Genomic DNA, 69,972 nt, shown 5'->3' on the forward strand with positions numbered 1-69,972 from the left:
CATATCACTTCATAAATTTCTAGGTGCGAACCACTTCCAGATGGGCGCTTTTATTTAGAGGTAAATTTTGTATTATTGCCAGATTTTAATAACAGTGTACTACATTCTGTATTAGTTTTCAAACTGCTTTCTGTTGAGCAACTGCACAAACTGCATCCCTGTGAGGCTGTGAGCTTACAGATCCTTGGTTGTGTTGCTGCAGACATCAAATATTGTATTTCTTAGTATTGACCTGTCTAAACCGATTGTCATATATGCTTTTAGATTCAACACTGTTTTGGAACTTAGAAGATTGTAAATACTATTTTCACGGAATGTTTCCTTCGTTTCGCAATCCGAGTCCTTCATTCTTGTTACATTGAAAGAAATATCATGTACTGAGGAGAACAGAATATAAAGACGGTATCTTTTCTGTCAGCTGCAGAAGACTGACTTGCATAGTATCAATCTTGTAGTTTTGTCCACCTTTTTTCCTACAACCACTATTTTTCAGTGCAAAGAAGTGTAACCCCAAAATTAGGTGTAGATTTGATGCCTTTTTATATTGAACAAGTATAACGAATTAAATTGTGAAATTCTGGAGTTATTTTCAGATGACAAAAAATAATAGTTTCCATCATAGGTGGAAGGCTCTCGTCGGTTTCATATCTTACGATCATGGGATCAAGATGGGTGAGTCTAGCATGCTTCACTACACAATCTATCTGGGAGAGAATGCCAGATCAGCATTTTCGTAAAATTCTTACTTTTGTTTTTCTAAAATTGTAGATATAGGGTTGCTGAAGTTGAATGGTTGCAAGATATACCTCTGCCAGAAGGATCACAACAGAAAAGAGAAGTAAAGTCTTCATACGTTTTTATGCTTTTTGTTTACTCTGATAATAATTATGTCTAAATGGCAAATGCATCCAATATTTTATATCAGTATATCCAGTTGAATTGTTTATAGCAAAGTATGCAAGTCTCCTTGCTTATGCTTCTATCCATTCAACATTATTACTGATACTGACCAAGTGAAAATTAAACGAGACGTGTTACATCACATCAAAATAATAATGCTATCCCCGTAACTTTCTTTATTGAGTCTTTAAGTCCATTGTTTTAATTATTTGCAGCTAATAGAACTTGCCAATGGAGCTTCAGAACTGACCAGGGCATACATTAGGCGTGCTAGAGAAACCGTACGGACTGGTATGCTCATTTTCAGTCTTTTAAGTACTTCACATTTTGAATTAGTTATTTTATATAGTTATGGTTATAGAAAAGTAAAATCTTGTATGCAGATTTTTGGTATGATGCATGAATCATTGGCTCTGTAAATTGATTTTTGAATAACAAGTGAATAAAACTCAGGTTACATAGGAACATCACATTGCTTGATTTGTCCTGAAGCCTTGGACTGCCTAAAGTTTGGTCATGTTGACCATATTTGGACATGTAAAATCTGGAGATGAACTAATCAAGCCCTTCAGATTGGTTGGTGTGCATCGGGACCAAAACAAGCATGCCTATTGAAGTCCCGCTCAATGAAGGGCATGCTAATATTTGGGATTATATGCTTCTGCATATCGTTTAATTTTAACATTTATTGAATGCAGCAAGGCGAACAAGGCATTTGGATCTCGAGAGCATGCCTGGACCACAGGATCCTGAAAAATTTAGCTTCTGGGTATGCCGTATGTCCACTTTTTGCTCAATTTAAAACGATGTTGTTGGTGCTATGTTTAATTTATTGTTACTCTTTCGCAGCTTGTCAACTTGATAAGTTTGAGGCCTTCAGATAGATTAGATCTGTTACGCCTCCGTGACACTCGGGAGGTAAGCTCTTAGGACCGGCTTCTGTTTTTATGGCAGAGACCATGTTTTAAGTTTGCATTGCTGTTGCCTCTGCAGAGAATTTCTAGTAGCATCAGGTTGCTGAGTGATGCCGAACAAGGTTGCCGTGTACAGTAACAGAACTATAGCACAAGAATTGTTTCCACTGAGCAGCTCCTATGTATACCGATTTGGCGATTTACAGTATAGATTTATCATATTTGTTATTTAATTGATTCTGTGCGGAATAATTCCCTCATGTACTAACTGTCAATGAAAAATGTAATCGTAACTTCCTTATTCTTGTATCATTATGCCCTTGTGTCAATCCGTTTCACTTCGAGTTAGGACCATTGCGGCCAAAAATAGCCATGCACTGATGAACCAGGGGTTACGTCGCCATCTGTTTATTTATACTTTTCTATTTTATTTGGTAGTGTAAATTTCATTTTTTTCAGTTGACAATATATTGCAGGCAGCAACACATACTCTCCTTAGAAGACAAGCTTTTAGAGTTTACTCATATAAGTTAGCAATTAAATCGATCTAGTTGTCAACCATACGCTCCTTTAGATATTTAAATAATCAAAACTACAACAACAATAATAAAATTACATTAAGTGTTGGAGTATATTGAGCCCATGTGTATAGAGGCCCATCTAAAGGTCTATGTGTAGGTACTATATATACCCACCCTTCTAGGGTTGGAGGAATACAAGTATTATTCTCTTCTACATGGTATCATTAGCCTAGGTTTTCTCTCTCCACTCTCCAACCCGCCGCCGCCGGCCACCATGGCCGGCCGCCGGCCCCTCCTCCTCCTCCCCTCTCCTCCTTCCCCTCCCTCTCTTCCCTTCCTTCCCCTCTCTCTGCGCCGGCGCCATGGCCTGCCAGGCTTGCCGCCTCCCTAGCCCTGCTCGATCCCGAGCAGGGCAGGGCCGCCGCCGCCGGCAGGGGCCTGGGGGCCGGCGGATCCGCCGCCCCCGAGGCCGCCGCCGCCGGATCTGCGCTACCCAGGCCTGGAGCCGCGCCTCCTCTGCTCGGGGCCGAATCCTCCTTTGCTCCGCCTGGAGCCGCCTGGAGCAGAGCCGCGCCTCCTCTGCTCGGCGCCGGATCCTCCTCTGCTCCGCCTAGAGCCGCCTGGAGCAGCGCCACCGCCGCCGGATCCGCTGGAACCGGTGCTCCTCCGGCCGCTGCCTCTGCCCAGGCAGCCGCTGCCTTGGCCGCCGCCGCAGCCCAGGCAGCCGCTGCCCAGGGCGCGGGCCGCGCATGGCCTGCCCCGGCATACGCTGCCCTGGCCGCCAGGCATGCGTGGCCTGCCCCGGCTGCCGTCGCTGCCCTGGCCGCCCAGGGCGCGTGGCCCGCCACAGCCGCTGCCTCCGCGGGCGTCGCGGGACCTGCCGTCGCCTTGCTGCCGCACACCCCCTCCTCTGCCTGGGCCGCGAGGTCGTAGATCCGGCCTGATGCCGCCCTGCAGCCCGTCGCCGCCGCCGCTGCAGCAGCTGGCGCGGGCGCGGGTGCCGGGCCTAGGCCGGCCGCCGTCGCCGCCGCGGGTGCAGGCGCGGAGGAGAGCGCCGCCGCCCAGCTGCCTCCTCCCCTGCAGCAGGCGCTACAAGTGCTGCCCGACCTCCCCGGCTGCGGGCGCGGACTCGTGGCCGCCGCGCGGGCGCCAGCCGCGCACGCCGCGCCGGCCGCCATTGCGCCCGCAGCGCAGGCTCAGGACGTCGCGCCCGCCGCGCACGCCGCGCAGGCCGCGCGGGCCGCCGCCTCCCTCGCCGCCGCGCACGCTGCGAAGGCCGTCACGCCCGCCACGCACGCCGCCAAGCCGTCGCGCCCAGGGACCCTGCGCGGGCTACTGCCTCTCTCGCCGCTGCGCAGGCTGTCGCGCCCGCCGCACATGCCGCGCCGGTCCAGGACGGCGCGGGCCCTCGTCCTCGGCCCCAGCCAGCGGCCATGCTCGCCGCTGCTGCTCCCTTGTTCGCGCTGTTCTGGACACTGCCCGCTCCACCCAGACAGCAGCCAACCTGGCCTAGGGGGTGCGACCAGGCCGCACTGGCACAGTCCTTCAGCGCCACGGGGCGGACGCCGCCGGTCTGCACCGAGTAGATCGCCGACTCGGGTACCTCCTTCCACACCACCCCACATGTAAGGATGGATTCGGATGTCTATTCGAATCTCAGATTTTTGGTCATTTTTCTTTGATTATGGACAAATAAGATATAGAATTTACTATGTAAATTCATAGCCTTGTATTTAACATTGATCTTGTAAAGATTCATAAAAACTAAACCTCAAATTTATCATATATATTCTCAAATAATAGATATAAAAATTCGAATACGGATCGGATACGGATACGAATCTTTTTTCACCTTTTTAATTGTAGGGAGCAAATAATACATAAAAAAATTTATACAAAATTTTATTCTTATGTGTAATAATATGCTTGATAATATAAAAAAAGATTAGCATAAAATTTTAAACATATCTATTTTAAAATATCAAATTTGTTCTAAGAATTCGGATGTTTAGATCCATCCCTACCCACATGCCGGTATCCTCTATTCCGTCCGATCCCCACACCCCTCTTGTCATTCTTCCATCATGGTTGGTGACGGGTCTTACCTTCCTGTCACCGCCGTGGGTTCTGCTCCTGGCTCTTTTCGTCTTCTCAATGTCCTTGTTGCTCCTCAGATGATTCATAACCTTCTTTCCATTCGTCAGTTTACAGCTGACAATTCTTGTTCCATCGAGTTTGATTCTTCTGGTCTCACTGTAAAAGATTCGGCCTCCCGGCGTCCGCTACTCCGGTATGACAGCACGGGGCCCCTTTACACCCTTCGCCTTCCTTCTTCTGCTGCACCACTCTCGTCTTCTTCTTCGCCCTGGCCGTCTTGATCTGCCGCTTTTGCCACGACGCCGTCTTCCACCACCTGGCACCGCCGTCTTGGTCACCCTGGCCGGGGCGTTCTGGCTCAACTCAGTCGTAGTACCGATGTTCCTGGTACTAGGGCTCCTGCTGAGCCCCTCTGCCATGCGTGCCAGCTCGGTCGTCATGTTCGGCTCCCCTTTTCCTCTTCTTCTTCGCATGCGACAGATGCGTTTGACCTTGTTCACTGTGACCTGTGGATCTCTCCTGTACTTAGCCTTTCTGGTTATAAGTACTATCTGGTGGTGGTCGACGACTTCTCGCACTACTCTTGGACGTTTCCTTTGCGCGCCAAGTCTGAGACCTTCCCCACCCTCCTCCACTTCTTTGCCTGGGTGTCCACTCAGTTTGGCCTCACCGTTAAGGCCGTCCAGTGTGACAACGGGCGGGAGTTTGACAACTCCACCTCCCGTTCCTTCTTCCTGTCTCGGGGTGTTCAGCTGCGTATGTCTTGTCCGTATACCTCTCCTCAGAATGGCAAGGCTGAGTGGATGATTCGCACGACGAACGACGTCATGCGCACCCTTCTGATCCAGGCTTCTCTGCCCCCGCGCTTTTGGGCTGAGAGCCTCCACACCGCCACCTACCTGCTTAACCGCCTTCCGTCCACTGCTTCTCCTGCTCCCACTCCACACCACGCTCTCTTCGGTACCCCTCCTCGCTACGACCACCTTCGGGTCTTCGGGTGTGCGTGTTACCCTAACACCTCCGCCACCGCTTCTCACAAGCTGGCGTCCCGCTCGACTCGTTGTGTGTTCCTCGGGTACTCCCCTGACCACAAGGGATACCGATGCTTTGACCTCACCTCTCGCCGCGTTCTGATCTCCCGACACGTCGTCTTTGACGAGTCGGATTTCCCTTACTCTACCTCCTCTACACCTTCTCCTGACCCCAAGCTGGAGTCTCTGTTTCCGACTGACCCGGTGGTTCAGACACCGTTCCCTGTCTGTCCTTTTCCTGCAGGTTTTCCTGGCACGCCGGCACCGTTTCCGGTGATCCCTGCTGCGCCGAGCGCGGCCCCGGTGCCCGCGGTCGCGCCACGCGCGGCCCCCGGACCTCCGGTCGTGCAGCGCACGGACCCGGTGTCTCCCGCGGCGCCACGCGAGGCTCCGGTGCCTTCCCCTGCACCTGCGCAGTACGCTCAGCCGGTGCAGGTGTACCGGCGTCGCTCGGCGCCGAACCCGGCGCCGCAGCGGTACGCTGATCCGGTGCAGGTGTACCGGCGTCGTTCGGCGTCGACACCGGCGCCGCCTCCTGCTCCGGAGGCTCCTGCGATGCGGACACCGGAGCCGTCGCCGCCACCGCCTCCTCCGGCTCCCCCTCGAGCCGAGCCGGAGGTGTACCACCCGCCGGTCATCCATCGGGATCCTCGGCATATCCATCCCATGGTGACTCGGCGGATGGCGTCCCAGGCCGCGACTCTCTCCGCCACCGAGGGAGAGCCGCGGGTCTCTCCAGTACCCTCCTCTGTCCGCGACGCCTTTGCGGATCCTCACTGGCATCGCGCGATGGAAGAGGAGTACGCGGCTCTTCTTGCCAACCAGACGTGGGACCTCGTGCCGCGTCCGTCTGGTTGCAATGTGGTGACTGGCAAGTGGATCTGGACGCATAAGTGTCGGGCTGACGGCACATTGGAGCGCTACAAGGCTCGCTTGGTTCTCCGGGGGTTCACTCAGCGCCCTGGTGTGGACTATGATGAGACCTTCAGCCCGGTCGTGAAGCCCGCTATTGTGCGCACGGTCCTCTCGCTCGCGCTCTCGCGCTCCTGGCCTATGCACCAGCTGGACGTGAAGAATGCGTTTCTTCACGACACCTTGTCAGAGACTGTCTACTGCTCACAGCCAGCGGGATTTGTGGACTCGAGTCGTCCGGATATGGTATGCCGGCTCAACAAGCCTCTCTATGGACTGAAGCAGGCTCCTCGGGCTTGGTACTCTCGGTTCGCCACGTTCTTGATGACACTGGGGTTCACCGAGGCCAAGTCTGACACGTCTCTCTTCATCTACCGGCGTGGGGATGAGACTGCCTATCTGCTACTATATGTTGACGACATTGTGCTCACAGCTTCCAGTCAGCAGTTGCTTCAGAGTGTCATCTCCTCTCTGTAGCAGGAGTTCGCTATGAAGGATCTCAGTCAGCTCCATCACTTCTTGGGCGTCACTGTTGAGCCTAGCCCGTCTGGTCTTCTCCTTCACCAGCGGCAGTACGCCCTCGATATTCTGGAGCGGGCTGGGATGACTGATTGCAAGCCCTGCTCCACTCCAGTCGACACTCAGGCGAAGCTGTCTGCTGATCTGGGTGATCCGGTGGATGATCCTACTGCCTACCGGAGTCTGGCCGGCGCTTTGCAGTACCTCACCTTCACCAGGCCGGATATCACCTACGCTGTTCAGCAGGTCTGTCTCCATATGCATGATCCCCGGGAGTCACACCTTGCTGAGCTGAAGCGTCTCCTCCGGTACGTCCGTGGCACTGTGGACCTCGGCCTGGTACTTCACCGCTCGTCCTCTGCTGAGCTGGTGGTCTACACCGACGCTGACTGGGCTGGCTGCCCGGACACTCGTCGCTCCACCTCCGGCTACGCCGTCTTCCTGGGCAGCAACCTGGTCTCCTGGTCGTCCAAGCGGCAGCCGTTTGTCTCCCGCTCCAGTGCCGAGGCGGAGTACCGGGCTGTCGCTAACGGCGTGGCGGAGGCGTCCTGGCTGCGACAGCTCTTGGCGGAGCTCCACAGCCTGCTTGCCAAGAGCACGCTCGTCTACTGCGACAACGTCAGCGCTGTGTATCTCTCCACCAACCCCGTCCAGCATCAGCGGACGAAGCACGTGGAGATCGACCTACACTTCGTGCGCGACAGAGTCGCCATCGGCGATGTTCGGGTACTCCATGTCCCGACTACCTCCCAGTTTGCTGACATCTTCACCAAGGGGTTGTCTTCAACACCGCTGCGCCGGTAGTTCAGACTGCGCGGGGGGGGGGGTGTTGGAGTATATTGAGCCCATGTGTATAGAGGCCCATCTAGAGACCCATGTGTAGGTACTATATATACACACCTTTCTAGGATTGGAGGAATACAAGCATTATTCTCTCCTACATTAAGAATTAGGACGACCCATCCTATGGAGTACTACTAGCTTCAACTGCTGGGCCAAACTCATTTGAGGCAAAACGGATCCAAGTTGAAGCAAGAGCGAGACATTCGTGGGCAACCTAGACCACCACTACTTAAAAAAGAAGAAGATAAATTTCATTTTTAGCCACCGAATTATCGACTGCTTTCGAATTTGACAATGCAACTCTAAAATTAGACATCCACAGCAATACAACTCGCAAAATCGTTCATGTTTGGCCATCAAACTGTTCAGCATGATAGTTTTGCTTAGTTGGACGCCACGTGATGATGGGCCACCTGTCATCGCCTCTCTCTCTTCTATCCTCTCTCTCTTTCTTCTCTTCTTTCTCCTCCGCTAAGACTGACTCCAACAATGCAGCGCAAAATGGGAAGGCATTTGGGAGTTTGCTTTATCTACAGTATTTGGATGGCGCAGGCAAAAATATTCGGTCTCCAACAGAGCCGACACAAAATCCAGCCCCTCTCGCTGCGCCCCGAATCCGGCGAGCCCCTTCCCTCTCCTCAAGCTGCCGCCGGTTCCGCCCCTACTGCTCCGCCCCAGATCTATCGAGCTCGCGGGGAGAGGGCGAGGCCCGCCCGCTCGAGCTCCAATGCCGCCGGCCACCTCCTCTTCCGGCCTCGGCCTCCTCGTCGTGCCTCCTCCTCTGTCATCCGCCGCCGGCCACCTCCCTCCGCGGCGCCCTCCGTCCGCGGCTCCCTCCCTCCGCGGCTTCCTCCCTCCACGAGCAGGGAGCGGATCGAGCAAGCACCGGCAGCCTCCTCCTCCCTCTCCTGCGCCGGCAGCTCGCACGGGTCGGCTCACTCCCCCAGGAGCGGCGGCCCTCTCTCTCTCCGGTCTTCCTCCTCGCCGGCCGCCTTCGCTCGTCGGTCCGCCGCTTGCCACGAGCTGTCGGCCTGCCTCCGGCCCTCGCCCCGCACCGCCGCTCGCCCCCGCACCGCCCTCGCCGTGCGCCGCTGCTCCCAAATGCATTCGAGGAGAGAGGATGTATTTTTACATCTCCTCTCTCCTCAAAGTCAAAGTGCATACACCAATTACCATGCATTCGAGGAGAGAGGATGTATTTTTACATCTCCTCTCTCCTCAAAGTCAAAGTGCATACACCAATTACCTTTTCTGTTGGATGCCGTATTCGTGATGTACAGTGACACTTGGAGAGGCAAAAATAGATTTGCCTTTCCTGTTGCGGTCAGTCTAACAGTCGCCGGCTGCCTTGTTCTCCACCGCTGCCCGCCCCAGCCTTCCTAGAGCCAGTTGTCGACCGTGCTGAGCTGCCATCGGCTCCTTCCCCGGCCTCCATGCCAGCCAGCTGCGCACCCATATGACTTCCGCGCTCGATTGGCCTCCATGAGCTCGGTCGCGAAGGCTGCCTCGTCGAGGTGCTCCAGGGCCTCCCTGAGCTCGGCCTCCGCCGTGTTTGCGAGGCGCGTGGCGCGCGCCAGGTCCGCCTCTAGCTGCCGCTGCGCGGACGAGAGCTCCACGAACGCTGGCTTGTGCTTCCGCAACTTCGCGGCGTGCTCTGCCGCCTCCTTCCCGGCGCACTCCCACAGCTCCTCTGCTGCTCTGGGCCCTATCCTTGAGCGATGCCGCGTCCCGCAGCTCCTCTACTCGTCGCCAGAGCTATGCGGCCTCCTCCTTGCGCGCGCGTCGCGGCAACGACGGCAAGCAACCGCTGCTCGTAGGACGCGAACATGCCCACCAACTTGTTGGCCTTGGCATCCTCCGCCCGTCGGTGACGAAGCTCCTCGATATGGCGCTTTAGCATGGTGACCTTCGCCCTCGAACTCCGCCACGGGCCAGCACCGTCGACCGGGCGAGCTGGAGAGGTGCGCGGGGGAGGTCGGCGGCCAGGGGAGAGAGGAGGCTGACAGGTGGGACCACTGCTAATTGGAGAGTTGGATGGCTGCAGATATCTAGTTTTAAAGTTGAATTGTCAAATTCGGATGCAGTTGATAGTTCGATGGTCAAACAATATATTTTATCCTTAAAAAATTATATTCCATAAAAAATTTTATTCCAAAAATAGTTTACATTATGAGTTATTCTAGCAGCCGATTGTATGCAATATGACCATAAAAACTGCAGCAATATAACTCCGTAGGGCAAGAATTTCTTACTTCCTTTATTATTCATTATAGGGAGTATTAGTCTGTGATGAAAACATAAATAGTACAATAGCTAGAAATTGCGGCAATAAGTCGCATTCGTATGTATCGCCAAACTATTTGATCTTTGTTGTGATTGTTCGAATTCCCTAATGAATTGGATTCCGATAGAATATAATATCTTCTGAAATCTATAAATAAAGTAACAGAAAATTGAGCAACATCTTTTGTTTGTGACGATTACTTTGCCTATTTTATCAAAATGGAACTGTTGCGAATTTTGTCGTTAAAATTCATAGAAATCTCTGCGGCAATGTCAACTATTCATGCTCTAATAGACTTGCGAGTTTTTTCTGCTTAGGCTCTGTTTGGATCCCATATTTGTTGGCTCCTCCATCCCCCCTCAAATAGCCAAACATGGGATATTTTAGGGCTATTTGCAAAAATCCCACCCAAAAAACTATCACCCATCAGGGTGATATTTGAGCTATTTTTGGTGAGGCCACTGAAAAAGTTAACACACACTCTCTCCCACCCGCACCAGATCCACATCTCCCCACCCACGTGGTGTGGCCTTTCCCACTCCCGCAGTGCGGCCTCTCCCGCCCACGCCGCTGCCTCCTCCACCCGCCACCAGCGCCGACTCCCCCTCCCAGTCCCAGACACCGCCGCTGCCCCCACCCACATCGCAGCCCCCAACCGGCGCCGCCTCACCTCACCCACGGCATCACGGCGGTCCGGCTCTCGTGACTCGGCCGACCGGTGGGAAAGTCTCCACGGCGGCTCCTCCTCCTCCACGGCGGTTCCTCCTCCACTCTTCTCCTCCATGGTGGCCCAGCGGCACTGGGCTCTGCTGGCGGCGGCGACGCTGGACTCTGCTATCGGCGGTGGTGTTGGACCACGACGGCATCGGCTCACGGCGGTGGCGCTGGACCATGACGGCACCGGCTGGCGGCGGCGGCGGTGCTGGACCACGATGACATCGGCTGGCGGCGGCGGCAAACTAATTTGTGATTTGAGGATTTTGGGATTGTGGGATTTTATTTGCTACAGAGGAACGCGAGGGTGGCCACGACGGCGGCCACAGGAAGGACCAGGACGAGCAGAGTTCGCTGGATCCAGGGGTAGTGGGAGCCCAATAATTAGAAAAGTGCGTGATTTGATGATTTTGGGATTGTGGGATTTCGTTTGCTACAGAGGAACGCGAGGGCTGCCACGACAGCGGCCTCAGGAAGGACCACAACGCAGAGTTCGCTGGATCCGGGGGTAGTGGGAGCCCAATAATTGGGAAAGTGCATGAAAAGTCAAATAGCACAGGGATCCTGTTAGATATATACAGTTGTATTTGTGTTTGTATTGTGTTTTTTGTAACCCAAGCCTATACGACCTATATCATGAAAGGTCACCCCCCCTTCCTGGAGTGTGTGGTGTTTGCCAATTCTCTATATGGTATCACGAGTCCGGGCCCTCCCCCTGCTCTGCCGTGCGTCGCCCTCCCTTCCTATGCCCTAGCCGTCGTCCAGGGGCCTCCTCCTCATCGACGCCACCTCTCCCCTGCGCCCTAACCCTAGGGCGCCTCCCTCCCTTTCCCTGCGCCCTCCCTTGGGCGCCCACCACACCCAGCCGCAACCCTTGCTGCGTGCTTCAGATTGCATCTGCAATCATGTCGGCCTCCTCTGCGACATCAGCGGCCTCTTCTCCCTCCTCTGGCTCCCCCACCATGCCCTCATCTTCGGATGCAATGGTCGGCGCCCTCTCCATCCACCCTTTCTCCACGTTCAATGTCAAGGCTCATGTCCCCATGACGTTGGAGCTGCCGCACTTCAACTACAGCTAGTGGGCGTCCTTCTTCAAAGCGATGTGTGGCAAGTTCGGCCTCCTCTTTCACATCGACGGCTCCGTTCCTCCTCGCCGCTCCGATCCCTTCTGGGAATAGGTGGACTGCTGCATTCGCACGTGGCTCTACGGTTCTGTCGCCGACTCCGTCCTTGACTTCACCATGGCTGAAAGGTATTTGTATTTGTGCTTGTATTGTGTTTCTTGTAATCCAAGCCTATACGACCTATATAATGAAAGGTCACCCCCCCCCCTTCCTAGGGTGTTTGGTGTTTGCCAATTCTCTACAGATCCAAATAGTTCAAGGACTATTTCATTGGAGGGCTATTTTCTTGAGCTATTCTTTAGCCCTTAAAATATTGTTGAGATACTTCTCCAAATAGGATCTTGTCATCTTTAAAAAATATAACATCATGTGGGAATGGAGAGATAAATCAAGGGTGGAGATGAGAGCTTTTTTCCTTCCTCTGGTCTGTATGGGCAGTTTGGGGAAGGCAAAGCTGCATTCAGTAGAGCAGCTCCTCCTATGCTACTGTAGGGGGCAACCATTCAATTCAATGCAGAGAAGCAAGTTTTTATATGCACACCAATGGGCAATGGTCCCTCACTTCTTCTCTTCTGACTCTCCCTCTCTCTCTCACAGTCACACATCTCACCATCTCAGTAAAAGTAAACATGGGGATTTTCACCTTTCGGTGCAACTTTCATGGCTTTCCTCTGTTCTTCAGGTCAAGGACCAGACAGGTAGGATGATTTTGGGAAGTTTTGGTCTGTACACTGCAGTCCATTGATCTCACTAATGGGTCACTACTCGGCCGTTACGCATAATGATCTCACTATCACTGAACTCTTGCTCAAGAAAAATAATCTTGCCTATGCAGCTCTCCACCATTTGGTGCCCCGATAGAAAATGACAACTAACACAACACTGATGATGGCTTCTGGTAAACTAGCGCAGTCACGGCAGTACACCTTTTTACATGCACTGCATTATCCTCATTTTAATCACAAGGTTTGCCCCGAGAGAGTGAAAAGATTCTCAGCAAATCCCAAGGTGGCTTCAGTACATTGATGGAGATGGGCTAATCTATGAGCTGACTCTAAGGCTACAATCTACAAGGCAAGGTAGAATCTCAATCTTAGAAGGGGGGCCGCCGCATCAGCACAAATAAAGGAGGGGGAAAGCTCAAGAAAGTGAGAAGCAAGAAACCTACCAAAGAGGGTTTCATCATTCGAATGGTATACCTTTCCTTTTCTTTGTAAAAGGTTTGGAGGAGGTAAGCAAAAAGAGACGAAGTCTTTGCAAAATTGACCTCCACATCTCTAATTTTAATTTATTCTAGAATGTGTGTGCAATAAACATTTTATCTTTATTTTAAAAAACCGAACTTTTGGCCATTACTCTGTCTAGAATCATCACATTTCCATGATATAATCATTAGAAAAAGTGACCCTATCACAAAAATGAAAGAATTGGATTAAGTGAAATAGCTGTTGTAGAAAGGTTAAATTCACACATTACAAAGTGTCAGAACACATTTTAAAATTTAGTTGAAATAAATTGAAAGATTGTTTCACGGATGAGTTCAAAATTATAACCTTTTAATTATAAAATTGTTCATCGTGGATATCAAAAGTTTGCTTATGACATACAGATTTGAATGCATGATCCGAAGCTTTAAATTTGCACTTTTTAATCTATACAAGGTCACATATATTTTTCCCAAGTTAAAATGAACCTTATAGAAATGCTATTGGAACATACATATCTCTAAACTCCATTTTTATGAGCTGACTATCCCGATGAACCGAGTGAGTGCTATTGATGAAAGGTGTATTTCATAATTGGATTTGCTAATAGCCTAATAAGTGACTGTTGCGAATACATAAGCCTTTTTATTCATTGTCAGATTCTCCTCATTTCCATTGATTAGCTGATGTAACTGTCATTTGCCCTTTAACGTCACAGCTCGTCCACCATGCAATGAGAAGGTGCCAGATATTCTTCATATATGAATAATCTTGTCAAAAACACGTAAGACATACTACTCATATATAAAATGGGGCTAGTCTCAGTGGTGAATAAAAGTCAAATTGCCCCTAGGCTATATAACAACTGCTCATTTCATTTCAGATTGATTTTTTAAATTTATAATCTTTATTATGCACCTAGATATAGGTTATATTGTATAGTCAATATGTACTAGCGGTATTTAAAAAAATATAAAAAACTTGCGGGTACTAGAGCAAAATAGCTCACCGGTGGTTATTTGAAAACCTCGTTAACTTGCTGGTGAGTTTCTGCAGTTTTCTCTAACACTGCGTTTGGATGTTTGAATTGGGGTCGGAATTCGGAATTGGAATCAGCAGCCGCGAATGTCAGCTGTTTGGGTGCGTTGGAATTCGAAATTGGAATTCCACCTCAATGCCAACCGGTATTCAGCCCTCCCCCACCTTTTCGATCTCAATACGGAGCCTGACCCCTCTGAATTGGCTGGCATTCTTCCTCCCGTCCTCTCGCGTCTCTCTCCCGTCTCCCCTCCCTCCCGCCGACAGTGGCCAGCAAGCAGCGCCGCCCTTCCCCTGCCTTCGCTGGCATGCCACGCCGTCCTCCTCTCCATCCGCCGTCGCACCACACTCACCTCCCTCCGCCGGCGGGCCACGCTCACCCCCCTCCGCCGGCAAGCCGCGCCGCCCATCCCTCCCTTCGTCGGTGAATCGCACCGCGCTCCCCTCCCTCCGCCGGTGGGCCGGCAAGCCGTGCTGCACTCCCCTCCCTTCGTCGGTGAATCGCGCCGTGCTCCCCTCCCTTCGTCGGCGAATCGCGCCGCGCTCCTCCTCCTCCGTCTGTGGGCTGGCGAGCTACGCCGCCCTTCCCCTCCCTTCGCCGGTGGGCCGGCGAACCGCGCTGCCTTGCCCTGCCCCGCCCTCCCTCAGTCGGCTGGCCACGCCGCGCATCCCTCTGCTCCTTGGACAGCGGATTCGGATGGCTCCGGCGAGGCTCCTATGGACCCCATTCGCTGTCGAGCTGTGGGCCCTCCCCTCTCTCCATGGGCGCAGCAGGAGATTCAACCGTGAAGGAGCACCATGGCCGAGCAGAGGTTTGGACGGCGGTGGAGAAGAGGACAGGTGAGCAAATTCCAAACAATAGCTTTCGAATTGTGGTTCATTTCAATACTATGGCTGAATTGGTATTGAACTCAATTCAATACCAAGCCTCTCAATATCTACATCCAAACACACCCTAAAAGATTTCCTTCAAGACTAACATGAGTTGAGCCATTTTGTAGGAATTTTATAGCACAATACATTCTCTATAGTACTCTCTCTATTTTTATTTATATGTAGTATTAGGTTTGTTCTAAGTAATATTTGCTTTGATCAAATTTATAGAAAAAATAATATTACAATATCAAATGTATTTCACTTAATCCACCATGAAATATATTGTGATAGTGCATACGTAGGTTGGTATAGTTATTGCTTTATTATTTTATAGATTTGGTCAAAGTTGGTCAAATTTAATTTAGCACAAACCTAATACGATACTCCCTCAGGTTCCCTTTATAAGGCATGCACGCATGTTATCAAACTCTATAATCTTTGACCAATAATTTGGCAAACAATTTTTAACTATTAGAACAAACTTGATATGGATGGATTTGTATCAAATGTACTATCCAATAATTCTAAATTTATAATCATAACAATTATAGTAGTATAAAATAAATAAATGGTCAAACTGTAATTTGAGAGATGTACCATATCAAACTACGACTTATATACTGGACATGAGGGAATATATAACTAAAAATAGATAAAGTACTCCTTCGTCCATAAAGAGTATTCGTTTAAAAAATTTCAGACATGCTACAAACAGAAAAATAATCATGTTACCCCTAAGTAACTATAGTCGGAGTAGCTGTGATCGAAGACCGTACTGTTTAGTTTTCTGGTTACAATGCATTTACATTTACTAAGCCCTTCCCACCCTATAAACCCGTAAACAAAAAAACATCACATCGAATGTTTCGACACATGCATGGAGTATTAAATGAAGTCTATTTATAAAATTTTTTGCATGGATGAGCTGTAATTCGCGAGACGAATCTAATTAGCATACTTAATCTATGATTTGCAACAGTGATGCTACAGTAACCACCGCTAATCATGGATTAATTAGCATCATTAGATTCGTCTCGCGATTTACAACCCATCTGTGTAAAAAGTTTTGTAAACAGACTTCATTTAGTACTTCAAATTAGCAAGATTCTTTCGCAAAAAATTTTTTGCGTTTCAACTAAGGCCGTGTTTTGTTCCAGCGCAAAAATTTTTTGCGTTGGAATCTTGCTAATTTGAAGTACGAAATGAAGTCTATTTACAAAACATTTTACACAGATGGGTTGTAAATCGCGAGACGAATCTAATGATGCTAATTAATTCATGATTAATCAATAATTAGCGGATGGTTATTGTAGCATCACTGTTGCAAATCATGTATTAAGTAGGCTCATTAGATTCGTCTCGCGATTTACAGTCCATCCATGTAAAGAGTTTTGTAAATAGACTTCATTTAGTATTCTATACATGTGTCGAAACATTCAATATGACGTTTTTTTTGTGTTTACGGGGTTTATGGGGTGGGTCTAAACAGGGCCTGAGAATTTGGGAAGACGGGGCAGCAGGAACGCAGGAAGAAGAAACTTTTAAAGCGGCAGCAAGCAGGGAGGGAAAGAGGAGCATGGATGCACAGCTCAAGCAACAGGCCACAGCCACAGCGGATGCTCGTGCTCCTCTCCTCCTCTTCCCTCGGCTTCTCTCCTGTCCCCCACCTCTGCGTCTGCCACCCCATTAATACCTCCCCCTCTCTCTCTTTTCTCTCTCGTCTCTAGAGGCAGAGGCAGCCATCCCCTTCCGCCCAACTCTTCCCCTCCCCAGCTTCCTCCTTTTTGCCCCCCTACCTTCCAACCATCCAAGAAACCCCCACAAAGCCAGCCCACGCCCCCGCCGCCCCACGCCAAAAGGAACCCAAGAAGCTGCGATCCTGCTGCCCCCGGAAGAAGCTGCGTACCAGTACCGAGTACGAACAAATTGGATTGGGTTGGTGCTTGCTTCTGCTGCCCGGTGGTGGTACGGTGGTGGTGGCAGCTTGGCCATGGAGGGGGAGGCGGTGGCCAAGAACGAGGGGAAGCTGGGAGGCGGCGGCGGCGGAGGAGGGGTTAACAATGGCGGCGGCGGCGGCGCGAACGGGAGGAGGAGGTGGAAGGGCGGCGGCGGCAGGCAGCACCCGATCATCCAGGCCTACCCGGCGCTCCTGCCGCTGCCGATACACGCCTCCCACGCGCGTCGCAACGGCGCCGTCGCGCTGCCGCTGCCGCTGCCCCCGCCCGTGCTGGTCTACCTGCACCAGCCGCCGCCGCCGCTGCTGTTCCCCAAAGCGGCGGCGTGCTACGGGAAGCCCAACGGCGTTCCGCCGCAGAGGGGGCCCGCATGGAGATCGAGGAAGCCGCCGCCGCCGCCGCACGCCGTCACCGCCGCGCTGCTGCCGCTTCCGCACGGTAAAGCGCTCTCCTTTCCTTGGTTGATTACTTCCCTTCCTGGCTACCAGTCTCGACGTGTGTTTTTATATGCTTAATGCCACTCCATGCTACTACTTGTTAGTGCTGTTGCTTTCTTGATCAATGTGTGCTACTGTCTATAGCTCTCATCTTCCCCCCCTTCTGATGGTGATGGTACTTAGATGTTATAAAAAAACATAGTTTTGGTGCCTAATGGCTTGTCATGCCAAGATAACGTGGTACAGTAACTTAAGGTGCAATTCTACTGTACCAGATGGCCAAAGAAGTTCATGAGTCTCTGTCATTTTGTTCCCTGTTGAGGCTTGTGATTTCATGGATTCATGCTTAGGATTTTTTATTTTTTTTCTCTTCCACTTCTTTTTCTGGCCGCAAATTAGGACTGATCAGCTGTTCTTGAGAAAAGGAGGGTACAAGAATGTTTAATATGAGACACAGACAAAGTTCTATTTGTGGTACTGTGGATGACGCCTTTCTTGTTTTGACGGTTAGTCTCCTTTCCCCACCTCAAAACGGGGGCATATGGCTGTCTTTTTGGAGGATTTGTGTTCAACTAATGCGCCAGTCAGTGGTATCCTTTTCTTCTTTTGTCTTTCGGACAATGATGTTCCATAATCTTGGTGTTCGTGCTATATGCTTTCTGCATTACCTCGCTTGTTCTAAAGTGTGATAAATTTCAGGGAAAGCATGTGCCTTCGTTTGACCTTTTGACCTGCAATATTTTTATTTTACGCTGTCGGAATCACTATTGACGAAGCTGTTTAAATTTCTCTCTCTTTACATGGCTTACAGTACCAATTTATTATCAGATACTGAGCTGCTTCAGCACAAAAAGTTCTTGTCTTTCTTTTTACATGGCTTACACTATCAGTTTATTAACAGATAGCGAGCTCCTTCAGCACAAAAAGTGTTTCATTCATGAGCACCGAACATCTGACGTGAAAGCAAATCATGTGAGCACCCGTCAGCATTCATCTATGGACATGCATGGAGTCACCATTGCACCCAGACCTGACGGGGGTGGAGTTAAGGGAAATGTAATTCCTCTCTATGCAAACCATTTCCTTGTGCATTTTGATCCTGGAAAGAAGATTTTTCATTACGATGTTGACATATACCCACACCCTTCGAAAGAAACAGCAAGAATGATCAAGAACAAGCTAGTTGAAGAAAATTCAAGTGTCCTCTCAGGGGCCCTTCCAGCCTTTGATGGCCGCAAGAATCTGTTTAGTCCAATTGAGTTTCTTCAACAGAACAGGCTTGAGTTCTTTGTTAGTCTTCCAGCAGCTGCATCAACACGATTTATAGCAGCTAAAGAGAGTGCCCACATGCTTGACAAGCAGAATCATAAGGTTTTCAGGGTGAACCTTCGGTTGGTTTCAAAGCTAAGTGGTGAGGAGTTGAACAAGTACTTGAAAGAAGAGAAGGATGGTATTCCTCTTCCTCAAGATTACCTTCATGCATTGGATGTCATCCTGCGGGAAGGTGCTATGGAAAATTCTATTCCCATAGGTCGGTCTTTGTATTCAAATTCCATGGGAGAAGCAAAGGAGATTGGTGGTGGGGCTGTTGTATTACGAGGTTTTTTCCAGAGCTTGAGGCCGACAAAGCAAGGTCTTTCCCTCAATGTTGACCTCTCCCTTACAGCATTCCACGAAAACATTGGCATAATTGCATACTTACAGAAGCGCTGTGACTTCATGAAGGACCTTTCACAGATGAAGACTAGGGCTTTGGCAGAAAATGAGAGGAGGGAGATAGAGAAAGCATTGAAGAATATTCGAGTTTTTGTGTGCCACCGTGAAACTGACCAAAGGTACCATGTGCATGGCTTGACTGATGAGACAACAGAGAACCTCAAGTTTCAAGATCGCAGTGGGAAGGATTATACGGTAGTGGATTACTTCATGGAGCACTACAACCATGATATCAAATTCAGGAAGCTTCCCTGCTTGCAAATTGGTAAGAGCAAGCCGTGCTATGTGCCAATGGAGCTTTGCATGGTTTGTGAGGGCCAGAAATTTCTTGGCAAACTCTCAGATGAACAGACCTCCAAGATGCTCAAGATGGGTTGCCAGAGACCCAGTGAAAGAAAGGGAATTATAAAGGGTGTTGTTGAAGGAACATTTGCTGCTAGAAGGTATGATTTTTATTCTAGTCTTCTTTATTTTTGTTGCAGTTGTAAACTTGAAGTTTCTTTGCCTTATTCTAACTAGCTTGGTCGATCATACATATCTGATCATAGCTACATTATTTTCTTTCAGCAATTCATATGCTGATCAATTCAGCCTGAAAGTGTCCAAGGACATGACACAGCTCTCAGGGAGAGTTCTCTTGCCACCAAAACTGAAGCTCGGTAATGGAGGGCGCATCAAGGATATAACACCAGACAGATTTGATCGGCAATGGAATTTGATGGACAGCCATGTTGCTGAGGGTTCCAAGATCAAGAGCTGGGCGTTGATAAGCTTTGGTGGCAGCCCAGAGCATCAATCATTTGTTCCAAAGTTTATCAACCAGCTATCAAGCCGATGCGAGCAACTCGGGATTCTACTCAACAAGAAAACTGTTGTTAGCCCTTTGTTTGAGCGGATTCAACTGCTGAACAATGTTGGCATTTTGGAGAGCAAGCTGAAGAAAATTCAGGAAGCCGCCTTGGGCAATTTACAGTTGCTAATCTGTATCATGGAGCGGAGGCATCGGGGCTACGCTGATTTGAAGCGCATTGCAGAAACATCCATTGGTGTCGTGACACAGTGTTGCCTGTACTCCAACTTAACCAAGCTGAGCTTTCAGTTCTTGGCCAATCTAGCACTGAAGATAAATGCAAAGCTCGGTGGCTGCAATATTGCCCTCTACAACAGCTTGCCCTGCCAAATTCCTAGAATATTTTCGGACAAGGAGCCAGTGATGTTCATGGGTGCTGATGTGACTCACCCACATCCCCTAGATGACTCGAGTCCATCAGTGGTTGCCGTAGTTGCAAGCATGAATTGGCCTTCATCAAATAAGTACATCTCCAGGATGAGGTCGCAGACGCACCGCAAAGAAATCATTGAGCAACTCGATGTGATGGCTGGTGAACTGCTTGAGGAGTTCGTGAAAGAAGTCGGTAAGCTCCCAAGTAGAATCATATTCTTCAGAGACGGTGTGAGTGAGACACAGTTCTACAAGGTACTGACAGAGGAGTTGCAGGCAGTGCGCTTGACATGTTCAAGATACCCAGGCTACAAGCCGTCGATCACGTTCGTCGTTGTTCAGAAAAGGCATCACACGAGGCTCTTCCACAGGGAGAAGAATGGCGTCTCCACACACTACTCTGACCAGAATGTGCCACCGGGGACAGTGGTCGACACCGTGATCACACACCCAAGGGAGTTCGATTTCTACCTGTGCAGCCATTGGGGCACAAAGGGGACGAGCAGGCCGACGCACTACCGAGTTCTGTGGGATGAGAATAACTTCAAGTCCGACGAGATGCAGCAGCTGATACACAATCTTTGCTACACCTTTGCGCGCTGCACCAAGCCTGTCTCTCTCGTCCCACCGGCATACTACGCCCACCTCGCGGCATATAGAGGAAGGCTGTATCTTGAGAGATCGGACTCATCGGACACCAGCCGGACAACTCTGTACAGAGCCACGCCATTGCAGACAGCCCCACTCCCCAAGCTCCGAGATAGTGTCAAGGGGCTCATGTTCTACTGCTGATCTTCTGATTTACCATCGTTATAAATAGTACTTCTCTCATTTTCTTCACCACATATTGCCTGCCTTTTATGTAGCGCCATGTATTATTTCGGAAACATGTAATACCGTTTCTGGATAGGAGGCATGTTTTACTTGGTAGGGCCGGTATGCAAAGCTCTGATGCCTAACTGTTAGGGCTCCCATGGGTGGTGTACTGGTGTTGCTAGGGTGGGGCTTCGCATTTTGTACTGCCTGGATGGTGACACTGGTCCTGGAATTGAAGATACTGTTTGCCGTCGTCTTGCAATTCCTGCCTTCATCATTTTGCAGTGGCAGTAAAGGGGACATTTTGTAGGGGCAGTAAAGAGGACATTCTGGCTCACCGGATGCTGGGTTTACCGTGTATGCACATGGCACATGTTTGAGCCTGGATCTTTTTAATCCTGCACAAGCATTATGCAGTAGCAAGAAAAATTCAGACTTCAAAAAAAAAACAGAGACCTGCTGGTCAAATTCATGGAGGGGAGGGAATAATTTCCCCCTCCTTTCACTTCAGGGCTCAGGCAGAAGAGAATAGAATCAAAACGTCACATGCATGTTGGCATCCTAGGCTGCTGTAGGATAACAAGGTTAAACCAAACGAGGGGGGGCAGGCTGTTTGTCCCGGAAAAGATGTGGTTTTGATGTGCATGACCTGTACTTTCAAGGCAGTGTCGTGTGGGGTAGAGTACTGCTGCTCTCTGCAGGGGGGCAATATCAATTCGCTGCATGTGTGAACCTCCCCACCATTTTTGCTTTCTCGTGCCCCCGAAGGCCCGAAGACAATTGTAGAATACAGCAGCTTGCTGTATTCTCTTCCGTAGAATACGGCGGGGGGGGGGGGGGGGGCATGACCGTTCGTATTCATTTAGTCAATCTTAAATTTGCAGTTTATCTCCCATAGTAGCTCTTGTGGTAACGAGGAGTACATATGCTTTGTAAGTGATCGGTGTTTCAGGGGAAAAAATTATGTTCATGGTAATCTGTACGGTAATTTTGGATTACCAAAACTTTAGCTTACCCATTAGACATTTTTTGGCCATTGGATGTTGATCCAATGTAGATCTGATCATCTGTCGAGTTAGATCGGGGTCGGATCAGGTCACTTCGGGTTAAAAAATATTGGCTCGTGCCCAACTCATGATATGGTCGGGTTGGCCCGCATCGCGTAATTTTCAAGTTGGATTGGATTTTTTTAAGTTTCGGGTCAAATATTTCGGCTCGTATGTGATCCATCACTTGGTCGGGTCGGGTCAGGTTTTTTTTGGACGGGTTGGGTCTATCATGTTGCATCCTTTGTTTCATTCATAGATTTTTTTGAAGATATATTGATATCTTTCTCTATCATACTTTTTTCTTCTTCTTTGGCCAAACACTCTTGGAAATTCAAACAGTGGATTTTTTTTTCTTAAGAGGGGCATTCACAAAATTAAGTGATAGGACTTTGTGCAGAAGGGTCATTTTTAATTATGATTTTCTATAATATTATTCCAAATTTTGATGATGTTATACTCTGTTAGACTTGATTAGACTATCTCTACTATGTTCTGAATTTCTTGTAGCGGGCTTCCTCTGATCATAAATATAAGCCATTGTTAGATTCTAATAGCAAAATTGTTCAAACATTGACCATCAGTACATACAAAATTAACCAATTAGGTAAATCAGAACATAATATTGACATCAATAGATTCATCATAAAAATATTCATAATCTCTTTTTTATCAATACAATTATTCTTAAAAGCTTTACCACAGACCATGCCGCTATTTCAGATGACTTATATTTGTGCCCGTATTACTATCAATCAAACAGAAACCATATTATTTTTAAACTAATTTTGAGTCAAGTGTACTGATAAAATTTCCAAATATTCAATATTATTGGATCTGCATGGTAATTGTACGGAAATATAAGAGGCTAAAATACTATTTATTAGTGCAATAAATAAATAAATAATGCTGAATGCAGAGGGAAGAACAATGCAAACTCAACACGATGTACTTTTCCTGATCTGAGGCATTAGATAGTCGCCGTTCTCCTCAATTCCTCTTGAGCCCTTGCAAGGGCAAGTTTATGGTTGGGTATAACTTTGTGATTACTCTTAGGGTCTCATCACACATAGAAGAAACCCCCAATGAGCCTTATATGGACTACTTTTAGTCGTCTCCATTGTCATTAGTACTGAAAGCATTTTTGCTGGCACTTTAATTATTTTTTGTGTTCTGGCCATCGTTATTACCGACTGTTAAGTACAAATGCCACATATTTGTGCTAGCGGTCGTCATAAGCAACCGCCAGCACAAGTCGATTTGTACTAGCGGTTAGCTTAAGTGACCGCCAGCACAAATATGAGGCATTATGTTGGCGTTCGGTTACTCGACCACCATCACAAATCATTTTTTTCTTAATAAAAATTCAAATAACTATTTTATATGAAGTCGGATGACGACAAATTTTATATGAAAGTTATAGAGCTTGATTAGATAAAAAAAACTGTGTAGTTGACAATCTTTTCGTTCAAGACCATTTACTAGACCAAATATTCATTACTATTTAAATTAAGTTTAAACCTTATATTAATGTTATATACAACCTAAGATGAAAATAAACTTTATATTCAAGTTATAAAGTTCGATGACATCTAAAGTTTTGTAATTGACAAAATTTTTAGTTTAGTATCATTTACTATGCCAAATGTTCGTTACAATTTCTGAAATTGTAAAATTAAAATTTTCAATTTTTTTAACAATCTTGGACAAACTGTATGCCAAAATTGTTGTGCTCAACGAGATCTAAAACTTTGTAGTTGATAATATTTTAATTTCAGATTGTTAGTATGTCGAACACACAATATAAGATTCAGGAAAGATAGATGTAATGCGTGGATAATATGGTAAGAAAAAACATGTGAAGTGAGAGGTCTCGGGTTCGAACCACGTACATTGCATGTGCTTGAAAAAATATGGTACTCTCGTTAAATAATGGATGGTTGGGTGTAGATGCCTACTAAAATATAAAATATTTTAAATTTTTATTTTATATTTTAAAATTATTAAAATTAATTTGCGCTGGTGGGTGCTTAAAATGACCGTTAGTACAAATGCATTTGCGCTGGCGGTCGGACACCCGCCAGCACACATGTTGATTTGTGCTGACACAAGATTGCTGGCGGGTGTTAAAATGGCCAGCACAAATTTGGATTGATCGTTGGTACAAATCTTTCCCCTGTAGTATTGTGTTTTGCACCTTCTTCCTTACTTGGGTACGCCGTGCATGGCACTCACACACGTATGGCCTTTGGCTACTCCACAAACTCCGTCGGTTAGAACTTGCAAGTTAATTTTTATTATGGGCCGTTTAATCATCGATACATTACTTAAAAAAATCAGCGAATCATTAGCTCCGGTTCCTACACCCGAGAATAAAGAGCATGTGTAAGGCAAAAAAAAAATACTCAGCCCCCGAAATCTCTCTATCACTTCCTTGCCAGCCCACCTATATACTGCACATGTCACTCTAGTGTGGTTGCTTTTGTTTGATTTAACCCGTAGAGAACCCTTTAGTCCCCGTTGATAATACTAGTACCAACTGGGACTAATTGGTGACCCTTTAGTTCGGATTGGTATTATCAACCGCGACTAAAAAGTCTGCAATTGAAAATATAATACATGTGAAATTGACACGATCTGCAAGACAAAACTTTGATCAATAAGTTCTATGAGAACATAGCATTTCCGAGAGAGATAATTAAATATTTTGAAATTACTTTATGTGGAGTACGTGGATGATGAAGTGGTGGTGTATATATATGTGTGCGCTTAATTAGCTGGGCAGCCCAACCCGGTGTGTCGTGATAACCATATATATACTCCTCCGTATCAAAATAGACGACACCGTTGACTTTTGATTACAAGTTTGACACTCGTCTTATTAAAACATGAATCATGATTAAAATACTTTAGATAATGAAGTGAGTCATACATAAGTTTTTGAAAATTATTAAATTTTTGAATAAGGCAAACAGTCAAACTTAAGATCAAAAGTTAACGGTCTTATCTATTTTGGTACGGAGGAAATATATATGAATCCGGTTTTAGCTGAGATACGAGTTTCTTGCAAAATTAGCGCGCATCACATTTTTTCACTCGCCTTCGTTCGGAAACAAAATTACACGCTTCCGTTGACACTGCTCTTGTGGATTAATAAAGTATGGGCAGCAGCTAGCGTTGACATGTGAGGCTCACCTGCGCACGTACTGCACCAGTGCACCCTTACCCTGAGTTTACGGAAGAAGTAGGCACAGGTCGGTTCAGATCGCAGAATACTCCATATGCATGCAGCACATGCATCGCCTGATCGCCGGGTGGCCAAAACGTGAAGCTCAGAGTAGCGGTGGACTCGCACGCCTGGTACGACTTACGAGTAGACTGGGCTTCAGAGCTCTCTGGCTCCAAAACCGGTTCCTGCTGGAGCCCTTTCAAACAGTATTTTTAGCAACAGCTTCAATTTTAGAGCACCTTGGAGCTCTTGAAATCGCATTCACTGGAGTGGATTGGGCGAGGCGGAGCTAGGAAATGGTGGCTCCGTTCGGCTCCGTGCGGCTGCTCCTCGCCCTTTCCCAGCCTTGCCCATGAGTGGCGGCCGCAGGGGCTCGATTCGATGGTGGTCCAGGCGGACAGCGGATAGCGGGAGCTTGAGGCGGCCGGCCACGGCGACAGGCTCCAGCGACAGCGGAGGGGAAAGTGGTGGTGTCGGCGGCCGGGAGCTGCAAGGCGGCGTCCATGAGGAGGAGGTGGTCGCAGGGCACGGCCTGCAAGGCCGGGAGGAGGTGACCTGCCGGCGGCCGCGGGCAGGGGCCGTGGGGAGGAGGTGGTCGACCGGTGGGGCGCGGGCAAGGGCTGCAAGGGAGCGGGCCCGAGACGGCGCTGGGGCACAAGCGCCTCCTTGCCCCCCCCCCCCCCGGGCGCGCAGGAGTTACGTGCGATGTGTGGTGGCGCGACGGACGGCTACGACTGCAGCGGTGGCGGGGGCACTGTGAGGAGGGGCGACGAGGGCGGCGCCTCGGGGATCTGGTGGTAGAGAGATGGGGCCGAGGAGGCCGGTGGCGTAGCGGAGGAGGAGGAAGAAGTGACGGGAGGGAGATAAGGAGGAAAGAGAAACAAAGAAACAAAAATAAAAAAATGGGAATGGAAACATAGGAAAGAAAGGGTATTATGAACATTTTATCTTTTCTATGTATTTTAAACAATCTGGAGGAGTTGTTTTGCCAAACAGTTTCCAAAACGACTCCAACCAATAGAGAAGCCGCTCCAGCAGGGGAGCCGGAGCTGGAGCCCTGCCAAACAAGCCATGTATGGTGCGTTTGGGAGGGTTCAATGGAGCTGGAGCTAGAGTAGCGGAGTTGGCTTTTTATTTTTGGCTCATGCTCCACCTCCTCACTTGCAAAGTTGTTCCCGCGTCTTTGACGGCTTTAGGTTGTCTGCACCGGGTGCGATACCCCATCCTTTTGTATGCATTAAGTGGAAAAATGTTCGCACCAGCATCCACTACGACATCTACTACACAAGCGGACGTCCTCCATTCCGCTATTCACAGCGTACTCCAGGGCGCCATGTGGCCCCACCAACTACCGCTTCCTTGCGTCTGCCCACGGAACTCACTGGAGACAGGAGGGACGCAGCTCCCCGAAGAGAGGGGTAGGCCGCCGTCGGCCATGGGGCCACAGCGGAGCGTGGCCGGGAGGAGCAGCGGGGCGGCTCGGCAGGGCACGACCGGGCGAAGCGAGGCGTGGCGCGCGATCGCCTTGAAGGAGGAGGAGGGGCGAGCGGCGGAGCTAGTCGCGGGGAAGAGGGGCGAGGCTGCTGTGAGGGAGGAGAGCCGCCCGTCAATTCGGAGAAGAAGAGGAGCAGACGGGAGGAGCAGAGGGCGGCGGAGGAGGAGGAGCAGAGGATGGCGACTGTCAAGAGAAGAGGGCGACACAGCAGGGAGGATGGCCGATGCGGGAAGGATGGCCACCGAGGAGGACGAGGGCATCACTCCTCCACCATTGCCTCCACCGCCACCGTTGCTCCTGTGCTCACCGGCCCTTCGACCTCCGCCCCATGCCCGCTTGCAAGCAGCTCCAGCTCCGACCTCGCGCCGCCCAGGAGCTCCGCCTCGCGTGCGCCCCGTTGTGCCCACACCTCCACCTGCGGGCGTGCCTCCGCCTCCGCCACCCTCGCGCTACCCCGCAGCTCCGCCTCGCGCCGCCTCCACTGGCGCCTGCGCACCTCCGCCGCCCCTCTGCTCTGCTCGCTTCGCGTCGCAGCTTCACCTTGCGGCGACACCGGTGGAGAGGCGCGGGGATGAAGGGCGGCAAGCGAGTGATGGCAGCAGAGGGAGAGAGGGGAGGGGAGGGGGGACGAGCAGATGGAGGGAGGGGCCAGAGAGGTAAAAAACTTAACACGTGGATCCTACTTGCAGCAGTTAGTATAGAGAGATATAGAGTATGGATGTGTATGAGAGAATTAAATATAGAAGAGAGAATGTCAATAATTAGGATCCAATATTTCTTTATAAGAACGACGAGTCCGAAGACCGTCTAGCTGCCGATGAAGCCGGAGTCCCTCCTCCGAAAAGGCCTGTACTACTCCATGCGCGTGCCTTGCCTGCACTGCAACACCTGTACCACCGCGCCTGCATTACCTGCATGCGCGTGCCTTGCCTCCTGCGCTGCAATCAACTGGAGTAACTCCAAAGTTTACGGTGCACAGAAGGAAATTTACTGCGTCTCCTGTTTCTGGTGCACCACTTGCGATCAGTGCCGCAGTCTGTGAGGTCTGAAGAACTTCCTTGTCCATCGTGTTGTTCACAGCAAAGGGTGCGGTTCGGAGCGCTTCGCTCCATCCCTTGGGGACGGGACCCGCCGCTCCTACTGTTCCAAAAAAGATTCGTGGATTGATGGTGTCACCTCACCTGTTTTATACTCCGGGTTGCTTGGTCCGCTTCGATGCATTTCTCAAACTGATCGAGGAACTGGGCGAATATATTCACAAACGGGCCGGTCGACTACTCGAACCCCCTCCCTGCAGGCCGAACTTGATTGTTTCCAGCCGGGGGGAAACTAAAAAAATCCTGCTGGTGCCTGGTGGCATGCATGCGGACGCAGGATCTATCTCACCAGGCTAGGGTAAGGGTAGATGACAATAATCGACATAGGCTCCTTTTGGAACATAGGTTAGTTCCCACCCCATAAACGCAAAAAAGTGTAAAGGAATCTTACTAATTTAAAGTACTAAATAAAGTCTATTTATAAAACTTTTTATGTGGTTGGGCTGTAAATCGCGAGACGAATCTAATGAGCCTACTTAATCCATGATTTGAAACAATGATACTACAGTAACCATCCACTAATTATTGATTAATCATGGATTAATTAGTATCATTAGATTCATCTCGCGATTTACAACCCATCTGTGCAAAAAGTTTTGTAAATAGACTTCATTTAGTACTTCAAATTGGCAAGATTCCCACGCAAATTTTTTTTGCAAAAACATGTAAAACGAACTAAACAGGACCATAGTTCAAGAGTAAATTTTGAGGGCTAATAGTTTTAAATTGATAGGTTAAGGATCAACCCACTTCGGATTCGTAGGCTAATGTCCACTCTCTTTCTCATTCCCACACCTGGTGTACGTGCAGACTTATTTTTTTTATGAGGCTCACGTAAATTAGCCCATTAGAGCAGGGCTAATAGAGACGCTCGCTCGCTGGCGTCTCAGGCTCCAGCTCATAGCGGTCGTCTCGCGCAGGGATGGCAGCCAATAACAGTTGCTATATCTCCTCTCCGCTGGCTTAAGCAGGCACGTCGGAAGGTGCTTGCTCGTTTCTTTCTCTCTCTTGGTTTCTCACTCCGCCATTTTGGATTCCGCCTGCTCGTCGCCTGTCCATCAGCATACTTGCTCTTATCACCCCTTTTTGGAGGGACTAAGGAATTTAGGGGCTAATTCACTTTAGTCCAAAATTAACCTACTTGTTTGGATTCATGAGAGCTAATTTAGAACTAAAAGTTATAGGGTATAAAAATTATCCCGTGCATTCAATCAAGCCTGCGCATCATCACTTTTTAATCATATCCATTCTCAAAGATGATGAGGGAAGTTTAAATGCGTGCGCATTGCACTGAACAGCTGTGTGTGGTTGGCATGCATGACATTAAAGGTTGGCCTTGCTGCCCTGCTGGTGACTTGATCTGCCTGCAAGACATGCACTACCGTGTACATACATGCAGTCCAGTCGATCCACGCCCTACAAGGGTTTAAGATTACCAATGCTGGATCGGGTCATTAGCACGCAACCGCTGCCGGAGCATGTGATTTTATGTGATCCAGCAGCAAAGCAAGCTGCACGCTTCATCAGCCTGCAGCCTGGCTGACATATGTATGCATGCTTCGTCCTGCCGCGCGGCCTGCTGGCTCATCAATCGGGGCCCCGTGGCTGGTCTTCAACTTCAAGGCTAGCTAGCTAGAACGTTCGTATTAGACTGACTTCAACAATCACAGGCAAACGCATATATGCCTCACGCTCGCTACTGTGCGTATTCGCTTCCTCCTCCAATAGACGGAGCAACGCAGGAGGCAAAATGCTTACTGAGGAGAGAGGGGATGCAAAATTGCATCGCCTCTCTCCTCAATTGCATCGCCCGCCGCTGCTCCCATGCGCACGCGCCGCCGCCGCTCCCATGCGCGCGCGCCGCCGCCGCTTCGCCTCGCCGGTGACGCTCTGGCCGGTGAGGATGGAGAGAAGGGAGCCAAGGAGGAGAGGGAGGCTCGTTGCTGCCGCTGCTCCGCTGCGCACGTCAACCTCCGCGCCCGCGCAGAGCTCCGCCGCCACCCCGCTGCCCGTGCCGGCCTCCGCCTCCACCGCTCCGCCCCGCAACGCGCAGGCCGCCCCTGCTCTGGCACGGGAAGGGAGGAGCGCTCGCCGGGCCCGCTTGCGGCCGCCGCTCGCTAGGCCACGCGCAGGTCGAGGCCGGCGGAGGAGCGGAGTGGAGCTCCGCGGCGCGGGCCAGCCCCGCCGCAGCCGGCGGGCGCGAGCTGGAGCTCCCCTGCTCCACCGCGCGCACCTCTGGCTCCGCCGCGCAGCTCGCGCTCGGCCCCCGCGCCCGTCGAGGATGGAGAGGAGGGGGCGAGGCGTCACCGGCCATCCGCGCCGCTTGGCTACCCGCGCCGCCCGCCGTGGCCATCCGCGCCGCCCGCCGTGGGCCCGCCGAGCTCGAGGCCGCGCGCAGGCCGAGCTCGAGGCTGGAGGGAGGGAGGCCGTGGGCAGAGCTCGGCCCGCGCTCCTTGCGCCCGCCGCCAGTGGAGTATGTACGCGCACGCCGCCATGGAGAGAGAAGGGGAGGACGCTGCGCCGCAGCCGCGGATAGTCAGGGAGGTGGAGGTGGCGGCGGATCGTCGCGGCGGCGATGGGCGCGCTCCGCGAGGCCACGCGGGAGAGCGCGGAGCGGCGGCGAGCGCTGTGCACGCCGCGCCTCCTCGGCACGCTGCGGCGGGTGCTGCTGCTCCGGTGAGGGCCGGGGCCAGAGGTGGCGGCGGAAGAGGAGGGGAATGGGCAGCGCTGGCCGGAGATGGTGGGAGGGCGCGGCTCCGGCCGGAGATGAAGGGGAGGGGGCGGCGCGGACCGGAGGAGAGCGAGGACGGACGGGAGAGGCAGTTCGCTATTGGAGACGATGTTTTTTTGCCTCCCCGAGCCGGTCACTGTGCGCAATGCATATCAACCGATGCCTATCCCGTTTTGCAATAGCTTATTGGAGTCAGTCTTACACGTCCAATAATGCAATGCCAATAATGGCCGATTCCATCTGCCGTTTCTTTTTGTGGTTTGGAGCACGTTGTGTGACCTATGCACAAACAGGACACCCATCCCCGCAGCAGGTATCGCGTCCATGACCAGGCCATCGATCTTCGTATCTTGTGGTGCCCGTGCAGCTAGCTCTCGTGCCTACTATAACCTATAGCTGGTGGCACTGTACGCACTTGGCATGGTCTCTCCAATACAAGTCTCCATGGCCAATGGCTTCGCCACTCATCATCCTAAAGATATCTGCACTCGTCATACTCTAAATCCATCATCTAAACAGAATATTCCATCCTGATCATCCATATTCTCTACTCTATACTCCCCACGCCGGCGCGCCGTCCTCCCTCCTCGCCCCTCCACGTTCCACCTCCTCCCTCGAGCTCCCGCGGAGGCCATGGCGCGGCGGGCGAGCTCCGCCGGCGCGTTCTCCTCCCTCCTCGCCCCTCCTCCGCGGAGGCCATGGCGCGGAGGGCTGTGCACGCGGGGGGTGACGCGGAGTCGGAGCCGGTGCCGCGACATGCAAGGGATGCGGAGGCGGAGCTGGGGCCGCGAGGTGCAAGGCGGAGCCGGGACCGGCGAGCTCGGCTCCGGTGCGCGGCCGCCGGTGGCGCGGCGCCCCTCCTCCCTCCTCCTGCCTCGCGGCTGGCGAGTGCCGCATCCCCTTCTCCCTTCCCTGCGCAGCCCCTGCTCCCTTCCCCTCCCCCAGATCCCAGCGGACGCGAGGTGCGCGGCGGCGGCAGCGGGCCGGAGCGGGGCCGTCCGCGGCATCGAGCGGTGGCGGCGCGCGTCCGCGGCGGCGAGCGATGGCGGCGCGCGTCCTCGGCCGCCATGGTCTACGCGCCCTCCCTCCTTTCTCCCTCTGGCGCCCCTCCTCGCCGCCCCTCCACCGGCAGCGGGGCGGGGAGGTGCGGCAGGTCGGGCGGGTGCGGCAATACGACGGCGGAGCAGGGGCAGCTGGCGGGGCGCGGAGCTCGCCCGGCCAGCCGGCGCGAGGCGAGGCGCGGGGCGAGCGGTAGCGGCAGAGATGGAGGAGGGGCAGCGCGGTGGAGCAGGGGCAGCGCGGTGGAGCCCGGCAGCGGAGCTGGGGTTGACCGGTGACGGGGACGCTGGACGACGGTTCCTCCTCCATTTCCGAGCTGGGTAGGGCGATAGCGTTCCGGTCCGTACAACCCTGAATATGGCGAAGCGGCGGCCCTACGCTTCTTTGGCGCTTGCTGGAGGATGTGGTATGCTATCGCGTCCTGGAGGATGTGGTCGCGGACGCGATAGCGTACCCAGTGCAGTGCAGAGAGCCTAGAGCTTTCTCTCCATCCAACCATCATGCCGTCCAGCCATCCGTCTGCTACAGATTAAGTGCATGTCCAACAACCTCCATCTCGCCTGCGTGCATTCCAAAAGGAAGCCTGCAAATTGCAAAAGCCACCGGCCGGTGTGTCAATATCTTCTGCGCTCGGACAGCCGGACAGGCCGCACAGTCGCACGTTGCTTGGGTACACTACAGTGTGCTGCAGGGCGCCAGGGCGCGTTCTGGAGCAGGAGAGAGAGGGGACGGGCGAGGGAGACAGAAAGGAGTTGAGATGAGGGTGCCAGTGCCAGGCAGCGAAGCAGCAACTGCGTGCACGAGAGACGACGAGCAGCTGTACTACATGTTGGCGTGGGGGCATCGCCCAGCTGCTGCCTGCGCCACTCTGCCGCATTGAGTTGTCACAGCGGCCGCGACAGGGCCCCCCTCCTTGCTGGGAAGATGAGGAGGATACTCGGCAGATGGCGAGGGCCCCCTCCCCTCTGGATCGGGTCTGGATCTTCCGTGGCGTGCCCAGCTGCGGCCAATGTGCGCTAGATTGGCTCGTACAATTTGAGCGGCCCATGCTTTATGTGGCAATTAAGAGGATGAAATACTTTCTTTGTTTCAAATTATTAGTTATTTTAGTTTTTCTATATTTATAAATTTTGTTATGCATCAAGACATAACGTATATCTAGACACATAGCAAAAAAATTATATACCTAGGAAAACTAAAATTAGGGGTGGAGCTAGATAAACTAGAGGGGGTGTGACGCTTCATAGTATATGCGTGATAGAGAAGCAAATATGCTAAAAAATTATATCTGGAAAGGGATTATGGAATTTTTGTGGGTGCAGCCGCGCCCATAAATTTCTACCTGGCTCCGCTCATGACTAAAACGACTAATTTGGAATGAAGCGGGGAGAGGGGGTAAAGGTGGCAGGCAACCTAGAGGATCCGAAGGAGCCGCGCAGAGCAACGATTCTTGGCTCCTCCTCCATTGGCTGTGTTTAGATATTGAAAATTAGCACTGTTTCGAACTGAAAAGCATTGTAACACTTTTTATTTATTTGTGATAAATATTATTCTACCATAGGGTAACTAGGCTCAAAAAATTCGTCTCGAAATGTACATCTAAACTGTGAAATTAATTATTTTGTTTACCTATATTTCATACTCCATGCATGCGTCTTTTGATACATTTAATGATTCGATGTGATGGGAATTTTAGAATTTCAAGTCAAATTCTGAGGATCTAAACACAGCCATTGTTCCACTCTAGGTAGCTGAAATTCTGGGGCTCCACCGCCGCGGAGCTGTGGAGCTCACCCCATTTGAGAGGGCTCGAGCTATAGCTGGTTTTGGAGCCACTTGTGAGCCCTACCGAAGGGGCTCTAACCAGGCTCATGGCTTGTTCAATTTATGTTGTGCTTTGAGTCCCAACCAATATTGGATAGGGGGAATCTCTAGCATATGGACATAGCCACATATAGGTGTTCATATTTACACCTAAAAAACGTATGTCGAAGTCAATGAAAACTTATGGTTAAAATTATGTTAGCATAGTTCCTAGTATAGAAATATTGTCAAAAATATTACCTACAAACATCTACGAAAGGTTGGTTGAGGTACAACATGATATCGTGCATTTGTATTGAGCAACGGTACAAAGTACAAAGTGCAAACTGCATTGAGTGCGAAGATTCTCCCACTTTGGACACTGTGGATCGATTTACCATGTTTGCCGATAAGTGAAAAATACTACTGTATAATAACAACAAAAGCCTGACCGACAGATCCAAAACAACAAAAAACTGAAGATGGTGTGAAATGAAGGCCCAGTATATATAATCTTTAGGGAAATTCTGGGCCTAGAAAAAGGCCTGAAAACCCCAAGCCTCCTGCGGCTAGGGCTAAACAGAGGCCCGGTTGAAAAGCCGACAGGCCTAAAACTAAATTTCTTTTGTGCGAAGGTCTCCAATTAGCACCAAATTAAAGCAAGAAGGTACATAAAAAAGAAGAATATGATGTTGTAGTTGGTCATGTTGTTGTTTCAGTTGACATCGTAAGAGAGGAAGGGTGACCTATTAGGACTTCTTCTTCTAAAATTAATGGCTCCAAAAGCAACCGAGATATGCTGCAAGTAATATAAAGAGATGATAATATGATGATGATGATGATTATACCGAAAATGCGACAATATAATGAGATCGGGTAGCTAGTACATTATCATTAATTCAACAGCATCAAGGCCCATCAAATTACATTAATATATATAGTGGTAATTTGGCTCTTGACTGGCCTTGGTTTTACATCACTATGCATTACTTTTGCAATGGTAGTATCATAGTATGGTGGTAGTGGTGGTGGTAGTAGTAGTAGACTAGTAGTAGTAGTATCAATACGTAGTTTTCTTGTGTACTTCACAGCGTATAAACGTGACATATATAGGCGGCAGATCGAGCTATACGTACGTCTAGCCATACCCATACAATACGTATCCGAGCGAGCTTAATAATTAGCAGCTTGATTATAGGCTTATTAGACGACCGGGTAGGCGAGGTCGAGCGCGATGCCGCAGAGTCCCGAGCGCGTCATGTCTCGGCGCATCCGCAGGTAGCCGCGCTCGCCCCAGCTCTGCCCCCACGAGTTCTTGACGAGCCAGTACTTGAGCCCCGTGTTGGCGTCGGCGCCGTAGCCGACGACGGTGATGGCGTGGTTCATCCTCGTCCCGCACTGCCCGGAGAAGACGCCGCCGTTGTAGAACTGCAGGCTGCCGCCCATCTCGATGGCCGCCGCCACGGGCTGCTTCGCCACGGCCTGCTGCAGGTTGCCCTCGCCGGCCGGCACCTTCACGTAGTCGGAGATCCGGGCGGCGTACTGGGCGGCCTTGTTGCGGTTGCAGGCGTACCGCCGCGCCTGGTACGGGTAGCTGGCCGAGGTGGTGAGGCCGCCGTTCTCGATCACCCACCGGTAGCCGTTCACGAAGTAGCCCAGGTTGCAGCCGCCGTCGTAGGGGTCGCAGTCGATCAGCTCCTGCTCCGACAGGGACACCAGCTTCCCGGTCCTGATCTTGGTGATGCTCTCGATCGTCGCCGCCGTCACGAACGCCCAGCAGCTAGCTGCATGCGGCCGGTCAAAACCAAATCTGATTAATTAATTAAAGAAACAATTATATATAAGAAACAATGATAATGTTAATTATATATATCCACGCACAGCACGAGGGGCCCTGGTTTTTGATCGGCGTCACAGCGCCCTGGGCCCTCCAGTCGACGCTCGTCGGACCGTCGCCGGCGGAGAAGGAGACGTTGGCGGCCTGCTTCCTGCCGGCGTCGCCGCTCCCCGTCGGCATCCCCTTCATGGTGTAGAGGTCCAGGAACTCCTGCTCCGTGAGGTCGGCGAACTGGTTCTCGCCGAGCGTGTACGTGAGGTTGCCCGCCCGGTTGGTGGCCTCGATGTGCTCGATGTTCCGGCGGTACACCTGGAACCGCCTCTGCCGCTCCTCCGCCGTCGGGTACGAGCGGTTGTACTCGGCCTGCCACCGCAGGAACAGCCCCATCATCAGCCTGTCGTCCCCGCCGGCGGCGGCCGCCGCCGCATCACCGGCAGCAGCGGCGGCCGACATGATGATGAGCCCGCACGCGAAAAGGATCAGCGCCAACCACGACGCCGATCCGGAGGACGAAGCCATGCTGCTCGCCGATCGCGTTCTGATCGTACGAGATGTCTCGTTAATTGGCTTGTGCCTGCTTAGACATGCAGATTGACTTGTGTTTATATACTGCGCTATGTGCCTTGGCGAAGCCTGATCATGTGGCTGCAAGGCCAGCTGGAGCATTCAGGGAGCGAAACGGCCTGTCTTTAGCCATTGTCGAGCCAAGTGGAGATCTATGGCTAGATCTCGCGGCCATTGGGAGGGGACGAGCATGCAGAACGCGCCTGCTGGTTGTGGCAGTAGGAATGGTAACGAGCTACATTTTTTCCCTCGGCAGTGTTGTAGTGCTAAATACGTGCTCTTGCACAGGAATGAGCTCGTGGATTGTGGTTAGGTTTACTTGCCGTGCACACTAATCCACTCTCTTATGGTTTGCTTTGTCTAGACATCAGCTATATTTGCTTTTTTTTTAATTTCGTTTTCATATATATATATATATATATATATATATATATATATATATATATATATATATATAGAAAAATTGCAGGACATACCACACTGCACTGCAGTAATATTAAAGGTCTATTTGGAACCCAGGAAAACAAAACATGGGAACGAGAGAAAATGCAGGAATAGGAAAGGAGATGGGAAAACAAATTAAGTATTGGAGAAACGCGGGAATTTTGTAGAAATGGGCTTATGGAACACGGGAATAGAAAAAGTACAGGAAGTTCTACATGTGGATATTTAATCTCATTTGTTTAAACTACTACCTCCATCCTGGAATATATATAGGGCGCCCTGGGTTTTTTTAGATAGATTATAGAGGTAGAGAAAAGACGCATGTACCCTCACTAGACCTAATCATTCGTCGGGTCAGGTCACTTCGGGTTTCGGGTCAAATGTTGGCCCACGCCCGACCCATGACATGGTCAGGTCAGGTTGGGTTCGGGTTGGCTCGCATTTTTGTGTGTAATTTTCGAGTTAGATCAGGTTTTTTTAAGTTTTGGATCAAATATTTCGGCCCATGCCTGACCCGTCACTTGGTCGGTTCGGGTCGGGTCGTGTTTTTTTTTTGAGCGGGTTGACTCGGGTTTATCAGGTCGGATGGCTCGTGATCAGGTCTAATTAATTTTCAGCCAGCTCTTCAGCTGCTCGCACCAAAACTATGGAGATTAGCATGCCTTTTTTACTCCCCTGAAAGGAGATGGGAAAGGAGAAAATTTAGGAATAGGAAAGGAGATGGGAAAACAAAGGATTGGAGAAACGAGGAAATTTTGTAGAAATTGGCTTTTGGAACACGGGAATGGGCTTTTTTACATGTGGACATTTAATCTCATTTGTTTAGACTAATTGTGTACTTTGCTTCTCACTTCTAAACAACTGACACATGGTCCCGTATGACTGCTTGGCCCAACTAATTAATGCAGTGGCGGACCCAAGTAGCGAATGGAGCCTGGGTCAAGTCTAATACAATTCTCTTCCTATCTCTAACCGAAGAGGATTACAACTGTGGTAAATTGATTTGAACGCTAGATGTTAGAATTGTTTCCAGACTATGATGATTTGATCTCTATTGTTTCAATCAAACACATACTTACAATAGAACGATGTACAGACTTTTGGCATGGCAATTTTAGTAGTTGTTAGAACTGATTCTAGCCTCTTACAGGTTTGGCGATGGAGCCCGAGCTAGTGCCCAGGGTCGCTGGAGCCTGGGTCCGCCCATGAACTAATGAGTTTTGATTTGAGCTTTAAAATTGAGGCATGGCTAGTGCAATGCATATGCATGTATGAAAAACAAATGTTGCCTTGATTCTCTATTTTCTTCTGCCTTCGGTATGATGTGAAATTTCCACGGTGCTTAAGCAGGAGTTTGCTCCTCTCCAACCACTTGAAATTTTCCTTTGGCTTCTAGTAGATGTTTTATTTCCTCCAAGACGTACAGGTAGTGGAAACTTTCCAGAGGAAAGTATTTGCTCAATCCTTTGTTCCAAACAACATGAACAATGCTTAAATGGAGGATATACCTGATTCATTTACTTTTCCTTTGGAGTTCCTGCAATCCAAAGGCCAAGATTTCTTTAAATACTACTTGAGAGTATCATTTTTTAAGCCAAGTATCATTTTTTATTGAGTGGAAGAAACCGTACAATTTGAAAACTGATGTATGCTGGTCCAGTTCAAACCAGCATTGGTCCAATTTGAACTCGTCCAGTGGGTCCAATTTCCGGAGACAATTTTGTGCCAGCTAAGAGCTCATGGGTCAAATTTTGAGATCTCTCGGTCCATATGACCCACTACAAACAAAGGCTTATAGGGGGTGTTTGGAAGACCTCTGCTCCACTTCATGAAAAAATACCCAAACACTTTAACTAGCTCCATTCCATTCCACTCCACCAAAAATTGGTTCCACTCCATCTTTTTTTGGAGCTCCTCAAGAGGTGCTCCACTAATTCTTGGAGCTAGTAGAGTTGGGTAAAATTACCCACCGCTGCCACTGGTTACACGAAAAACATTTCAATCTTGTTCTGTTCTCGGTCAACACGCGCGGTCAATTGAGCTCCCGTCGACACACCTGCAGTACCAGTGTACCACCCGAGCTCGTGGCCACTCCGGCCGCCGCCAGCCGGGGCACCGCCGCCGTCGCTGCCCGCCGGGGCCCTCGCTCCGCCGTGCCCGACGTCCCTGCCAGACCTCAATCCCCGCTGCTCTCAGTTTCAACCAGGTTCCCCCTGCCCCCGAGCACCACCATGGCACTGACACGGCCGCCGTCCGCCGGACGACATGGTGCCTCCAATGGCCCGGCTAAGCCCCAAAATCGAATCCCCACACCCCACACGAGCTCCCCAGCGCCTTAATTGCATTCCAAATCGGCCCTACGAAAAACCCCCAAATTCGATTGTCTCCTTCACCAACTCCAGCCGGCGAGGCATCTCCTCCGCCACGGTGCGTGAGCTCAAGGGCACCGGCATGGGGCACGCGGCCAGGAAGGTGGCGGTCAGCCTGCGCAGTTCGACGGGCTCCGTGCCGGGACTCGCCGCCACTGCCGCCGCGGGCTCGCGGCCTTCGCATCGGGACTCGCCACTGACGCCGCGGGTGCGCCGCCTTCGCCGCGGCCTCCGCCGCCGAGGCTCGCGGCCGCCGCCTAAACTCGTCGCGCGCAGGGGGCCTGCGGGGCGGCCGGCACAGGGAGTAGTGGCGGCACGCGGCCTGTGCACAAGGTAGAAGAACCAACTGGCAGATAGGGCCCACATGGAAGTGAGACAATGAAGGGATTGGGCTGCTGGACCACTAGCTTGTGTGCACTGGGTCGGTGGGGCGGAATAAGCTGGCGGTTTTTTTATTTTTTATTTTTTATTTTCATTTTTTACAAAAAAATATATTTTCGATTTGGAAATTTACAGGAATATATCCCGCCCGCCCAGCTGCCGGGCGGTCGGGACCTGGTGTTGTCGGTCGAAACCCACCGGCGAGCAGCGACAGGCAACACGAAGAGCCGGGAGGTCGCCGGGGCACTGGCAGGCACTGCTCCCTCGTCGACGGCCCGCAATTCCGTCACGCGCCCGGTGATTCCGGAGAATGTCGGGCATGCCACCTGACCTATACCTGATCAGGAAGGTGCGAACGTGCTTGCAACGATTTGCCTGCATACACAAACACGTGGAAACATAAGTCCGAGCCGTGGTCGGCTCTCCGGGACGACTCTTGCATCGGTTTTAAAGAGCCGATCGAGTCCCGGTATCAGATTGGATCTGTTTGCATCCGGATATTGATAAATAAAGCGAATAACTGTAAAGCTGCTTCAATTAAATCTAACTAATCTAATCCACGACGGTAATAGCTTCACTGCTAGATCGGAACATCCTACACGTGATTGGGCCTAATGAACACAACAGATAACTAAACCATAACCCAAAACAGAGGACTAAGAACTAGCAAGAGCCGATTCCCGAAACAATCCATATCAAGGCTAAAATAAAGCATCTAGTACACCACCGGATCGTCCAACCCGTTTGCAAGGCCTAATCTAACAGATATTGCGCCAACTCTTAAAGATAAGAGCAAACCATAACAGATCAGATCTACTAAACATAAAAGAAGCATGGTGTTGCCTTTACGCAGCTAACTCTATGCAACAAGAGCTAGTATAAGATGATGACATTATCGCGTAAAGACAACCTGATATTCGTAAACAATAAGCAACAAAGCGCGGTAGATCTACCAAAAGCCATGCTACGAACATCAGGATAACTAACATTACTCGCCATAAAAAACGCTTCAGTACGAGTAACACCAAGGTAAAAGCAAGAACAACGCTGCCCTGATCGCGAGAAGCGATCAGGGCAGCATGGCGCTTACTTGGATGAAACCCTAGGATTAGGGGTGGCGATGCGCCGAGATTGTTGTTTGCGAGACATGATGACGTTCTTCTTTCATGAATAACATAGTGTACATATTTATAGTCCGGAGACTTGGGAAACAATCTAAACTAATCTTATCCCGATCGGACTCTATCTTTAATCTTGAACTAAATCTAAAGATACATGGCCCATGTGGCCCAAATGCTCACGCAGGAGCCGATTTACAAGCCTTCTTAATCTTTTTTCTTAATTCCATCTTGCTTTCGGCCCATAAATTAACCCTGTTAATTCATGGCGATAACACATGCCCTCTGGTTTTGGCTATGATAATTCCAAAACCAATTCATCGCTTCATCTTCCCGTTAATGTTCATTAAACACAATGCAACCATCAAGAAAGACGCAACATCTCTGCAACTGACTCCTCGTAGAATGTGAAACTGCCGATCCGTCTTCCATCTTTTCACTATTTAATCTCACCCCGAATCGGCTCTTCTTCACAACAAACTCCTTCTTCCTCCCAAAGCCAAGTAGCGCAGAAAACCCCATTCCTCCGCTGGCCATGGCAATCTCTTCTTCCTCTGGCTCCAACTCCTTTGGAGATTCCTCTTCTTCCTCTTCCTCACCCCTTTCCGCCTCTTCCATCGACCCCACCTCCGAAAGTCGAGAGCCGACTCCCGAATGGGACCCAACAACAGCCTACGAGGCGCTGGCTCCTCTGCATTGGGATGCAGAGGAGTTCGACTTCGGGGTTACTCCCGAGGAAGATGAGCCCAAAACCGAAGGAGAGGAAGACCTCCAGTTCCTGTTCCAGGAGGAACTGTTGAATAGCGAAGACGACGGCTTCTCTTGGGAGGGAGCCGACTCATCCGAAGAGATCGACTCTTCCTCCAGCGACGACACAGCGGCAGGAGGAAACCCCCACCAATTCCTCAAAGCCCCCATGGAGGGAAGCGAAGAAGGAAGCAGCACCGGCGGCGGACGAAGCAGCAGCAGTGCCGACGACGACGACAACAGCGGCGGCGAGGACGACGATGATGACGGCGGAGACGCATCGGCGCGAAGCCCCAAGCGCCATAGGCACTCAGATACCTACGATTGGTAGATGTAGGTAGCATCGTAAGGGTAGGATCAATTCCTTTGTAACAATCGGCTTTCGCTTGTAAGAAACCTTTCTTTTAATGAAATCGATTTCCTTCAATTACTGTATACCCGTTTACTTTCCAAAAAGCCGATGGCAACGCATCAGGCTTCTATAAATATCCAAGAGCCGACGAAATTCAAACTAGAAGCAACCTGCATAAGAGTAGAGTATCACTTCCACCTTGAACCAAACTCGAAACAAGCTCTCAAATCTGAGCGTAATTCGAAAACCCAGCTCTAAAAATTCCAACAAGAACTCCTCAAGCATCCAGAATTCGAATCAGAGCCCACAGCAACCAAACCCCAAGTCAACGGATCTGAACCATGGCAGACTCTGCAGCTCAGACAATAAATCCTACCATTGATGATGCGGCAATCTGCGGCCTGAAGGTAATATTCAGCCTAATTCTTTTAGTATTCCTCAGCTTATCAAGCTTCTGAAACTTTAAACTCTGAAACACGACACCATATATGAACTTCTGAATTTCTGAACTTCAGGTGTCAGACATCCTTCTGCCGCATCCTTCCAATCCAAAATCTTTCTGTCTTGGCCCACGGACCTATGAAAATCCCATAGATTTGATCTCTTGTGAAGCAAATAGGATCCCTTTCGTGAGTCAAAATATTGATTTGAACATCTGGGCCGACTGCTTAAGAGCCTGGCCTAACCCCCCTGAGAGCTGGATTACATGGTACAGCAGAGTAGCAAAAGCTTATATGCCCTTGTGGCAGGATTTGAACATAGCCGATGCACTTAGCTTATCACTGTCTCCTCTCGACAAAGATGAAAATCTTTTGAAAACCATCGGCTATTTTTGGTCTGATGCCCTGAACTGTTTTTTCTTCGGTCATGGACCCATGACCATTACTCTGCTAGATGTTACCATGATAACTGGCCTAGACATTGGATCTCCTAATCCTGCTGCCCACAAAATGGCAGAAGTTCCCTTTAAACTTTCATCCAAGGTTAACTGCACAAACTGGGGCACTTATATGAGTCAGCACATAAAAACAAAAGGTCCAGTGACTGAGAAGGAATACACAGCCTTCTTAAATCTTTGGCTAGAACACTTCATCTTCTGTGGCCCTTCTTTAGCTCCAACTAAGAATTATCTTCCCTTGGCCTATCACTTGGCCCATGGCAACCACACCGGCCTAGGTAAACTTTTCCTTGGAGAAACCTACAGATATCTCCATTTGATGACATCTAACTTGCTTAACCAAAAGAAACTGAGAACCGGAGGCCCTTGGTGGTTTATTCAGTTCTGGGCACAACTGTACTTTCAGCACCATATCCCAAACTTCCAATGCCTGACCAAGAACTCTTTTCCTGATGAGAGTGGCGAACCAATTAGATGTACTAGTTATGGCCAAGCTTTATTTAGTCTTCCTGGCAGTAAACTGAATTCAGCAGATGCAGCAAACTGGTTCAGAGTCTTCTACAAAAGACTGGACAATCCACTCTATTTTTCATTCACTGAATCTGAATCCTTTGAAAACCCAACTGCCTTCAGATTAGATAACTTTGCCGATGATGACAGCACTTGGCATCTATATTCTTTATTGATCCGACCTGGCTTCCTTCCTGTTGGCATCAGCACCTCCAATAGAATTATCAAGCCAGGTTACGAAGCTTACCAACCAGTCATAGCAGCTCGGCAATTCGGCCTAAGACAGGTCCCTCCCCACTTCCATATTCACCACTTGGTGGAGAGTAGAGCCGATCTGCCTGATGGTCTCACCAGTTCAAGATGTTACAGCATGTTCGATGATCTCCACATTCCAATACCAGTCGATCTGTCCTTTGATCCTTCATCGATCGATTTTAGCACATGGTGGGGAATGTGGAAAACACGTGTATTCAGGAAAGCTCTAGGTCCTCGACTACAGCAAATTGATCCTGAATATGCAATCCCCGAGGAAGAGATACTGAATTTATACATACATTCTCTCCAAGTCCTCTATCCCTCTACTTGACTAATCCTGCTCACCCTGTTAGCAGCAACAGGATGGTCCAGAACCTATGACCAGCAACGGGGAGCCATTCCACTTTCTTCCAACTGCCCATAATGTACTTTTCTGCAAAGGATCACCATTAATGAAGAAAGTGATAATGACTATTCAGCCAGACTTACTTCAATCGGCTTCCAAACGAAGACAGGCTTCTGCAATTGTTGCCCCCCGAGTCTTGACCAAGAAAAGGAAGATGATCACGAGGCGAATTATCAAGAAACCAGCACCAGCTTCCCCGAGTCCATCAGAGTCCAACACCAACCAGGTAACTCATCTTTCTAAAACTTCTTCTTTATTGCATACACATGTACCCTGGTTGACTGTAATTCTATTTCCAGGATGCAGCTGAAGACATCCCCAATGCAGAAAGTCCAGTACAATATGAAATGACTGCAACTCCTAATGTACTGATGGAGGCAAACGAGGAGCAAGCCGATACAGTCGATGTTCTTGATGTCGACACAAACTCTAACAGGACGATCGCTCTTGAACCGCCCAACGCTTCTTCTTCAGAACAGGTAACATTATAAAAACCAATTCTGAATCAGCCGATAGCTTCGTAAACGCACTTTGCTCTAACTTCATATATGTCCATAGGGCCTTGATATTTCAGGTTTGCTTTCCTTTGACCCGGCATCAATGGGTCTGACTGCCCCTGGAACAAAAACACCATCTTTGCAGCAATCGACTAATTTGGCACATCAGCTTCAACTCATCAAGGATCTACTATCTACTCCGATCACTGCTCTGGTTGATGATTCCAGCAAGATAAAAGAAATTCTTGAGCAGATAGAATCCCAGCTTCCAGAATTACTTCGAGTCAAACTTTGACCAGCCGGCCATCTTCCTTCCTTTCGGGCAGAGGTGAAGGCAGCTCAACAAAGAATAGAAGCACGGCGTTCTCAAGTTTCTCTGAAAACTGACATAGCTCAAAAGTGCAAAGCCATCAACCAAAAGAAAGCAACTCTGGATGCTAAAGCTGATATCTTCGAGAACACAAGACGACTCAACCTCTTGGAAAAGGAACTGATGGAACTTGAAGAAAAGGTCCGCAATACCCAAAGACTAATCCAAGAGGAGAAAGCTTCGATCGCAAACTCCAAGCAGGAAGCCCAAGAAATGACTGAACAAATACAAGCAGAGTTTGCAGAGATAAGCACCTTGAGTCAGCAGATAATATCAGGCGATGACAAGGACGACGAAGCAATCATAGCACGAGCAGATGCTGTACGCGCAGAAGCCATCCATGCCATAGAAGGATTCCTGAACTAGTAGAACTATTCAGAAAACATTTGATGTCGCCTGTTAAACCTAAAACTTGTACTCATTTAAAAACATCTTAAGTCGATGGTTAGACATCGGCTATCTCGCTTCTCATATGTATTTTTACTAGCCAACTCAACGTGTTGGCCTCTCATTCATTTTTTTTACCGGCCAACTCAACGTGTTGGCCTATCTCTTTCTTGAGATGTTAGCCATTGACAGCAACAGGAAACTTGACACCATCCAGCTCCTCAAGCATGTATGCATTCCCAGGCAAGATCTGATCAACCTTGTACGGCCCGTGTCAAGTTGGAGATCACTTGCCATACTTTTTATCTTTAGTTCCCAATGGCAATACTGGCTCCCAAACCAAGTCTCCCACCTGGAAATTCTTTGGCATGACCTTCTTGTTGTACTCACGAGCAACTTTAGCCTTGTTTTCCTTAATCTTATCCAATGACCAAAGTCTTAGCTCTGTCAGGTCCTCCACATTGTCATTCATCAAGGCTGCATATTGTTCAGTTGTCATATCATTCTGGAACTCGACACGCCTTGACCCAGCCGTGATTTCCAATGGCAACATAGTGTCTTGGCCATAGACCAAATGATACAGCGATGTCTTGGTGGACCCGCGACATGAAATACGATACGCCCACAAAACTTCTGACAACACTTCATGCCAGCACCTAGGATATTCATCGATCTTTCTCTTTATAAGCTTGATGAGGCTCTGATTGGATGCTTCAGCCTGTCCATTAGCTTGGGCATAATATGGAGATGATCTGATCAGCTTAATTCCCATGTCATCGACGAACTTCCTGAATTCCTTTGATATAAAAACCGATCCTCTATCGGTTGTAATAGTTTGAAGAATCCCAAATCTGTGAATGATGTGCTCTTCGACGAAGCTAATCACATCTCTTGATGCTACTGACCTCATGGGCACTGCCTCTACCCACTTTGTGAAATAATCTGTAGCAGCTAAGACCCACTGGTGACCCTTGCTAGATGACGTGTTGATCTGACCAATCATGTCCATGGCCCAACCTCTGAATGGCCACAGTTTGATGATAGGATTCATTACAGATGCTGGCACTATCTGAATTTTGCCAAACCTCTGACATGCCTGACATCCCTTGTAATATTTGAAGCAATCTTCAAGCATGGTAGGCCAGTAATATCCTGATCGCCTAATCAGCCAGTTCATCTTATGAGCCGATTGATGAGTACCGCAGGCTCCTTCATGAACCTCATGCAAGTGCCGATTTGACTCCGAAGGTCCCAGACATTTAAGCAGTAGTCCTTCCAAGGTCCTGTAGAACATGTCATCCCCTATAAGAACATACTTCATAGCCTTGAGCCTTATCCTCCTGGGTACCCCCCGAGCCGAATCCTTCAAGTAATTGAAGATATCGGCTCTCCAGTCTCCGGGTTCTAGAAACTGAACCTCTACATCGACTCCATCGGCTGTTTCCTTGTACCCAGAAGCCATCTGTGCCAAATCATTGGCTTCATTGTTCAGAGTCCTGCGTATCCAGTGGAAATTGATGTACCTGAATTGTGACATCAACTCACGGCACTGCATCCATATCGGAAAAAGAGCCTCGCTCTCACATCTATATTCTTCCGTGAGCTGAGAAATCACCAGCTTCGAATCTCCAAAAATTTCCACCGCTTCTGCACCAGCTTCGAGGAGCAGTTCCATCCCTTTGCGAACGGCTTCATATTCCACCGAATTATTGGTGCATGGGGCAGTCATCCTGATGGAAAAAGAGTAAGTCGCCCCTCGAGGCGATACCAACAGAATTCCCACACCGTATCCATCATCACAAGTCGATCCGTCAAAAAACTTAGCCCAAGCACGAATAAATAGTGCAGCTATATCAGTGCTGATCCTGTCTGCCACAAGATCCGCCAGTGCCTGTCCTTTGACTGCTTTTGCAGGCTGATACCGAATATCGAACTCTGACAATGCAAACATCCATTTCCCAAGCCGGACTTTCAGAACAGGAGCCGACAGCATGTGCTTAATGACATCCGATTTGCATATGACAATTGTTTCCGCCGAGAGCAAAATATGACGAAGCTTTGTACATGTAAAGAATAAGCAAAGGCAAAGCTTCTCGATTTCAGGAAAAATTATTTGGTCTCGGCGTCTAACATGCGCCTACTGAGGTAGAAAACCACCCTCTCCTAGCCGTCCTGCTTCTGGATTAACACCGAAGCAATGGAAGTGTCACCCATGGATAGGTACACGTAGAACGGCCTATCTTGCTGAGGAGGAACCAACACTGGAGGCTTTGACAAATATTCTTTGATTTCATCGAAAGCTGGCTACTGTTCTGCCCCCCAGCGAAACTCATCATCGGATTTGATCTTCACTAAACCCATGAACGGTTCGATGCGCCCAGACAGATTAGAAATAAATCGTCTGACAAAATTAATTTTACCGATGAGCTTCTGCAACTCTTTCCTCATGGTAGGCGGCTTCATCGTCTTCACAGCTTCTTGACTCTTCAGGCCGATCTCGATTTTCCGTTCATGCACCAAGAATCCCAAAAATTGATCGGCTGACACGCCAAATGCACACTTCTTTGGGTTCATCTTGAGCCCAAACCTTCGAGTTTGCTCCAAGACTTGACACAGATCTTCTAGATGTCCCCCGGCTGATTTGGATTTGACCACGACATCATCAATATAAATTTCTACCAGTTTGCCGATGAGATCATGAAAAATGTAATTCATGGCACGTTGGTACATTGCACCGGCATTTTTCAGTCCAAAGGTCATAACCAAATATTCGAACAAGCCGACTGCGCCTGGTACTCTGAACGCGGTCTTGTTCACGTCCTCTGGGGCCATGAAGATCTGGTTATAGCCGGCATTACCATCCATAAAACTCATCATTTTGTGGCCGGCAGCTGCGTTGATCAATGTCTCTGCAACAGGCATCGGGTACTCATCCTTCGGCGTCGCTCTGTTGAGATCTCTAAAATCGACGCAGACACGCCATCGGCCATCCTTCTTTTGTACCGGTACCACGCTAGAGATCCATTCTGCATACCGGCACGGCCTGATGAACCCAGCATCCAACATCTTCTCCACCTCTTTCTTGACTTCTTCTAGGACTTCAGCCTTCATCTGACGTGCTCGTTGCTGAAACGGCCGAAACCCTTTCTTGAGCAGGAGCCGATGCTCGACGATGCTTCTGTCTAGACCGGGCATCTCAGTGTAATCCCATGCGAAACAATCCTGGTATTCTTTCAGTAGTGCAATCATCTCCTCACGCAAGGCCGGATCCAACTTCTTGTTGATAAATGTCGGCCGTAGCTTATCCCCAGGACCGATGTCAACCTCTTCCAAATCATCAGCTGACGTGAACCCGTATCCCAGTTTGCCGTCGTCTGAAAAACCAGCTGTGAACGCAGGCGAGTTTTCGTTATCCACAAGATCAGCGGCAAACACAGGGAGATGACAAGAAAAATTATTTGGCCAACCGCACGGGCTGGCCGCTTCTATACTTCCATTATCACCCGAAACCAAATTGTCGATGAATGGCCAACTACCAGAGCAGGCCATCGTACGTACATGATGTAACAATTCCGACCCCAAATAGGATTTTTCTATTTTTTGGTGCAGGTCGCTGGGACCGGCCTCTCTAACTCAATTACAACCCGAAGCATGCCAGGATGTGTTTACTCTATGAGGCCAGTGGATAAGACCAGCCTCAGTCCGTTTTTTTCGCCTCGATCCGATCACAGTCTTCCAATGAAATCCCTGAGATCGGCTCTTGTCCTTCTGCGTCCCATGCGTTCATATCCGCGAGCGAGACCTCGCTGGAATCGTCTGCAGGGACCACTTCTACCTCATCGCCATCCCATTGGGCCAGACACTGATGCATTGTGGAAGGGATACAACAGTTGGTGTGAATCCAATCTCTCCCAAGCAACACCGTGTATGTACTCTTGCTGTTGACGATGAAGAACAAAGTCGGGATCGTCTTGCGGCCCAATGTCAGTTCCACATTAAGAACCCCCATTGCCTCTGATGGTTGCCCGTTAAAGTCATTGAGCATCACGTTGGTCTTGATGAGGTCGGCAGAAGAATGCCCCAACCGACGCAGCACTGAATATGGCATCAGGTTGACTGCAGCACCGGTGTCAACCAACATCCTGTTAACGGGTTTACCAATGATGAAGCCCTTGAGATACAGCCCTTTCAAGTATTTGTAGCTTTTTTTCTTTGGCTTCTCGAAGATGATCGGCTGGGGGCCAAGATCCAATTGTGCAATAGGCAAATCCTCCAGTTGGGGTGCCCGGAACTCTGACGGGAGCACGAACACCATGTTCACATCAGCCGATGGCTTCTCATCGGCTTTTGTCTGCTTGGGGCGCCACTCTTTTCTTGGAGGGCGCCTTTCCACCCTTCGCGGGTGCCTGACCTATTCCGCGAGATCCGGACGTGCCTTCCTCAGCACGTCGAGGTACTTTGCATCCGCCTCTTCTAGATTGCGCAAGCGCGGCACTCTGCGCTTCTGCGAGCAATTAAGCCCGTCAGGGCACCACCGTGGGCGATGGTACCTGTCTTCTTCTTCTGGCTCGAAATCGCCCTTGGCCGGCCGCTCAACATGTTTGTCGTGACTCACTTTGGGCCCCAAGCGCCGGAACACCGATGTCTCGCCTGACTGGAGTGTCCGAGGCCTGCACTCCAGACAATCATCTATAGTGGGCAGTCAGCTCATGCCGGAGTTCCAACAGTACCTGAAGAACCAACAATGCAAGTGGTCGCGTATAGCCTGGCGCCTTCCCAGCGTCCTCCCTGTACGGTGCTCATACTCTTCTTCTTCCGATTGATATCGGCGACGCAGCTTGTGCTGATATTCGTATTTTTCCAGAAGTCGATCGGAAGCTGGAAGCTGATTACGGATGTGACGCACTTGCTCTTCAGTAATATGTTGTCGTCCTGGCTCATTTTGATTCTGGGGCCGTTTGCCAGAAACAGCCTCTCTCCTTTGCTCGTCACGACGGCGTACTGGCCCCGCCATGTTGATCTGGAATGAAAAATTCTGGCCCGTAGGAGTGAAGTCTGACAACTCTACCACGTTGGCTTGTGGGAAGGGCTTCATGTCGACCTTCATCATGTGTTGGGCCAGGATTAATCGGCCTTGTTCGATAGCCGATTGAATCTGACGACGCAGCTCCTTGCATTCACCCGTGGCGTGAGTGAACGAGTGATGCCATTTACAGTATAGCCTCCCCTGCAACTCTTGTGCGGTTGGTAGCTTGTGATTCTCTGGGAGCTTCAGCTGTTTTTCTTTGAGCAGCAGATCAAATATCAGCTCTGCTTTGGCCACGTCGAAGTCGAAGCCCTTCACAAGCCCCTGCTGTTTGACCCATTTGCACGGGACGGGGTTTGCCCCCCGAGTCCACTCTGCCACGGCCACTTCTTGTTCCTCGCCAGAATCATCAGATTCATCCGCCTGGGCCATGTTCACATGGCGCTTGAACTTGTCCTGGTACAGCTCAGGATGATAAAGCTCATATGCCGTAAGCTTCTGCACCATGTGTGCCAGAGATGTGAATTCCAACTGAAAAGCCAGATCCTTGATCGGCTTAGCGAGTCCCAGAACAGCCAAATTGACTGCCTCTTTCTCTGTGATGCGCGATGATAGCATCGGTTCTTGACCTCTCTGAAGCGCTGTATGTATTCTGACACAGTCTCTCCTCGCTTCTGCCTGACTTGGGCGAGGTCGGCAATCTCAGCTTCAGCAGCCTCTGAGTGATACTGGGTATGGAACTGATCTTCCAGCTGCCTCCAAGTTCGAATTGAATCTAGAGCCAATGACGCGTACCATCCAAAAGCTGGGCCTATAATAGATTGGCCGAAGAACCGGACCCTCAGAGGATCCGATACTGAGATCATCCCAAGCTACGTTAAGTATCGGCTCACATGCTCTATGGAGCTGGCTCCTTCTGACCCGCTGAACTTGGTGAACTCAGGGAGCCGATACTTGGGAGGCAACAGGATCAAGTCGTAGTCACTTGGATACGGCTTGGAATAACCGATCGCTTTTCTCTTGGGCAGGATGCCGAATTGATCTCTCAGTATTGCACTGACCTGCTCCACACTAAGAACTCCTGAGGCCGATGGCTCAGCACTCGGCCCGGTAGCGTACTTTGCCAGCCACGCTTGTTTCTCCGCATCTGCTCCAGAAGCTCCTGGGTTTACCAACTGCACCGAGCGTGTTGGATTGACGCTGTTAGGGACGTAGGCGCACGTGTAGCCGTGCGGGATCTCCTTGGGCGGCTCGGTGAGGAACTGGCCCTCTCCAGGATCACCGCCGATCTTGTGGACGACATAGATCGGCGAACTCTGCTGTCCTGCTGCCGCGAGCGAGTAGGACACTGGCGGCCTAGATTGCAGTGCAGCTTCCCCCCTGTGACTCCTCAGGATTGGTCCCGACGGGGAGTACTGGTTCTTGACCACCTCCTGGACAATGCGATGTGCCACGCGCTCGAGCTTGTTCACTAGGCTTTCTGAGTGCCGATAGAGCGTGTGAGCCACCATGTAGTTCATCTCCTGGCGTAGGGCCCTGGTGCGCTCCTCTGACGGCACAGACAGATCAACGTTGTCGAGAGCGCCCTCCGGTGAGAACCCCTTCCACCTGATGCCATGGTTGCGGGTCCTCTCAAAATAGCTGATGAGATCGGCTTCGAACTGAGCTTTGATCTCATCGTATTTTAGCTTGTGTTCTGGAGTCAGCTCTTCATACGTGATAGGCTTGGTGACCGGCGGAACTGGTACTTGGTCTTGAGCTCCTGCCATCTCTGCAGTGGGCGTTGTTGTCGATGAAGGTCCCACCGAGCGTGCCAGAATTTGTTGTCGGTCGAAACCCACCGGCGAGCAGCGACAGGTAACACGAAGAGCCGAGAGGTCGCCTGGGCACTGGCAGGCACTGCTCCCTCGTCGACGGCCCGCAATTCCGTCACGCGCCCGGTGATTTCGGAGAATGTCGGGCGTGCCACCTGACCTATACCTGATCAGGAAGGTGCGAACGTGCTTGCAACGATTTGCCTGCATACACAAACACGTGGAAACATAAGTCCGAGCCGTGGTCGGCTCCCCGGGACTACTCTTGCATCGGCTTTAAAGAGCCGATCGAGTCCCGGTGTCAGATTGGATCTGTTTGCATCCGGATATTGATAAATAAAGCGAATAACTGTAAAGCTGCTTCAATTAAATCTAACTAATCTAATCCACGACGGTAAAAGCTTCACGGTTAGATCAGAACATCCTACACGTGATTGGGCCTAATGAACGCAATAGATAACTAAACCATAACCCAAAACAGAGGCCTAAGAACTAGCAAGAGCCGATTCCCGGAACAATCCCTATCAAGGCTAAAATAAAGCATCTAGTACACCACCGGATCGTCCAACCTGTTTGCAAGGCCTAATCTAACAGATATTGCGCCAACTCTTAAAGATAAGAGCAAACCATAACAGATCAGATCTACTAAACATAAAAGAAGCAGGGTGTTGTATTTACGCAGCTAACTCTATGCAACAAGAGCTAGTATAAGATGATGACATTATCGCGTAAAGACAACCTGATATTCGTAAACAATAAGCAACAAAGCGCGGTAGATCTACCAAAAGCCATGCTACGAACATCAGGATAACTAGCATTACTCGCCATCAAAAACGCTTCAGTACGAGTAACACCAAGGTAAAAGCAAGAACAACGCTGCCCTGATCGCGAGAAGCAATCAGGGCAGCATGGCGCTTACTTGGATGAAACCCTAGGATTAGGGGTGGCGATGCGCCGAGATTGTTGTTAGCAAGACGTGATGATATTCTTCTTTCATGAATAACATAGGGTACATATTTATAGTCCGGAGACTTGGGAAACAATATAAACTAATCTTGTCCCGATCGGACTCTATCTCTAATCTTGAACTAAATCTAAAGATACATGACCCATGTGGCCCAAATGCTCACGCAGGAGCCGATTTATAAGCCTTCTTAATCTTCTGCTTTAAGCCCATCTTGCTTTCGGCCCATAAATTAACCCTGTTAATTAATGGCGATAACACCTGGCCGCCCGGCAGCGGGGCGGCAGGGGCTTTGTGCAAAAACTTTTGCTGAAATAATTGCATGTAGGTTCCTGGGGGCCGGTCGCCCGGCAGCGGGGCGGCCGGCCCCCGTGGCCGCCCGGCTGCGGGGCGACCGGCTCTCCCACCCTTATATAAGGGTTGGCTGGTCCCCCCACCCCTAATTTGCATCACTAAAATTCCAGAAATCAAGAAAAAAGAGAGAGGGAGGGAGAGAGGCGAAGCCCTGCCGGATTTTCGAGCCGGCGACTGCAGGTAACCAAAATTCTTCTACGCTTTACAAATAGCATGATTGTGTGGCCAGATATGTCGAGCAATTATTTTTGTTGTAATTATTTTTGTTAAAACAGTAGATTAGCAATCAATTTAATATCATGATTGTGTGTCCAGATATGTCGAGCAAGCTTCGTTTTCAAGTTCATTATGGTGACGGATATATTTCTCATGATGCGTATGGAGTAGATCTATCAGCTTTCGAACGAAGAGAGTGCGGAATAGATAAACCCTTGGAGAGGAGTTTTGGTTCCATACGCAAATGGCTTCACGAGATATTCAATGTGAATCCAAAGACTCATTTCCTAACCGTTCAAACTGTGACAAATTGGGGAACTGAAGGGGATTTCTGGTAGTTGATGCTTATAGCAAACACCGAAGAACGACGGACTTACATGCAAGCAGCTCTTGACCGCGGGTGGCCTCTTGCAATGCTAATTCAGATTCACCAGAAGGCAGCCCATTTCGGTGAAGGATCAACAAGTACATCATCTCATATGAACCAAGCAGTGGAACAAGAAAATGAAGATCAGAACATGCATGTCACAGAACCTGAGCCGCAAGGTATAGCTGACCAGGTAGGAGAAAAAGAAGATCAGAACGTGCATGTCATTCAACCTGAGCCGCAAGGTTTAGCTGATGAGGGGGAGCAGATACCTGGAATGGTGGAAGCTGTACAGAATGAAGACCAAGAGGCTCGAATGATGGAAGAATGTGGGGACTCATCAGACGATGAGGACTACCCGTTGCTAGGTGAATGGCGAGGCAAGGGTTTTGGAAATCCAGTGATACAGGATATTAGGAGTAATGAGTACGAATACAGAGAGAATGAGGTTGTGCAGGGGGGCAAAGTATCCTAGCATTGTAGCTGTGAAAGATGCTGTGAAGCTTTGGGCTATATCGTTGAGGAAGGAATTCAGAGTTGTGAAGTCTAGCAGCAAAGAATATGAGGTGAAGTGTGTCAATGGCGATTGTACATGGCGAGTACATGCCTACAAGGGCAAGTACAAGACACACTGGGAGTCTTCAATTGTTACACCACATACATGTAGATTAACTGTTGTTGCGCAAACTCACCGTAACATCACATCCACTTTCGTTGCCAAGAAGATGTATGGGGTGATTCTGGACAAAATTGATTATGAGCCAAAATTGATAATTAGGGACATCGACGACCGTTTTCAATACAAAATCAGCTATGCAAAGGCTTGGCGGGCAAAACAAAAGGTGTTTGAGATGAGATTTGGCACATATGAGGCATCATATGATAACCTGCCTCACATGCTGTCAGTAATTGTGCAGAGAAATCCTGGAAGCGCGGCTGATACCTACATTGTACCGAGTTTAGATGGGGTACCTAGGTTTCTGCTTCGTGCTTTCTTCTGCCTTGGTGCATGTGTGAGGGCATTTATGTATTGTATTTTTGTTCTATGTATTGACGGCACATTCTTGACAGGAAGATATAAGGGGACAATACTGACAGCGATTGGAGTTGATTGCAACAAGCAGGTGGTTCCCATCGCCTTTGCTTTTGTTGAGAATGAGAACACAGAGAGCTGGTACTGGTTCCTTGAACGTGTGAAGATTCACGTTGTTGTTGGAAGGTCTGATATTTGCCTCATCAGTGACAGACATGCTGGGCTTCTAGCAGTAATAAGACAACTACATGAAGGAAGTCGAGGACAACCTCCTCTATGGCCAGATGTTGTGAGTAGGTGGTGCATGAGGCATATGGGTGCAAACTTTTATGAGCACTTCAAGAATAAGGAACTTATGAATTTGTTCAAGAGGTTGTGCACTCAGAATCAGCATCGAAAGTTTGATGCATTGTGGCAGGTGCTAGATAACATGTGCGCCGAGCTGCTAAAGGAACATGTCTCAACCTCCAGCCGGAGACGTTCCGGCGGCGGACCTTTCACACAGTGGATTAAGGATGCACCTAAGGAGAAGTGGTCAATTCTATACGACACTGGTGGTCGTCGATATGGGATCGAGACAACCAACCACGCAGAGTGTTACAATATGGTAATGCGTCATGTTTGTGGATTTCCTCTTGTTGGCATAGTTGAATTCATCATGTACGGATGCACAAGGTACTTCAGAGAGCGGTACCAGGCAGCTGCTGTCTTACTTAATGATCCAGGAGTGATTTTTTGTAATAGGGTCACTAAGTACATGAAAGAAAAGATTGAAAAGGCTCAATATTACAGAGTGGTCTGCATGGGCTCAAAGGATCAAAGGTTTGAGGTTTCATGCAAGGACATGACAGGGCAGGGTGTCCGCAGACAAAGGGTCGTTCAGGATTGCTTGATAACGCCGGAAGGCAAGGTTTTTTGCAGATGCAAGAAGCCACAGCTTCTTCACTTCCATGCTCCCATGTCATTGCGGCATGTTCAGAATCTGGGTTGGATCCTGAGGTTTTTGTTTCACAATATTATAGAAAAGAAACCGCTGTGCACACTTGGGACCATGAGATATATGGTATATGCAGTCTGGGATCATTTACTACACCAAATATCTCTCCAATGTACATTCCCAATCCAGATGCTAGGAGAGGGGTAGGTCGACGGCAGACACTTCGTATCCATAACAGAATGGATGAGTCTGAGGCAGGAAAGAAGAAAAAAAGATGCAACCTGTGTGGAGCAGATGTTCACACTTATAAGAAGTGCCCTAAAATGTAAGAAGATAATGCTGGTGCTGAGGTTGGACCTTCTGGAAATCCCACCGATGGATTGCCTCCGGATTTTGGAGCCCATCGCGTCTAGATTTCGTTATGTGTGCATATGTATTTGAACCAGATGTATGGATATGTATTCCGACCTGTATGTGATAATTACATTTCGTTTTATATGGATATGTATTTGCACCAGATTGTAGCATGTAATATTACGAAGGTATTTGTGTAGTAAGATTTCTTGGTTGTAGTTCTAAATGTGTAGGTTGGTTCAATTATATTGCTCACTGAATGTAGTGTACTAAAAATAGAAGGGTAGTTACGAATCATAAATTTTCGGTTTGCAATACAGTTTTGTAAACAATGCTACGATTACAAAGTAGAGGCCTAAGGCGTTCGTACTACTAGATACTTGAACAATGAAAAGTATGGCATATGCAACACGATAACCTCGTGTTGTGAGTAAAACTAACATGCCTTAGGAAATGTAAAATGTCGGGAATACATGGTGGTGCTTTACTGAGTGCACCGGGGATATTTTCCCTTCCTAATAGCTTCAGACCCTGCTTCCTTAGCACGGCGGGACCTCTCTCGCTTCCTCTCCCTATCAGCTTCACGTTCCTCTGCCTTCTGACGTTCCACTTCTGCAATCCTCTTCTGAATCTCTTCCTGGTTTTTCTTGCGCTTCTCCTCCATCTGTTCTTCATGCAGCATTCATTGCCACCTTTGTGCAGCCCACCTTGCTTGACGCTCCACGTGGTCCTTATCCTGCTGAGATTGCTCGGTGTCTAACCACTGCACGAAATCACATAGAGGCGGTGGAGTCTTTCCCCAAATCATGTTAGAAGTCATTACTAGATCTGAAAGTGACAAACTCTGATAGTGTTTTGTAGTACCTTTGCTCGGTCCTTGCCGTAATGCTTGGGCGGGTCGTACTCGTAATTCTCGCACATGAAGAATCTCTTGCCAAACTCGTCCCCCAAAACCCTTGATTTCATTAGTTTGCACAAGGATCCGCAAAAACACATAGGCACCTGGACTCCTTGGGGGACTGTTTCCGTCACCTTATTCCATGGAATTTAGGTGGATCCTGAGGATGCCATGGTGTTGAGCCCTGGCAATCACAAGTGAGCAATCAGATTGCTAATATACTATATCAATGCTAATCATTATCAGTAACTACACCTAAATGTACCACTAATCACTCCTAATAATAATTAAACTGATTGCTAAACTATTTTCTAACATTTTCTAAAAAAATTTCTAACATTTTCTAAAAAAAATTAATATTATCTTCCAATTTTTAAGACTTTCTAATACTTGTCTAACAATTTTCTAGTACTTTCTAATACTTAATCTAACACTAAATGTACTGTAACAACGCTAATCATTACAAGTAACTGCACCTAAATGTACCACTAATCACTCCTAATAATAATTAAATTGATTGCTAATCTACTGTTTCAACAAAAATAATTACAACATAATCTATTTGTAAAGCGTAGAAGAATTTTGGTTACCTGCAGTCGTCGGCTCGAAAATCCGGCAGGGCTTCGCCGTTCTCCCTACCTCCCTCTTTTTTCTTGGTTTCTGGAATTTTAGTGATGGAAATGAGGGGCGGGGGACCAGCCAACCCTTATATAAGGGTGGGAGAGCCGGTCGCCCCGCTGTCGGGCGGCCAGGGGGGCCGGCCGCCCCACTGCCGGGTGACCGGCCCCCCGGACCTGCGCGTAATTATTTGAGCAAAAAGTTTTGCACAAAAGCCCCTGGCCGCCCGGCAACTGGGCGGCCGGGTATATTCCTGTAAATTTCCAAATCGAAAATATATTTTTGTAAAAAACAAAAATAAAAAAAATAAAAAAAAAATAAAAAACCGCGAATAAGCTGGGCCATTGATTTGCACGTTGGGCCGGAGGTGGAGTGGAGCCATACAATTATCAAACAGAATGAATTACCAGTGGTGGAGTGGAGTGGAGTTGGTGGAATGAATTTGCTGGAGTGGAGTGGCTGTTTTGAGAATGGAGTGCTCCAAAACAGACCATAATGTAACTGCCCAGCGGGTTCAGCTGTCAATGAGAGGCGAAATCATTTCGCCTGCCTTTCCTTTCGTAAGAATGGCAAATCATTTTTTTTCGACTCTTACTAGAAAGCCACACGGCATTGCCACGCAAGGCTGATTACTGGCTAGTTCCAAGTGGAGGTGGCCCACAGGAATCACATTTACAGTTTCATTTCAACAATTTAGAAAGGAGAATTGGAACCATATCAATCAAAATATTTAGGGTCGAATGTTTACCAAGGTGGATTCATCAGTGTAACAAATGGCAGTAGGTAGGATAATCACTCTGTTCGCTTGGCTGTGACTGGTAGCTGGTGCTGATTTGTTATGAGAGAAAAATACTGCTAGCTAGCTGGTAGTTGGTAGCTGGTGCTGATTTGGTGTGAGAGAAAAACACTGCTGACTGATGGACTAAGTTGCAATATCAGTTACCACTAACTATTGGTACCGGCTTGAGGAGGCCCAGCAGGAACGAGTGGCTTCTCCAAGGTTGTTCTGCCAGTGTCTTGAATCTGCAAGGAGTAAGGGCAACTCCAACCATTACCTCATCCGGTCTCTCATCTTAATTTTGAGAGTTAAACGGTGAAAAATTTTCTCCAATCGAGCTCTCATCCGGCACCCGACGGATGGGGTGCCGGATGAGAGGCTCTCTTTTCTCCCTTCTCTACTCTCATTTGTAGGAGCTCCGTCGAGAGCCCTCATCCGGCATACGGCGCCAACGGCCGCTGCTCCCTCATGTCAATGGACACCTTCGGCCGCCCAGCTCGTCGCTACCCCCAACCAGCAGCCCGCGGCTCCGCTTGACAAACGCTGCACCCCATAGTGCGCGTGGCTGCCGCCGCTTGCTCTTCGGCTGGACACGAGCCCCCGTGCCCCCGTGAGGCCTCTATGGCTTGCTCGCCGGCCGCCCGCTCGCCCCCACTCCCGCTTGCTAGCTGCTATGGTCCGGTAGCCCGATTTCATAGCTCCGGTGATGGATTCAACTTTGGAGGGGCTCAAATGGATCGTTGAGGTTGCTGCAATTCCGGTGGTGCGAGGAATTGGATTGGTTTGGTTTGACGATTGGTGAATTTGACGGCAGAGTGAACTCAGGTTGAGGAATAGGTGTGCATTGGCTGATTTAGTCTGTCAATTGACACTGTGTGTGCATTGAGTCAATCGACCGATTTGGTATTTGGTCCGTCAATCCTACGTTGACCAATTGATCAATATAGCCGTTTGAAATATAGCCATTTGAAATTAATGGTTATAAATAAATCCGCTCAATAATTATTAGTATCAAATATAGTTATTAAGAAAATTATAATTGGTAATAACGAATGTTTGCATAAATAATACTTAGATTGAAGATAAGATATAGAAAGACATATGAGAGTTCGGTTGGAGTACAAAATAAATAGCCCGTTCAGATAAGCAAGTTCGGCTGGGCTGGCTGGGCTGATTCAGTGCATCCGAACCAGACGTCACTGTTCATACAGCCATCCTGCCCAGACCAGCCAGAGAGATTCAGTGCATTTGAACGGGCAGAAAATAGGAAGCTGGAATCTGAATAAGAGATCCCGATACTGATTATACAGCCAACCGTAATTTTCTAATCTCACGGTCGATCCCACCCACTCGTTAGACTCCGCGCTCACCCCACCTTTTCCTCTGCTCCCCTTTCCGCTTCCCCTCTTTCTTCCTCACCCGACTCCACCCAGGCAGATCCATGGTGGCGGCTGCCCGGCGGCAGGCCCGCCTTGGGCGGAGCGGCGGAGGGCCAACCTCGGTGGCGCGGAGGCAGTGTGCGGCAGGCCTGCGGTGGCGGCGGTGGGGAGATGCGGCGGTGCGGCGGGGAGGCAGCGGTGCGGCGTCGGTGGGGCGGCGGTGGGGAGATGCGGCGGGGCGGCGGGAAGGTAGCGGTGCGGCGGGCCCGCAGCAGGGTGGAGCGGCGGCGCGCTCGCCGCCGGCTAGGAAGCCGGGCGGCACGGCGGGGAGCGGCAGCCCGCTCGCCGCCGACCGAAGCCGATTTTTTTCTTTTATTTTTTCTGGATGCTAAAAGTTTTTTTTACAAAACTTTTTCCCTATTTTTTGCTTAGGATGTACACGTTTTTTTCCCAAACTTTTTCTTTATTTAGTTGCAAAAAAACTTCTTCTGTTTTTTTCAATTCTTTTTTCTCAAAACTTTCTGGTTAATTTTCTATCTCTCCAAAAATTTTCTCGAAATTTTTTTCTATCTCATGAATTTTTCCTTGAAATTTTTGCTCTCTCTCTAATTTTGTCTTAACTTTTCTTATCAGAAAATGGCAAAAACTTACTTAAAAAAGAAACAAATTAAATGGTCTAAAGATGGACAAAAAGAAACAAATTAAATGGTCTAAAGATGGACCGTAGGGAACCTCTCCCTACAGTCGACCGTAAATTAACTGCCCATAAGAGATCCTCGTAATAGCAGCTCAAATTAGAGGCGAGCACCCTATTAAGAAGTCACAATGTTTATGGTCAAAAAAAGTCTGCTGCGGGTCCCACAAAATATTAAGAAAAACTGGCTGCATCAACCGATGGCACCCGAGTCCCTGACCCTATCCGTTCGTTGCCGCCGGATGACCTCTCCCCGAGAATATTCTCTCCCCGACGCCTCGCCGGCTGCCGCTGCACTTGCTTCTTCCCTCAGCAAAGCGACGGCCCCCTCCTCCAGTTCCCCTCCAACATACTCCCTAGCGACCAGATCGAGCTTTTCCCCGGCGTGGTTAAGGTCGTTGTCCTCGGATCGACCTCTTGTCCAACCAAATCGAGCATCAATCGCTTAAATTAGAAGGTGATGGTGCTCAGATTGAGCCTCCTGCGCATTCGTCCGCACCATTTTGCGTGGATCCTGTAGCACGCCTTGGTTCTTCTCCACGAACTAACTACACAGGTCTGTCCAATTTCATGGTAGCATGCTTCTTCCTCTTTTCCTGCTGTGAGATTCCATTGGTTTGATTTGTGTTCCTTCCAAGCTCGTGTGTTGCCGATTCAATATCCCCGTCGCTGTTTGGAACTAAACTCCGAGTAGATCGAGTTCTCGGCCGGAGGAGGTGGACATGCTGCTAGTTCGGTGCGGCGTCGGCGTGCGGGATGAGGTGGCGGTCGGCGTCGAGGTGTGAGAGGCACTATCCACCGATATTGATCCAACGGCTGACTGTAATTCAATCGACGTGGCCCTATCCACATTTTAGAAATAGAAATAGATGGCAATGGCACTTAATGTTGTGTCACTGTCCAGCGGGCCTAGCTGAGTGGCTGACACGGCATTGGTCTCCGCTCTTCTTCCTCGCGACAAAAACGCACGACCTCCGCCGCCGGAACACCGCCCACCCTCCGCCGCCGGAACTCCGCCCACCCTCCACCGCTGGAAATCCAGTACTCCACCGCCGACCACCGCTGCCGGAGATTTGCCCTTACACCACCAAGGTCAGAGATCCTGTCTTCCTCGCTGCCTGTTTTCCCTCCTCTTCTTTCTTGAGGTCGCGGCGCCCTCTTCGCCTTCCTTGCAACCTGCTTCCCCTCCTCGTCTTCCTCGCGGCTGTGGCACCCTCCTCTTCTTCCTCGCGACCAGCGCCCCCTCCTCTTCTTCCTCGCGGCCGCGGCCCCCTATTCATCTTCCTCGCGGGCGCGGCCCCCTCCTCTTCTTCCTCCTGGCCACAGCAACTTCTTTGCGAGCTGGATCTTGTCCGAGCGGTTGCTCGACGGGGCGCTTATGTCCTTTGTGAGTTCAAGTTGAACCCTTGTGCTCCCGCATTATGTCCTTCTCTGTGTAGTATGTAGATTGTAAAATATTTTTCCGCAATTTCACATTTGCTGTGAATGCCATTAGAACAAAATTGGAACTTAAAGCAACTAAACTTTGTTTTCTTCTCGTGTAGCTAGCTTACTGCATTTTCGACAGGTTTCCTTCCTCTTAAAAGATGCACTTCTGCTTTAAAGGCTAACTAACACATTAAATAGTTCGAGGTACATATTTTAGTGAATTGTGGTATGGTGTCCCATGCTAGTTGGCAGTTTACTTTATATTATGATTATACAATTAAGAGTTTTTTTTGAAGCATGGATTGATGTACTGTATATATTGTGTAGTATTCAAGTATTAGAAATTATTCCCATGTTTCTCCAATTAGCTGTGTGTAAGAACAAAAATTTCAGAATTCATTTGGTGTTTATATGAAGTCATTCCACTATTCTAGTTCCCAAGATGAGGACATTAAGATCATAAGATGGTACTTGTTAATCAATGTCTCACAAGGATTTGTTATACCAGGAAGTGATGCTGATTACTGTTTATGTTTGTATCGTAATGTTCCTCCTTTCTCTTATTATCTTATATGTGTGCTCTCTCTCGTGCTTGTTCGTTCAAAAAATATGTGTGTTCTCTGTCCTTGAATAACTGTCCTTTGTTTGGGTTCGATATTATTCTATACCCTATACATTTCTCAGCGGATAATTTGAACTTTCTTGCAGCCTTGATAAGCTTTCATCTTTTATTAGTTATGGATGAATGGAGTTTTGAGTTTTGACTCGTTCCCAGGCATATAGCCTTTTTTTTCTTAATTCTCTCCACTCTAGGTTCTGTTAATATAATAGCAAAAACCAGAATATCTGCTTTCTGGTCCAACAATTGACAACCCTGGCTGTAGCAGCATCCCTTCTGGCCACATCTCCTGCCAGAGCCTCCTCTCTAGACTCTTGCATTGCATTTCCATCCAGAAAATGTGGTTCTCCTTTGAGGCCTTGCAGTGCATCCAAAAGTTGAGCTTTCTTGCGATAAGCATTCTAACTAATACAGATCTGTACTTAATATGATTATTCTTTTATATTGTCATGTGTCTGGATGGAAGTATGGAACATAAGCTACATCAGTGGTCTTAGTCCCAGGCCTCAATGGCTCGGTCCATGGTGGAGAGGAAGGGAAGGAGGGAGTTCTGTATATGGTGTGGCCCAAACATGAAGGGTTAAAAAGTAGTGGAAACTAGTTGTAGGTAACTAGCCATCTTGGATGGCAAGTTGTCTTGTAGGGAGTTGAGCTACTGTTTTATTTTTTTTCTCTTTCTATTTGTCTTGATTCGCTTCGCTTTTTTAAGGCAAGCATTACTTATTGATGCCTGGTCATGTTTTGTTCTATTCTTTCTGTTTCTTTTTTGTTTATGAATGTTCATCTATGACAAATATGGCAAGCAAAACAATTTTATCTTGTTGCAGTTTGAGATCTATTTGGCATAGGACATCGCAGCATGTTAAAAAGGTTATATTATGTTGCCTTTGTGCCATAGTCTTCTGTTTGGGCTATTGATCAAGTTTAAAGCAGAAAAGACTTGAACTGAGCTTTCCTAATAAGTTATGAGTAAAGCAGAAGCACAAACCAATGTACGCTGCAAGTATCTTACAATGTGTATTTTCTTTTACCTGAGATCCGTGCCCAGGGCTATACATCTACTGCAAGTAGACTACTCTCTCTCTTTTTTTCCTCGAATACACAAAGAAGAAAAAGTAGGGTACTATCTCTTGCCAAGAGATAAGCATCAGCACTACTGCACTAGTGCACTTAGTTAACGAAACATGTATCTATTATGCACAGAAATAGAGGTCTGACCAACACAAGTATACCAGCTGACTAGGCAACACAGGTAAAAAAAAAGAAGGATATATGTGGCCATTTGGTCTAAGCCACAATGTGTATGGATGATATGAAAAATCTTGTCCTGTACGACAGTTTTGTATGTATGATACGGTGCACAAGAACTCTTTCATGATTCAGTCATATGGTATTTCTGTTTTTGTCATTTTTTGGATTCATATTTTGCAGGAACATTCTCAGTGCAGATACTGAAATATGGCATCAAGACGCAATGTTCGTTACACACCTCTTCCTGTAGAGGATGGGGAGTACAACAATCCTGCTAAAGAAGATGTTGATCTTCGGTTCACTTACACTCCAAAATCCTACAGGAGGATCCCCTGGAAGTCAATTGCCCTGGCATTGTTCCTCCTCCTCCTTGGAACTTCACTTCTCTTCCTTTCATACTTCATATTCACAGGTCACATGGAGGGTGATAGTTCTCAGGCATATGGTCTCTTATTCCTGGGCTTCCTTTCCTTCCTTCCTGGTATGTTAATTTGAAGTACCAAAGCATGTGCATTTATTTCCTCAAAATTATTGATTTTTTCCTTTTTATTATTCTGTTATTGTCCACTCTCTTTAGCTTCAGAAATATCTATTAGTATAGTTTTTCTTGTTTATATGGTTATATCTCTTGACTTAAGAGAGAAATTTATTGCCGTACACAAGATTCGAAAAGTTCATAGTAAACAAGGCAATTGTGCATTGTTCTGTAATCGTAGCTGATAGTGGACTCCTACGATCAGGGAATCAGTAGGCTTCATGTTCAACTGATACTGCAATCAGTACTGGCATTATTATTGCAGAGAAGGTCACACTTTTTATGTCTCCATTTGCAGCTGTTGAAAATCGTGTGCATTTTCTATGGCTGTGGAAAGTGGAACACTCACATGGTTTTGGCATAATTGCAGGCTTTTACGAAACTCGGGTTGCTTACTATTCATGGCGAGGAGCACCAGGTTACACCTTTGCATCCATACCAGATTATTAGCCTCTCAGTTCTAGCCGCCTTTGGTGTGCAGTAAAGCGGCAAGAGAGCAGCCTGGAACTTCAACTGGGAACCAATTTCAGCGATAAACATTTAGCATGCAGATGTAGTGGTTCTGCTCTTTGTTGTGTTAATATCGTACTGTATTACTCATCGGCCAGTGAAAGAATAATCATTATTCTACTGTAAAGCGCAAACGCTGATTTTGCACTTGATATTTTCTGTGCCCATTGCTGTTGCACAGCTACCTCAGGAATATGTTCTACAAGTCCAGTATGTGCTTATCTGATATGCATTGGTGGCATTTGGGGCTTTAATTCGCTTTAGCTTGTTGGAGAGAGATGCACATACTCTCTGTTTTAAAACATACGACCTCTCCCTTTGTTTTTGATATTGGACGTCTAGGAGAATAGCTATCGAAATCCTTTGGCCTGTTTGTTTGAGTTTCCTGGCAGCTTCTCAGTGTGAAATGCTAAAAGCTTAAACAAATAACAAACATCTCTATCGTGCAACTTCTGAACTACAAAAACTGAGTTTATATGAAAAGATGGAAAGTCTAGCTTTTCGTAGTTTTTATACTCAGAAATCCAAACATCTTGTAAAAAGCCAGCAGCAGCTTTAAAAAAAAAAAACTTAAAAGCTGCAGCTCAAACAAAGAGACTCTTAATTAATTCCTTAGAGAGCGTGCGATTGCCGCTTCCTGCCAGAGCGGAGAAGATCACCGTGGTCGGAGAAGATGAGGCCTTTCACTCGCTGGCAATGGGTACCGGCAGCGACGAGCGCACACCTTTCCTTATCCGAGGAGGACGGCACCAAACAAACCCGGCTCTTTCGCTCGCTTTCCCCTTGCTACAGTTGTCAAAGGCGAAAGCGGGGCGATTTGCGTTTCCAGCAGCGATTCCGCCGGCCTCTCTCCCCTCCGGCGGCCTGCGTGGCATCGGAGGCGGGGATGAGTTGGGGAATCGTCGCGCGGATGTATATAAAGTAGGTAGATGTTTACCTAAGTCTAGGGTTTGCTCGTCATCGTCGATGGCGGAGCTAGGGTTCGCCGGTGGGATGTCCCTTCGCGGCGGCTTTGTCTGTGCGGCGTCGGCGTGGCGGAGGAGTCGATGCTGCTGGAGAATAACTTGTGCCCGCCTTTCCTCCGTCCCAGTGGCATCCTTCTCCAGCGCCTAAGGTAAGGTTGGGACTTTGTTCACAGGAGTCCAGTGCCGGTGGGTCATCATCTTCCAGGTGATGCCGCTGCTGCCTTTCTTTTGCTTGGATGTGGAGCTGTCTGTTTGGGATTTGGTTGTTGGCCGGCCGGATCTGGCTCTTTTCTTCCTCGACGACAGTGGTCGCCGGTCACAAGCTCAGATTCAGGAGTCGGAGGTGTTGGGGCGCAGCCCCGGTCGATGGGCGATCGCCGACGGCTTCATCCTGTTCTTCGGGACGGGTGTCTACTTCGACTCCTTTTCAAGCCAGCGGGCGATGTGACTTCTCCAGCTCAAGGTGGTGCTCGCCATCTTCTTCGGCGGTGATGGCCGGCGACGAGGACGACGAGTGTCGGTGGTTCGCGAAGGATCTAGGGACTCGGATGTAATTTTGCTTTTTATTAGGGTCCTTTGTGAAGTTTGGTTGGCACAGCTGTCTCCGTATCCTATACGTACGTGTCTGTATCTGTCTACGGTATTGTACGTCTTCCTTGCTTGAAATACAGATACATATTATCAAAAAAAAAGGACGGCACCAAACAAGGAAAAGCACTATACATAGGTGTTGCTAATTTACAAGAGGTGGGCGCATGGGTTATTTTCTGCCCGGCTGCCGTCCAGCCTCTTTTACGCAGGAGAGGGCGGCTGCTTGCTCCCCCTCACCGGCCGGCGGTTCGACGTCGACCGTGCCAAAGGGAGACGCGCGGGGGCCTCGCACGCCGTCAGCCTCCCGGCTCAGTCAGTGCATGTTCGTGTTCCTTGATGCCTGCACGCGCCATGCTTTCTTCCAGGACCTGAGCGGTTGGTCCTCTCCCTCCTCCACCCTAGCTGAATCGTGTCTTGTTTCCTTCTCTCTCTTTTTTCACCGAGTGAATCCTGTTAAATTTGTTTGGGTTTTTTTTCTTGAAAATTGGGATTAATTATGCATGTTATTACCTGAATGAATGCTGTTTCTTTTCCTTATTTGGTACATTGGGATGTGGTGCTTTACGCTGTATACTTTCTTCGGTTTGATGGGAATGTTATTATGCCACGCTTGGCTCCTTGTTAATTAAACATATATATTCAGTAGTAGGGGCTTCGCCACCTGGTGTTTCCTTAGAGGAAAACTGGTACTATGCCTTTTCAAAAAAAAAAAACTTTCACAATGAACCTTGTATATGCTGAACCAAGAAGATAATTTTTTGGACCAACAACACGATTTCAGGGAAAAATAAAATTACGTGTTTCATGTTCCTATCATCCTAGTTTGTATGGTCGTTTAAGCCGCCACACCTACCTAATTTTTAATTAAGCATTTCTAGGTTTTTTTTTGAAATTAAGAGCAGGAGCACTGCCATGTCATATAAGAAGAGGAAGCAATCGTACATAACGCGCCGAAGCGTACACACCACACAAACAAACGCACACAACACAACGAAACACCAAACTATCACGAGTTTAGCCAAAGGAAAGATTATTACCATATACCACATCAAAGAAGTAAACTATAATTATTGCTATTTTCTAAAAGCATGGTCGAGCTTACAAAGGTTGATTTAGGATAAATTTAAAAATGATCTGGAACAGAGAGGGTATTACAAAGGAACCAATTTTAGGGAGAAAGAGAAAAGGTAGTGTATGTTCTTGTATGTGCGTGCCCATGTGTCATCGTAGCGCCACTGTATCCTGACCTAGTTAGATATTAAAAAAAATCATACGCCGGCCGTGCATGTGGACATAATTACAATAATAAACGAGGATCTACGTTCGTTCAGAGCAAGAGCCAAGAGGCATGGTTAGATTATTACCTCCATCCCAACAAGTCTAACAACCACTCAGTTTTCTACTCATTTCTACAGGGGGGCTAATATTTTTTAGCATGTTTCTGAATACGTTATGTTTGCAGCCAAATGATGTTTTGCTGAACAGATGAATAACTCCTCCCAAAACAAAGTTGAATACTTGCAAAAAAAAAAGATGAAATATGTTTTACTCTACATGACCAAAAATAAAGAAAGCAAACCTGACAACAACAATTATTCTTGGTTGCACGTACAGCTCCAAGAATTTATTCCTCTATTATTCCCTAACTCATTTGCCTAACATATAATTCATTTGTTCAGATATCAATTCTTTCCAGCTCGTAGCTGGTTGTCCGACTGCTGATTCTAGAATATTTGCTTCTCTTTGACTATCAACATCCTTCAAGAAATGCAGATACCCCCTGCAAACGCGGCATCTATCTGATCATTGCATAAATCCGAAACCCCTACCGACAGTACAAGGCAATCTGCTTAACCATATTTCTCTTCAACTAGAAGATCTCTCTTCATTATGCAAACTGAACAAGAACCTTCCCTGAAGTTCAAAGTTGCCTAATTATTTGTCCAGGAATAGTTGATATAATTCATTGTCTACAATAATGCATATAATGCAAAATGCCAACCTACCAACGAGCACATGCTCTCCAAACTAATCCATCAATTATCAGCCTACACAACATTATATTGCAGAACGGCTTAAGTTTTCTCCAAACCTTGCCCTCACTTTCCAAGTCTCTTGCTTTTCCGAAACCATTTGCGTTTCTTGGATTCAATCTGGTAGCTCTCCATTCTGTTTATCCAGTTTCTTGTTACATTCTCCTCACATTTGTCTGTCTAGTTGAGAATACTCGATCTTTGGTGCCACAGAAATCACTCCACTCGCACTGTCTGTTTGCGAATCTTTAGAACCCTGCTAAACATACATCAAACTTATATTGTTGTGACTGCAGGTTAGGCCTTCATCTCTAGCTCCACAGTGTGTACAAACAGTGAAGGTGAATTACCTTAAAGAGTACTGAGGATACCAGAAACAGAAAACACACACACACAAGTATCCACCACCATGGGTTCCTGTACTTCCAAGGCTGCCCTAGAGCATAGGAGGCCAGCGAGATATTACACCAGAGGACGAAGAGTCCGCAGCCGTTCCCGGTCCATCATGCCAGAGGCACCCCAGTCACAGCAGTTGAGCGATACGAGAGGACGCATGACCGGCTTCTCAATGAGCGAGATTGTCCATGTCGAGACTGCAAACCGTGGCAAATCGGAGCTTTCCAAGACATTCCACCTTACGCAGATGCAGTGGCATCACAGCCAGAGGGACTGTAAAGGTAAAAGTTCATGTAAGCTGATAAGTACGAGGCAATGAATCAACCAGATTTTCTCATACCGTTGTAGGTTGCAGCAACGAAGATGCCTGGTTTGACTCTGTAAGCATTCTTGAAGATGATTCTGATGATGAATTCAAGAGTGTAGATGGAGGTAAGAACATTAGAAACTTAACAATTAGGAGTTGTTTGGAATGGTTGTTGTGAACTGATGTGTCAGGTAGTGTTAGCGTGATAGATTGGGCCGCCCTGTTGGGCTGTGGGGCGCCGGCCTATTGGCCTGGCTGCCGTGAGCTTTGTGATGGATTGATTTGTATTAGGCAAGGATCATGGTTGATTGGGTGTGTTCTATAAACCCTAACCCTAGACGATCCTTGCCTATATATTGTACCCTCTACCCTCATTAATCAATCATCCAATTTCCGAGCCTTTCCTCGCTTTCATGGTATCAAGAGTCCGGATTCTCTCCCGGATCCACCTTCCGCTGCCCTAGCACGCCGGCGCCCTGCCGTGCAGTGCTTGCGCGCCGGCCTTCCGTCGTGTCGCGCCCACCCCTTCCCTTGCGCCGCCTCCCAATCCCGCGCCATGACAGGCTCTGCTCCGCAGTCCCCATCCGCCGCCTCCAAGGCCGCCCAGGATGACGAGCTCGCCCGCCGCCAGGCGCAGGAGGCCGCCAGCGCCGCCGCTTTGGAGACACAGCGCCTCGCCAAGGCGTGGCAGGACGAGTACGACGCCACCATGGCACGCGCCGCGCAGGCCGAGGAGGAGGCCGCGACAGCTGCTGCCGCCCGCGATGCCCCCTTGGCGTGCGCGGCCCGCGAGCGCGCCGCCGCCGAAGACGCCCTCGGCCCTCCGAAGCCCCCTCACCGCGACAGTGACAGCGTCCCCACCGATCTCCACGCGGCCCTGCTCCTTCACGAGGCTGCTGCCCTCTTGAATCTGCATGCGCAGGCGGTCGCCGTCACCAACATCCGCAGCCTCGTCCCGATCATCCTCGACGTCGACTCCGGTAACTTCAACCGATGGCGTGATCAGTTTCTGCTCACCCTCGGCAAGTTCTCCGTCCAGGATCACGTCCACCTCGACGCCCCTGCTGTTGCATCCCCGGACTGGACACGCATGGACTGCGTTGTCAAGTCCTGGATCCTCGGGACCCTCACCGACGACCTCGCCGAGATCATCTCCTCCCAAGGCACCTCTGCCAAGGACGCCTGG

General features: G+C 49.0%; 6 protein-coding genes across 12 annotated transcripts in view; 4 read left to right on the forward strand and 2 right to left on the reverse strand.

Moving 5' to 3' along the window:
• The window catches only part of LOC120690172 (LON peptidase N-terminal domain and RING finger protein 1-like), a 7,648-nt gene extending 5,505 nt beyond the window's left edge, over positions 1 to 2,143 (forward strand). Inside the window, exons 12-18 of one of the 2 annotated variants that reach the window (XM_039972722.1) lie at positions 24 to 60; positions 623 to 672; positions 769 to 838; positions 1,116 to 1,191; positions 1,599 to 1,676; positions 1,750 to 1,818; positions 1,894 to 2,143. In XM_039972722.1, the coding sequence (XP_039828656.1) occupies positions 24 to 60; positions 623 to 672; positions 769 to 838; positions 1,116 to 1,191; positions 1,599 to 1,676; positions 1,750 to 1,784 (346 nt within the window). In that variant the 3' untranslated portion in view covers positions 1,785 to 1,818; positions 1,894 to 2,143. The remainder of the gene's footprint in view (positions 1 to 23; positions 61 to 622; positions 673 to 768; positions 839 to 1,115; positions 1,192 to 1,598; positions 1,677 to 1,749; positions 1,819 to 1,893) is intronic. The other variant, XM_039972721.1, reaches the window with a different exon arrangement.
• Positions 2,144 to 16,601: 14,458 nt separating this feature from the next.
• Positions 16,602 to 21,217, forward strand: LOC120692692 (protein argonaute 7-like). The gene is made up of 3 exons (XM_039976067.1): positions 16,602 to 17,371; positions 18,272 to 19,529; positions 19,654 to 21,217. Exons 1-3 carry the CDS (start codon positions 16,969 to 16,971, stop codon positions 21,098 to 21,100), a joined length of 3,108 nt encoding a protein of 1,035 aa, XP_039832001.1. The 5' UTR covers positions 16,602 to 16,968; the 3' UTR covers positions 21,101 to 21,217.
• Positions 21,218 to 34,445: 13,228 nt separating this feature from the next.
• Positions 34,446 to 35,970, reverse strand: LOC120692172 (ervatamin-C-like). The gene is made up of 2 exons (XM_039975411.1): positions 35,466 to 35,970; positions 34,446 to 35,368 (listed from the first exon to the last, which is right to left on the reverse strand). Exons 1-2 carry the CDS (start codon positions 35,938 to 35,940, stop codon positions 34,788 to 34,790), a joined length of 1,056 nt encoding a protein of 351 aa, XP_039831345.1. The 5' UTR covers positions 35,941 to 35,970; the 3' UTR covers positions 34,446 to 34,787.
• A 24,387-nt stretch (positions 35,971 to 60,357) lies between these two features.
• LOC120688057 (transmembrane protein 230-like) lies at positions 60,358 to 64,722 on the forward strand. 6 transcript variants are annotated; one of them, XM_039970194.1, is made up of 5 exons: positions 60,358 to 60,707; positions 60,790 to 61,243; positions 62,665 to 63,068; positions 63,630 to 63,930; positions 64,355 to 64,722. In XM_039970194.1, exons 4-5 carry the CDS (start codon positions 63,657 to 63,659, stop codon positions 64,432 to 64,434), a joined length of 354 nt encoding a protein of 117 aa, XP_039826128.1. In that variant the 5' UTR covers positions 60,358 to 60,707; positions 60,790 to 61,243; positions 62,665 to 63,068; positions 63,630 to 63,656; the 3' UTR covers positions 64,435 to 64,722. The 6 variants fall into 6 exon arrangements, with proteins under 6 accessions (XP_039826128.1, XP_039826125.1, XP_039826124.1 ...); XM_039970191.1 differs by lacking the exon at positions 62,665 to 63,068 and having other exon boundaries at positions 60,359 to 60,707; positions 60,790 to 60,973; positions 61,056 to 61,243; XM_039970190.1 differs by lacking the exon at positions 62,665 to 63,068 and having other exon boundaries at positions 60,359 to 60,707.
• Positions 64,723 to 67,862: 3,140 nt separating this feature from the next.
• Positions 67,863 to 69,972, reverse strand: part of LOC120692666 — a 6,416-nt gene continuing 4,306 nt past the window's right edge. Inside the window, exons 1-3 of the mRNA XM_039976040.1 lie at positions 68,820 to 69,972; positions 68,434 to 68,752; positions 67,863 to 68,339 (exon numbers count right to left, since the gene is read on the reverse strand). The exon at positions 68,820 to 69,972 is cut by the window's right edge and continues 4,306 nt beyond it. Coding sequence (XP_039831974.1) covers positions 69,247 to 69,972 — 726 coding nt within the window. The 3' untranslated portion in view covers positions 67,863 to 68,339; positions 68,434 to 68,752; positions 68,820 to 69,246. The remainder of the gene's footprint in view (positions 68,340 to 68,433; positions 68,753 to 68,819) is intronic.
• The window catches only part of LOC120692667, an 8,189-nt gene continuing 6,709 nt past the window's right edge, over positions 68,493 to 69,972 (forward strand). Inside the window, exons 1-2 of the mRNA XM_039976041.1 lie at positions 68,493 to 68,760; positions 68,828 to 68,911. Of these exons, the coding sequence (XP_039831975.1) occupies positions 68,493 to 68,760; positions 68,828 to 68,911 (352 nt within the window). The remainder of the gene's footprint in view (positions 68,761 to 68,827; positions 68,912 to 69,972) is intronic.

The sequence above is a fragment of the Panicum virgatum genome, chromosome 9N (genome assembly GCF_016808335.1).
Source record: "Panicum virgatum strain AP13 chromosome 9N, P.virgatum_v5, whole genome shotgun sequence".
In the NCBI taxonomy this organism is placed as follows: Eukaryota; Viridiplantae; Streptophyta; class Magnoliopsida; order Poales; family Poaceae; genus Panicum; species Panicum virgatum.

Coding starts and splice junctions, on each gene's coding strand:
- LOC120688057 (XM_039970194.1), top strand. CDS start 63,657: ATGGCATCAAGACGCAATGTTCGTTACACACCTCTTCCTGTAGAGGAT. Junction 63,931..64,354: donor CTTCCTTTCCTTCCTTCCTG/GTATGTTAATTT, acceptor GCATAATTGCAG/GCTTTTACGAAACTCGGGTT.
- LOC120692172 (XM_039975411.1), bottom strand. CDS start 35,940: ATGGCTTCGTCCTCCGGATCGGCGTCGTGGTTGGCGCTGATCCTTTTC. Junction 35,369..35,465: donor AAACCAGGGCCCCTCGTGCT/GTGCGTGGATAT, acceptor GGCCGCATGCAG/CTAGCTGCTGGGCGTTCGTG.
- LOC120692692 (XM_039976067.1), top strand. CDS start 16,969: ATGGAGGGGGAGGCGGTGGCCAAGAACGAGGGGAAGCTGGGAGGCGGC. Junction 17,372..18,271: donor GCTGCTGCCGCTTCCGCACG/GTAAAGCGCTCT, acceptor GTTTATTAACAG/ATAGCGAGCTCCTTCAGCAC. Junction 19,530..19,653: donor GGAACATTTGCTGCTAGAAG/GTATGATTTTTA, acceptor ATTTTCTTTCAG/CAATTCATATGCTGATCAAT.